This window comes from Pinus tabuliformis, chromosome 9 (genome assembly GCF_031772625.1).
Source record: "Pinus tabuliformis cultivar Carrire ecotype Pingquan chromosome 9, CPIR1, whole genome shotgun sequence".
Classification (NCBI taxonomy): domain Eukaryota; kingdom Viridiplantae; phylum Streptophyta; class Pinopsida; order Pinales; family Pinaceae; genus Pinus; species Pinus tabuliformis.
The window spans coordinates 156,741,157-156,813,245 of NC_142307.1; the positions used below are offsets into that span (position 1 = coordinate 156,741,157).

A 72,089-nucleotide genomic window follows, 5' to 3' on the forward strand; every position below is an offset into this window, starting at 1 on the left:
CTGAAGTGAAACACCTAAGGTAGGTTTCTAGACATTTGTTGACGGCTTTGGTTTGACCATCTGTTTGCGGATGATATGAAGTACTGAGTTTGAGTTGAGTGCCTTGTATTCTGAAGAGTTCCTGCCAAAATTACTGGTGAAGATCGGGTCGCGGTCAGACACAATAGAAGTGGGCATGCCATGCAATTTGAAGATCTGATCCATGAAAGTTTGAGCAACCAAAGTTGGTGTAAACGGGTGGGGTAGGGCGCAGAAATGAGCATACTTCGACAGTCGGTCCACAACCACCATGATGACTGACTTGTTCCCTGACTTTGGAAGACCTGTAATGAAATCCATAGAAACCTCCGTCCAAATTGATGCCGGAATGGGCAATGGTTGTAATGAGCCTGGTGTGTTGACGGTTTCCCCTTTGTGGCGTTGACAGACATCACATTCTGCTACGAAAGTAAGGATGTCCTGTTTCATGCCTGTCCAAAAAAATGATCTTCTGGTGCGAGCATACGTCTTCTGAAAGCCTGAATGTCCTGCAATGGGAGATGAGTGCAATTCTGCCAAAATGCGACTTTTGAGGGTGGATGTTGGTGATATTACAACTCTGTCCTTGTAGCGAAGAATATCATTCTGCCACGAGTAGCCCTTGCTGGAATTAGGATCGACCTGCAATTGAGAAATGAGTTGGGAGAGCCCGGGGTGTGAAAACCATTCCTTGCGAGCCTCTTCAATCCAATCTGGAATGGGGAGGGAAATTACGAGCAGAGTACTTTCCTCCTCAAATTGGCGAGATAATGCATCTGCTACACTGTTGTCTTTCCCTTTCTTGTAAATGATCTCATAATCATATCCCAGCATTTTGGCTAACCATTTATTTTGTTGTGGGGAGGATAGGCATTGCTCCAAAAAATATTTAAGACTGTGATGATCTGTGCGGATTTGGAAACGTCGCCCCAATAAGTAAGGTCGCCAGGTCTCGACTGCATGTAAGATGGCCATCATTTCCTTCTCGTAGGTAGATTGGCCTAGATTCCTCCCACTGAGTTGTTGGCTTGTGAAGGCCAATGGTCGCCCTTCCTGCATTAAGACTGCCCCAATACCTGTACCCGAAGCATCACATTCAATGACAAAGGATTTGGTGAAGTCAGGTAGTGCTAAGACTGGAGTGGAACACATGGCGTTTTTGAGAGCAGTAAATGCCTGTTGTGCTTCCTCGTTCCAGAAGAAGGAATTTTTCTTGAGGAGTTGAGTGAGGGGCTTCGCTATGCGGCCATAGTTGCGGACAAATTTACGATAATAGCCTGTGAGACCCAAAAATCCTCTCAAGCTCTTCAAGGTCTTAGGTTGAGGCCATTCTTGCATTGCCTGGATCTTTTTGGGGTCCACCTTGACACCTTCACGCCCCACAATGTGGCCCAAATACTCAACTTCTTCCATGCCAAACGAGCACTTAGACATCTTGACAAATAATCAATGCTTGCGGAGCAGTTGCAAGAGTAGATCTACATGCTGAAGATGTGCCACCCAAGTGTCACTATAGATGAGGATGTCATCGAAGAAGACAAGGACAAATTTTCTGAGATATGGTTTGAGAATGTGATTCATAAGGCTCTGAAAAGTAGAGGGGGCATTACAGAGACCAAATGGCATGACCAGGAACTCATAATGGCCTTCATGGGTTCTGAAAGCCGTCTTGGGAATGTCGACTTCCTTCATGCGAATTTGGTGGTAGCTTGAGCGAAGATTCAACTTAGTGAAGAATTGAGCCCCATTGAGTTCGTCCAACAAATCATCAACCACCGGGATGGGAAATTTATCTTTGACTGTCAACTTATTGAGGGCTCTGAAGTCGGGACACATCCGCCACTCCCCATCTTTCTTGAGGACCATGACCACTGGGGATGAATAAGGACTAATGCTAGGATGAATGACACCTGCTTCCAACAATTCCTTGATGATTTTTTCTATTTCATTCTTTTGGGTGAACGGATATCTGTATGGCCGCACATTTGGGGGTTGGGCCCCTGGAACCAAGGTGATGCTATGATCATGTTCCCCTTGCGAGGGTGGAATCTCATGAGGCTTGTCAAAGACTGTCCTATGGTTATTTAAAATCTGTTGCATCTCAGGATGAATTGGCTGAGACAGGGTTTCGACTACCTGGATGGCATTAAATTGAGCGACCACTCCATGATGGCCCTTTTTTAACAATTTTTCCATCCTATGCGAGATGATGATTGAGGGGGCTCCCGCTTGGAGTCCACGGAGGGTATGTGTGGAGTTGTTCTGCTTAAAACTCATATATAACTCTTGGAAATCCATTGTGATTGGCCCAAGAGTGCAGAGCCATTCAGCGCCTAGGACAATGTCGCAACCCCCCATGTGTATGGCAAACATGTGGGTTTTCAACTAATAATCCCCCATTTGAAGTTTGACATTTTCACAGTGGCCTTCACATTTCATTGTGCCCCCATCTGCAATTTGGACTTGGAAGTTCGAGACTGCCCGTACAAAACAATGCACTGCTTCTACGATTTTTTGATGGATGATATTATGGGTACTTCCACTATCAATCAAGACTACTACTGGGCGATGTTTAAGAAAACCCCTGATTTTGAGAGTTTGAGGGGACGAAATTCCTGCCAACGCATTTAGCGAAATAACTGGTTTGTCAGATATAATCTCCTTTTGGTTGTCTTCTTCGATCGCCTCCGGTTCCTCAAGTGGTGGATCTTCCTCGATGGAGCTGTAGTCAGTGGCATCTATTTGAAAAAACTTGGGCTCCTTGCATTTATGACCCAAGGAATATTTTTCATCACAGTAGTAACATAGTCCTTGCTTCCTTCTTTCGACCATTTCCGCAGGTGACACCTTTTGAATCTTAAGTGTCTAAGTCGTGTTGGGAGCCTGTGGGGGACGACCTTTAGCGGGGAAATTGGGGCGGCTGTATTGGGCTGCTAATGCACGTTCCACCTTACGAGCTACCTGGCAAGCCTCTATCCACGTGGGAGGGTGGTGGAGTAGAACTTGAGATTTGATGGCTTCTTTAAGACCGTTGATAAAACATTCCGTGTAGAACTCATCTGTGAGACCCTTAGTGCGGAAGGCTAAGGCTTCAAAAGCGGTAATATATTCATCCACTTTACCTGTCTGTCGGAGCTTAGTGAGACACCCCAAAAAAGAGTCTTCCTGTTTAAAGCGATTTCGAAGAGCTTTGGTAAATTGGTCCCAATTCTGAAAAGGTCCATTGCAACGCTGATGCCATTCCCCCATTGCCATCGTTCATTGTCCAAGTACATGGTCCCCACCATAAGCTTAGTCCAATCATCTAGGATATGATTCAATTTGAAATACTGCTCCATTTGTGCTAGGCATGTTGACATGTGAGAACCGTCAAATTTATGCATATCCAACTTGGGAGGTCGCTGACTAGTTGGTGGATGGGTGTGCCAGACGTGAGGAGAGTGGCTCGAATCACCCTCATGGTATTCATGGCCCTTATACGCCTCCTCGTGGGCTGGTTCCTTGCCCTTCGAGAGTGCTTCCTGTACCTAGAAATTTAGTCCGCTAATCTCACGTTGGAGGGAGTTCATCGCAGTGTGGATGGTGTTCACAGTGTCTTCAAGTTTGTCCATCCTTTCATTGGCCATCGCTTGAGCTCTAGTTTCTACCATACACCAACCAGATGAAAAATTGGGACCGCCTAAATTTTTTTTTCTAATAAATTGAATGGTACCACCTTGCTCAGCTCGCCGTCCTGATTCTGATGGGCTAGATCACCAATAAGCACCCCGGAAGATCTCAGACTCCTAACAGAGTTTTACTCCTCCTTGATCAATACTACAGTCGCCAAATCCTCAAAATGTCAATGCTGCCAAAAGTCCTGCGAAAAGTAGACCCCAGTATAGGAACCCTTCACAACAACTCCGATCTGGTGGATCTGAGAGATCTGAATGGTGGAACAACTGCTGCTGCGGATCTGATGGAGCTGCGGGACTGATGTCTGCTGCTGCGGCACGTCTTTTCACACGCGGATCTGGAATAGATGATGTGTGATCCCCCGATAGAAAAGGGAACTATGGTCTAGAGGAGTGTCAGGCGCTACAGATCGCAATATACATAAGGGTCTGACAGTAGTACTTGGCCCAATGTTTCAGGGCTCTAGCTAAGGAGGATCGACCGTACCCTTAGCCGTACAACCCGACTACCCTATCGTACGGGTGAGTAATCTCTCCGAGTGCTGTTCTCGGTGTACTATAGCCACAAGACGGCCGAAGGTTTATCTATGGCGAGGTTTCAAGGGAGCCTAGGGGGGCTTCCTATATACCCAGAGGGTACGTGGAAGACAGTCCATGCGCGGTTCTGTCTAATGCGCTACTAATCGAAGGGGTACCCACAGGGGTTACAAGGGAGTCCAACAGACGTGACCACCTCTTGTATTTCTTGCGTGCATGCCTCCCCAAATCTGCAAGTTTATGCGCTTAACGACAGATCCCGTGGTTTAAAGACGCCGGAACACGTCTCTAGCCAAAATTTTTTTTTTTCTAAAAATTGGAGATCCCACCGAGCCCTGGAAAGTGCTCTGATACCACTTGTTATGCTCTTAACCTGCAAAATAATACCCAAATATAGAATATGCGAAGAAACGATACCCAGAACACAGAATAGCAATGATTTTATTATTCAGAGAGCAATGTTCACATGCCTCTTCGAGGGGGAAACCTCCAATAGAGCAGAGCTCGATTACAAAAACAAGACACAATGCTCCTCGCAGGGAGTCTCTATCCTTTATATATGACTCATACATGCAATACCACGGCCCAATACTGTGGGTTTTATTAATACCATCTATCTAATACTACGGCCCATTTGAAACTAACTGTGGTCCCGTCATTAATTGCGGGTTAACCCTTACAATTATTAATATGGGCTTTATTGACTCTTGACTATGACGTGATCCCATGACATAAATAAGGGGGTTAGAGTGGGACCCTAACACCAGTCATGCTTATAAAAATACAACAAAAATGCTTTAAAACATGAATATTGCCTCTACTAAACGTTTATCACATCAGACGCGAAAGAATTGGCCCCTGGTTTTCAGCTTTATGCATAGATTAAGCCTAGCAAGCCAAACTCGGTTTACACTGAAAACTATTGCAAAAAACACAGCCGAATCCAAATTGTGGACTTGAAAATTTATATGCTAGGCTTTGTAATCATCGGTGGGTTTGGGAGGTTATGGTGTGCTATAAATGAAACTTTGGACTAGGCCAATTGCGATATGCAAAATGCTCCAAACTCGATATCTCTCTCTCTCTCTCTCTCTCTCTCTCTCTCTCTCTCTATATCTATATATATATATATATATATCTCATGGTTGATAAAACCATCGGGTCTGGTAGATGGTAGTGTGCCATATCTATAAGCCTTGTGCCTCTCGATAGTGATAAGCGGTGATATCCGGACCCAATATATTATATGATATGATTAATATTATCGGCGGGTCCGCCACATCGCTGCGCACTTTATGTTCAAGCCTTGGGACCCCGCCGATTGTGATATGCGAAATGCTCCGGACCCGAAAATATATGTATTCTGGTTGATAAGGCCATCGGGTCCAGAGGGTAGCAGCATGCCATGTATGCATATGCCTTGGGCTTGGACTGATTGCGATATGCAACGGGATTTTTGGACCCGAAAATATATCTATATATATATATATATATATATATATATATTGTGGTTTATAACGTCGTCGGGTCCGAAGCCCTTGTCGCATGTGTTATGTGCCCATATTGAGTGCAATAAGTGAAATAGGGATGGTTTATGTGTTTTGCGAAAGGTTTACTTTGTAAATAGATTATAACATGACAAAGATGCGATGAATGGTTTTGTGAGTTAACCCAACAAACAATTATAATAAGGGTAGGGGTGAGGGTTTGTGCGGGCACCACTATACCATGCATGTTTGGGAGGATCGAAAGATCCTGATGAAGGGAGAGGATAAAGGGATAGGTTGTGTCATGAATGATCCATACGGTAGAGGTATATTCAATGGCTTAGCCATCAGGCCTTGAGAATTTGACTCGGCAAGAAGTTGACATCCGTGTGATAAAACAGATCATTCCAAAAGATGAAAAATCAAACTTCTAGGGGACCCAGTGGAAATCTGTTGCAGAAGCATGTTTCAATAGGGTGGTAGTTGTGTCCACAACAAATGGTGAACTGCTGGGTGAACCAGTTATCTCTGCTTCCAAAGAAATAAACTTGAAATGTAAACTATATAGATGGACAAGCATGGGTTCCACTTAAACATTATTGCTTGAGAGGGGATAGAGACAAATAACTTCTACTTGCTGATATGATTTTGACAAGAATTCTCAAATGGCAGTATTATGGTGTTTATGGACCTTCCTCTACCTATTTCGCACTTTCAAAAATCCCTTTGGGGCCGTCACTGGTCTTTCCATACCTATTTAGGTGTGTACCTCAACTCTTTATTGCTCATCAAGCTTGATGCAGACATGTTTTTCTTGCACTTTATATGATAATTTCAGTGCTATATTTATTGATTGAATGGGGTGCAGTCATGGATCATGCCATATGTTTAAACCGCTTAAGCAAGGTTGGGCTTGCTATGTCAACCGGTACTCTGAGCCCAACAACAGTCTTTACTCTAACCGGCTTCCCAAACAACCTATCCTTCCAGATTGGCACAAGGACTTGAAATTTCATTTCTTTTTAGATAATTCCTTCCAGTTTTAGGCACAAGGACTATAGCACAATTAGATTTTCCACAGGGTATGAGACAATGAGCTTAGCCCATGAAAGGAGGTTTACTTGTGAGTAACAGGTATTGGACCATTTAATGTGGTGGATGGGACCAATGGAGAATGACTATAAACCTTACAAACAAGTATAGCCTAGGTCTGAGTGGGATTTACTTAAATGCAACGTTCCTCCATGTTAGTCCTACTATAGTTACACATTTTTTGTTTTATAAAGATGCCCCTACATGCTCCAGATGTTCAAGTTATCAACAGATATCACACAATTCCCAACAGATGCCAATGAGGGGTTTCGGTTTGCATTCCACTGCTGATTCTCAAGTGCTCATGGGCTGATAGAAGGTTTGTTTGATTTTCAGGGAAATGATGGATTCAGGAACAGTAGAATCATCAGCAAGCTAATGAGGCAGGGAAAGACCAAGAGTAGTGAATGAGGGAAAATTTGGAAGGTAGAACGAGACCGGAGGACTACAATTAGCTGGCTGAAAAGGAATGTAATTCAAAACAACAAGAGAACAGACTTGGCAGAAAACAAAGGAAAGGATAAAAATACAACTAAACTAACAACAAAAAAGAAATGAACTCTAACCTACTCAGGAGGAAACCACCAATGCAGTGGCTACTGGAAGTATCTCTTCAAATGCTGGCCATTAACAGGGAGCTTTTCAGTCTCCTCCTGTAATGTTTTCAACCTGTAAGTCTGTTGACCAATATTTTCAACGACTTGGAATGGGCCCAACCATACGTGTTGGAATTTTGTGTGTTTACCCTTTGGCTCACTTAGCTTGTCCCATTTCAGAACTAGTTCCCCCACTTGGAAATCTTTATCTCCAGCCAGATGATGATCAAACCATATTTTTACAATCATTTGGTGAGTTTTGAATTTAATTCTAGCTCTATCTCTTAATTCCTCCAACTTCATCAGTTGGTCGATCCTTCCTTGAAGCGGGGCTGAAGGGGTTCCTCTTGAAGCTTAGGAGAGCTGTAAGCATGGAAGGGCAATGTTTGGGGGAAAGATGGCTTCCTATCCATAGACTAGGAAGTATGGAGAGTTTCCCAAGGCCACTTTAGGGGTGACCCTATTGACCCAAAGGGAATTTGTCAAGGCATTGTGCCAGTTCCTCTGGTTATTAGCAACTATCTTGTGGATTATGCAGATAAGGTTCTTATTGGAAGACTCAACAACTATGTTTCCCTGGGGATAATAGTTTGCTGCAATTTTATATGGATTGACTTATCAATGGCAAACTCAGTCACTCTCAGAGATAAAAAATAAGAAGCATTATCAAAGATGAGAGCGTCAGGGATGCCATATCTGTTGATAATGAATTTCGCAATTAATGATATTACCTCATCTTCGTTCACCTTCCGGAGCGGGATGGCTTCGGTCCATCTGGTGAAGTAATCAATCACTATGAGTATATACTTGTGTTTCTATGAGGAGTTTGGAGTGATCTCGCCTATGATTTCTAGGCCCTATGACATCTAGGCCCCATTGTTGGAACAGTCAGTAAATCATGACAGGCCTGAGGGGAACAGCGAGCTTTCTTTCTCTTCCTGTGGCGGTTTGGCACGCCTTGCATTTGTGAGCATAGGCATGTGAGTCTCTGAAAATTGTGGGCCAATAATATCCGGCTCTCAATATTTTGTGGGTAGTGGTCTCTCTGCCATAGTGACCACCTGTTGGATCGTTGTGCATTTCTTTCAATACATGGTTGGCATCATCTTTCTCCAAACACCTCAGCCAGATTCCCTCATGATTTTTTCTGTACAAGATGCTGTCATCCAAATGATACAGATTGGATTTCAATCTGAGAGCTCTCCTCTGTGATGCATCCATGTGTTCAGGACACGAACCTCGCACTAGATAGAAGCGTATGTCGTGGTACCATGACTCAGGGTCCAAAAAAGTTTTTGATGCTTCTCGCTCATACATCAGCGCTTCGTTACTCCATAAGAGCTCCTCCTTGAGTTCCCTTTGTGCATATTGCAAGCTCAACGTTCCTGATTTTTCAGATGCCTCCTTTTGGTCCGCTAAGGCTTCTGCCGCTAGCCTGCAAAGTCCCTGCCCTTGAACTATTTGTGTTGGCTTTATCTCCAGGTCGAACTCTTGAAGGGCGGTTATCCAGTTCCCTCTTCATTCACCCATTTCTTTCTGCACGAAGAGGGCTCTTATAGCAGGATGGGGCACGATGACTTTGGTCTTGGCCTTCAATAAGTAAGGGTGGAAATGTTCAACGGCCTTGAAAACTGCATAGCCCTGTTTCTCCATGTTTGGGTAATTCAGTTCCGCTCCTTGGAGATTCGAACTCATGTAGGAAATGGGGACTTCATTGCCATCGTCACTTTTTTGAGTGAGAATTGTAGCATATGAAAGGTTGGAAGCAAAGGTGTATAAGAAGAATCCTTTGCCAAAATCAGGGCTGACCAGTGCAGGAGCTTGAGCAATGGCTTCCTTGATTCGCCAAAACGCTTCCTTGGCTTCATCGCTCCATTTATACACAACGTCTTTCTTCATCATCAGCTGCAAGGGGTGTACTATTTCGGCGAAGCCTGAGACAATTTTTCTAACGAAATTAATTCTCCTAAAGAAAGAGTACATGGATTTTTTATTGGTAGGGGGTTGTATTCTCATGATGGTTTGTATTATTTCAGGATCAATCACAATTCCGTCTTTAGAAAGGATATGACCCAGTGGTTTCTCCTTTGTGGCGGCAAAGATTCTCTTCTTGGGATTCAAATAAATTCCATACCTTCGGCATCTTTCGAAAATCTGCCTCAGGTGATAAATGTGATCTCTCCTGCGATATGAATATACAGTGATGTCATCCATGTACACAAATACCGATCTGTTCATCAACCCTCAGAAGACTATTTCCATAGCTCTCTGGAATGTGGAACCCATGTTAATGACCCCAAAAGGCATTTTACGGTATGCGTAGGTGCCCCATTTGGTGTTGAAAGTTGTCTTAAGCTCATCCCCATGAGATACCAGTACCTGATTATATCTTGAAAACCCATCTAATAGGGACAACATTTTAGACCCAGAAACGCATTGAAGGATGTGTTCCATAGAAGGGACAAGATAGTTATCCTTCTGAGATGCTGTGTTCAGGTTTCTGAAATCAATACATAGCCTGATGTCTCCATTTTTCTTTCTTACTAACACAAGATTGGCTACCCAGTGGGTGTGTTTGATCAGGAATATGATTTTATCGTCTAGCATCTTGTTCAGTTCTTTCTTCACCAATGGTTCTAGGCTTGGATGCATCTTACGCAGCTTTTGTTGGTAGGGCTTGGCCTCCTTTCCCAAAGGGATCACATGCTGCATAATACTGGTATCAAAGGCCTTTAGGTATTCATATGTCCATACAAAGACATCCTTGTATTCTTTAAATAGTTTTACAAATGTAGCCCTTTCCTGCGGAGAGCACCCCAGGCCCAGATTGACATTTTTTGGGTCCTTTTCAGTCCCAAGGTTGACTATTTCATACTTCATGGACGAGCTGTGTGTTTTGTATTTAGTATGTTTCTTGAATCTATCATGCAAGTCGTACAAATTCTCCATCCTAACAACCAGTTTTGGAATTACATTAGGTTTATCCTTTTCCTCATCTTCCCTTTCACTCATAAGCTTGTCATGCTCCTTTTCATCGATGACTGCACTCTTGAATGTCTTCTCGCAGTGTAGGAACTCAAGGATTTGCTCATCATCTTCGAAAACCTGCCAATTCGAGACGTTGTCAGGCACGGACAGTTTGAAAATCAATTCAATAGAACATTTATTTTTCTTTAGTCTAAAATCAAGAAAAAGTTTAGCAGCCATATTAGCCATCAAATCAGCATCTTGGTTTTGGCCTCGAGGTATGTATGTAATATTAAAGGAATCAAAACTATCAATTAAATCCCATACCTCATGCTAGTACCTCATTAGGTGTGGAGAATTGCAATGTATCCTTTTCCTTACCTGATCTACGATTATCTGTGAGTCACCAAAAACTTTAAGATCTTTCACATTCATACCAATGGCTTTCTTCAGGCCTTGCAGCAGGCCTTCATATTCAGTTGTGTTGTTGGTGCATGCGAACTCCAACCGGTTGGCCATTAGATGTTGGTTCCCTTGCGGGTCAATGAGAATACTTCCAGCACCTGCACCTTCAAGGCAGTTAGAACCATCAAAATAGAGTGTCCAGAATATTACATATAATGTTACATCAATTGAACTACTATCTAATAAATTGGTCCTATCATCTACTATAATACAGGATAGCTCATCGGTTGGATTATGGGAAGGAATTTCGAACTGTGTGTGTGTGTGTCAAAGTTTCTTGGACAGTTTTTGCATGAAACTCTCCAAAACAAGTTTCTATATTATAAACATTGAAACTATAGTTCCCAAGGATGGAGTTGGTAAAAATTACAGGTTCATTGGGACCATTTAGTTTCGTTACCACATACTTCATGTATCTTTCCCTATCGACTCTCAACATATCACCCTTTCCCTTCTGAGGCAACAAGAGATGGGACCAATCAGTCGAGAAGTATCCGTTCAATTTTGCTAACCAATCCCTGCTAAGCAGCATTCCATAGGCCTCAGGTATATCAACTACCATTATATCAATGACTTGTGTGTACTATGGTTTAGCAGCCATCCGAATCAACACATCCTTCAATTCTCCAATTACTGTCACATTTGTCCTATCTAATTGCATGATTCGAGTTCCAGTTTTTTCAGGTATGGCCTGAAGTCTTTTAGCCATAGCATAAGGCATGACAGTGGATGAGGTGCCGGAATCTACCAAGCAATTGTGGACGTTCATGTTGAAAATTTCAAACGTAATGAGGAACGGTGGGGTCATAGATTTCAATTTCCTCCCTATCATGGCAACGTTGACATCTTGGGGTTTTCGATTCATTTTAGATAATGTGGCCTCCATAGATGAGGGAATTTGGGGTTTTCCTCTCTCTCTCTCTCTCTCTCTCTCTCTCTCTCTCTCTCTCTCGTTGACTCCCCTTTTGGCATCTCGTGGAAGTGTAATTTACAACGTATTTCGATCATATGATTTGCTCCTAACATTCATACATGTGGGGGCAATCTGTTATCACCAAAAAATGATCACCTAGCCATTTCTAACTAGGTGGATCGAAATACACCATGTAGATTTAATTTTACCATAGTAAAATCACTTTCAGTGTGGAAAATAATTTAATAAACCACTTTTATTAAATTATTTTTCGATTTAAATAAAAAAACCCCATGAGAATATATAGATAAATCATTATTTATTTGATTTTCCCTAGGAATGATTATTAAATCATTATTTAATAATTATTCCTTGTCACATTTGACTAAATCCCTTAGGAATATTTAAGTAAATCATTATTTATTTGAATTTCCTTATTAGAATAATTATTAAATCACTATTTAATAATTATTTTGATTTCACAATTTTCTTGTTTCTGGCGAAATAATTAATAAATCATTTTATTTGTTAATTATTTCTAAATAAAGGTATTTAACCATTTTAAATTCATTTTCCCTCTCCAATAAATATAATAAAGTATTCCAAGTAGTTAGATCTGAATTTGGTTAATAATATTTTATTATTCTCCATTTTCGAGATTAACTCCATACTTTGCTATATAAAGGAGGGTCTTTTCATTCATTCTTCACCATGATCATAATCATCGTCAACATTATCGTCATTTTTCTTGAGCTCCCATTTTGAGTTCTTCACTTTTGTTTGGGTTTTTCACATTGAGAGAGAAGATCAATTTTCTGAAGCGTCAAGGATATCAAAGGACCAATCCCACGGAGGGGGACTTACAGGCCAATTTTTAGATCTCCTTCACCAAGTTTTATCAATAAAAGATTAATACAATTAAAACTGTCTTTCTAATTGGGTTATTATATTGGATTCTTTATATTATTTCTTTATGTTTTGGTTTATATCTTCTTTTACTACAGGTTTTCTATTTGCGTTTCAGAACTAATACGACAAAAACCATCAACTTATTGTTAGGGTCACTTGTAACCTAGTGACTTAAGTGAAGTATTTTTTGTACACCTTCCAGGAATTTTCACACTAACAATATCATAGTGAAGTAAGGGTGCCCGTTATCCCCCATATTTTTTAACATATACATTAGTAAGTTAGAAGCGTGTTTGGGAAAGGCAAGTTGTGTTGGATCCACACTTATTGGTATAGTCATATCTCTTCTCCCACATTTAGTGGTATATTCATATTTCTTCTCCCACATTTAGTGGTATAGTCATATCTTTTCTACTTTATGCTAGGAATATTGTTATTTTGGAAACGATTCATTATAAGATGGGTGTGACTATTAATACTAACAAAAAAAATCCATGATGATTAGATCTAGAAATATTACTTATGATACTTTCATATCTGGTAACAACAACTTGGAAGAAGTTTCCTTATACAAATATCTTGGAATCGATGTCCTTCGCAAGCTCAATGGAATTATAACATTGAGAAAAAGGATGATTGGAGGATGGAAAGCTTATTATGTGCTTGAAAACAATTGTAAGTCAATAATCTTTTAGATATCAAATAACAAAAACTCCTCTTTAAGTCTCTTGTCATTCCTATTATTTTATATGGATGTGAGGTTTGTGGTTATATTATATCTAGAGATCCATAGAGGAAGATAGAAAAAACCAAAAGAAATTTATAACTTACAATCTCAATAGCAAAAGTAAATACCCCCTATGCTATCCACCTGATTGAAGCAAGCCTTTCCTCCAATGCAAGCATGGTTATGACTAGATACATCTTATGTATAAGAATAAGTTAAACACCATGGAAGACAAGAGCTTTACTAGAATTGCTTCTAACTCTATCCAAAATCACTACCTTTGGCTCAAGTATGGATGGCATAAAGATACCAAATATTGGCTAGACTATTAGGAGATAAAAGAGGAGATCATTTTTGTAGAGTAAGGATATTATTAAAAATTTTGAAATTACATCAAAATTAAAGGAAAAACTGTGGTGTGATAACGAGTTAGAAGAAAAATGAAGTTAAAATATTATGAGGTGATTAGCCAAAATTTTGAAAAAAAAGAAAAAAAACCTTTGTATCTTAACTAGTTAAATAAGAACAAATTATCATGAGCTTCCTAATGAAATTAGACATTTATCAATTCTCAAAACACCATGGATTGGAAGAGTATTTCACCTTTGCAATAGTAAGAGATTTGAAAATGAAAAACACTTTCTCTTAGAGTGTTCAGTTTATACTCACAATAAATCTAATTTTTAAATCATTTTTTATACTACCAACCTTTTTGACATCTTAAGTCAGCAAAACTATGATGATCTTGGAGGAATTCTATTAATGCTTTTAAAAAATAGAAATAAAATGCTAAAAAAATGGAGTATCATCATCATCATCATTATATTAATTCCCTTAAAGTTGCTTCTATCTTCAACCCTTCCTCATGAGGTTTAAACCTGAAACCCGATGAGGACTAAACCTTATGGTAATCAACTATTATACACTTCATGGGTTTGAGGGAGGTGTATAATTGTTTCACTACTCAATATAGAGTTGGTAGGTAGCATTTAAAATGATATTGATATTAAAACCCATTATGAAGGGGATACTTATTTTGTTTAGTGTTCAACATAAAGTTGACATGTGGTACTAAAAAAAATACTAATAACAAAAATATCTCACTTATAAATAAAATATTTCAAATTCCATATTAACATGATTTTATATCAACTTTATATATAGAAAAATAAGATAATTGAACATTAAAAAAAAAAAAAGAGTATGAAAGAGAGGTATAATTTCTTCACTATTGAAAAACATGTTAATTCCATTCTTGAATCAAATATTTAAATAATATCAACTTCATGTGTGTGTTTGTAGAGAGAGAGCACACAAATATTTGAATGTTGATTATAAATAAATATTAATGTTCACTATATAAATTGTTATATAGAAAGAGTAAAAGATATTCAATATCAAATTTGGTGTGTGTGTGTAGAGAGAGCAAATATTTTAATGTTGATTATAAATAAATATTAATGTTCGCTACAAAAAAATAATTTTATATCAACTTGCTATATATAGAAAGAGTAAAAGACATTTGAAAGTAAAAAATTACAATTCTTAATATAAAATTGATGCGTAACAATTAAAAAATATTAATAACAAAAAAAATTATAAACCATAGATAAAATATTTCAATATACATGTTAAGTAATTTTTTTAATGTGCACACTGTGTATTTAAAAATATATTAATAACCAACACACATTATATTTTGAAAAATGTAGATAATAAACAAAATATTTCAAAAACTATGTTAAATAAAATATTTTAATGTTAAAGTTTCAGGAAAAAAAAAATTGTTTATATATATATATATAATGAAAAACTTCTTTAATTAAACATTTATTGATATATAATTCTTGTAATTTATATAATTATTTACATATGGAATAAACTAATGGATCCACTCACCATATATATACATATACATATACATATACATATATATATATATATAGATATATATATATATATATATATATATATATATATATATATATATATATATATATCATTCTTGTAATCTATATCATATTAACTTTATATATATAGTTTAGTGACTCACTCATTACAATTAACTTTATATATATGATTGTAACAAAATTTATTTATAAATTTAGAATCTGTATGATAAAGCTAGGTCAATATCCATTATTAAGAATCTTGTTACATATTTTTTTAAGGCATATATGTTTAACTCATTTATTAATTCTTTTTATAATAATAATAATAATTTAAAATAAATTATGATGTAGTTAATTTTTATAATTTTTAAAGATGTATCATGAAGTGTGTTGATGTTTATCATAGATTGATGTCTATTGGTATTCACTAGTCATTTAATTTATATGGATGTGTTTGTTAATATTTTATCATTCACAATTAATATTTTTATTAGATAACCATTTAATAATGTCATGTCTAATTTGGAATAGGGATTTCAATGAATATTAGGTGGATGGTAGGCTTTAACTTCCATTCTAGAATATTCTTAGTAGTAGTCGGATATGAAAAGTTCAGATTTATCCCAAAAATATTTAAGCTCTTCTGACTTTTTAATTAAATTGATAAATTGAAATAATATAATATAAACAAGTGTCATATGCAATGAATGATGGTTTTTTAGACATGTGATATTGAATAGCAATGATATAGAAACAAATCCTATTTACATATTAAGTAGTTAAAAATCTTGTTACATGTTTTCTTAAATGTTTATGTGTTTAACTCGTATATTAATTCTTGTTATAAATAATAATAATAATAACAATAATAATAAAGTATTAGTTTAGTTATTTTTTATGATTTTTTAAATCTCGAGATGTACTATTAAGTGTTTATTTATATTTATTAGCCATTTTTTTTGTAAGCTTGGCAAGATTATATCTTCATCATGTCCAATTTATCACCCCGATAGAGGTGGGGATATGAACGGGTGACTTCACATCAAGGAGTGCCTTAACAGAACATTGATTGACTTGATATCAAGGAGTGTCTTAACAGAACACCTGATTGACTTTACATCAAAGAGTGTCTTAAGAGAATACAATGAGTATCTTAACGGACACATAATTGACTTCACATCAAGGAGTGTCTTAACAGAACACCTAATTGACTTCACATCAAGGAGTGTCTTAAGAGAATACTTGATCACCTTCACATCAAGGAGTGTCTTAACAGAACACCTAATTGACTTCACATCAAGGAGTGCCTTAAGAGAATAACTAATCACCGTCTATCTAAATTTGGGGACATATTTATCAGCCATTTAATTTATATAGTTGCTAATTAATATATTAGTCTTCACCAATAATATTTCCATAGTATAATAGTTATTACAGAAAAAAATAATTGTTAATTGTTATTAAATAAATAAAAATGATTATTAATGCTACCGTCAAATATTAGTTAATTGTTTTTACAGAAATAGCCAAATAATTAATATTTCTGTCATGCTAACCGCCTTTTGAGAGATAAGGAAATAATAGGGACTCGACTTTCTTGACCACACAATTAAAACAGGTTACAGGTGGGTTGTGGATTTAAACTTTGATGTATGTAGTTAGATGTTAGAGAAGACTAGTACGCAGATTGTCTACATAAATTTGACATTTGAATAAATGAGAGTTACAGGTAGTTCGTGCAGATAAACTCGCATGAACCTAGATGATTGATAAGACTCGGAGGTGGTGGGTTGTGTACATTGATGATTGATAAGATTAGGTGAGTTGTGTATATCATGGTAAATATTACTATTGTTATTACTCTATCATTTTCAATAACAATAGATTTCACTAGCATGTGTATGGGTGGATTCTTAATTTTTATATATTTAATATTAGTTATTAGGTTAAAAATCAGTGTAGGTTATTCCTCAGTTGTTTTGTAAGATATTAAGTAACAAGGGAGAAGGTCTTTGAAGCAAATCAGTCATTCCAAACCTTAGTTCTTCATATAATCCCTTTACATAGGAATCAAGAGTAAGAGCTATCTTTAGATTGATATCAATAACTGTACTCGTCAAGATGTAGTTTTAAGTCTCTTTTTTATTCTTTAATAAACAATTTGATTTTTAAATTATTTAAATATATTTTACAATTATTTATTTTTGGTGATTTAACATATATTTGATGTCATTATTTTAAAGATTATATTAACTATTATTGTTGTTAAAATTAATTTAATTAAGAAATTTTTTTAATTATTTAAAATTATTTTAGTAATTATGTATATTTTGAAATAAGACTTATCAAATTTTAATTTAACTATCAAATTTTATTGAATGAACCATAAAGATTTAAATTTTATAGAATATTCTTAATGGTATAGACAAGTTAAAGGTTCAGATTTATTTCCAAAGTAGTTATGTCTTTTTTATCTTTTTAATTAAATTCATTAATTAAACAAAAAGTGATATGAACAAATGTCATATGAAATGGGTAATGCTTTTTTGGACATGTAGTATTGGTAAACCATGATTTTGATTGGTATTGTAACTAATCCTATTTATAAATTAAAAATTTATATGATAAAGTGAATGTGAATTTTGATGATTAAAAATTATGTTATCCATATATATATATATATATCATATAATATAATATAATATAATTAAATAAAATTAAATTAAATATGTGAATTTTTTTAACAATTTAAAATGTATAATAAAATAAGTATTTTAATATTTATTCATGAAAAGACATAAAATTAGTAATTTCCATCATCAAAATATTAAGAAACATATGAGAATAGAGGCATATTTATGTTTGACATTCTAAAAATATGAGAATGTAGGCATATTTATGTTTGGCATTCTAAAAATAAGAGAACGCAGGCATATTTATGTGTGGCATTCTTGCAAAAAGTGCAATGAAATGACAAAAAAAAGTGCAACCGTTAAAACATATTAGAAGGCTAAGGCAAGATAATGTTAGGAAAAGATTGTCTCCGTAAAGATACTTGTTAATGGGGTTGCATCACTGAAGGAATATATTGGTATGAACTACAAGATGGGTAAGTTGATGGAAAGTGTTTAGAAGAATATATTGGTATGAATTATGATGGGTATGTCAATGGAAAGTGTTTAGATATGTGATAAATATTTTACAAATGAGCTCATGAAAGAAAATGAAGAAAGAAAAACTAGAAAATGAAGAAAGAAAAACTAAGTGATGCATAATGTATATAAGAAAGCTCTAATCGATGTGTACAAGTAGGCACACTAAAAGTAGATGTTTGGTGCATATAAATGTGTATTAGTGCTTCAAATTTTTTTAGATACATATTATATGTTTATGGATTAAGATTAGTTTTTTTATTATATATAAAATTATGATGTTATAATAGTTGAATATGATAAATGATGGTGATTTTTTGTAAAGGTTTTTGGTTTATTTTCTTATTAATTTGTTTAAAATCTAGCAGGGATTCATTGAATTTTATGCAGTGGATTAGGAATTTTTGAGGGTGTTGAATCTACATATGCAATCAAAAAACTTAGTGGTTTTTGAGGGTGTTGAATCCATATATATACAATTAAAAAACCAGTATAAATAACACAATTCAAAATTTGACCACAATTTTTTTTCAGATTCTGACCAAGAACCCCCATGTGAAACTCTAAAAAATCACACTTAAAGGATTACTCCTTATGTATACATGTAAATATAAATAAAATGTGTCATAAAATAAATATATTGATGTTTATGATATCACCAACCATTTAATTTATATAGATAAAATGATTAATATTTCACACTATAGAATTAATATGTCTGTACAATAACCATTTAATTTTTAATTTAAAGAGCTAGTCAGTTAATATTTCACCCTTCACACTTAATATTTCCATCATATGGTCGTTAATGGTTAATAAAGATATAACAAGTTGTTAACATTTCCGTCGGATAGTCGTTAACGGAGATCACGGAATAATTAATATTTCTGTCATATGGTTCCTAAATTGCTTTTAGAGAGCACACGGAATAAAATTGAGTCGGCTTGCTTGAAACACAATTAATATTTCTGTAGTATGGACGTTAATTGGTTTTACACGGACATTACCAATATAAGTTGCAGTATTGATGCAACGAGCAGGATGTCCAGCAGAGAGCAATGTATAGATGGAGTAGATAAAACAGGTTACAGGTAGTTTTGCTTAAAATTGTATTTATATTTTCTTTAAAATTATTAGTGGAAGGTAAAATTTATAATTTAATAATTATTAATTATTGGGTGGATGGTACTGTGTAGAATAAGCTTAGTAGTATATATTAATGATTGATATATCTTAGTTATGTATTTTATGGTTTTTTAATTCAATTGATTAATTAAAAAATATATATAAACCAGTATTATATGAAGTGAGTTTTGGTTTTTTGGGTAGGTGGTATTGATAAACCATGATATTGTAACAAAACTTATTGATATATTAAGAATCTTCATAGTAAAGTGAAATTAAATTTCCATAATTAAGAATCTTGTTCATGTTTTTTAAATATGTTTATGTTTAACTTATATATTAATTGTTTTTATAATTAATAATTATAATTTAATTAGTTCTTATGCTATTTAGTTTTAGTGATATGAGATATATTATAAAATAAGTGTTTAGATGTTTATTACAAATTGATCTCTATCAGTGTTTACTAACCATTTAAAAGCCCTAAGGGCTAAATCAGTTGGTCGAGATTTTGTTGCTAATTCAAACCTCCTCCACACCCTTGGGATTATGCCTTGCTAGTTTGGTTCATGATATTTGTGTAAGTAAGTTGTCCACATAAACTTGATATAGATGGATGATAGATACATTATGATTGACAAGACTATGAGGTGAGTTGTGCATTTATATATATGAATCATCCATAAGATTAGAAAGTGTGGATTGTTTATATAAACTTGCATTTATATAATTTTGGTAATAATATTTTTGTTGGGCGCGAGATCCCCCAAGGGCAGTTTTGGGGCTAAGAGCCCATATTTTGGTCCAATTTTGTAATTCCAATATAAAGACTCCGCATTTTGTGAGCGCGGAGCGTGTAGTTGTTAAAAAGTCATAGGGTTTTCCACTCTTATTTTGATAATGTAATGTCGGCTGTAGAAGATCTACCCATGGTTCGCGGACTATGGGATTGTATAAATAGAGCCAAGCTCTAAGTAGTTAAAAGGAGATAGAATCAGATAAACAATGAAAATATGATGTATGAGAGATAGCGTTGAAGTAGAAGTCTAGTTTTGAGTCGTAGCATAGGTAGAGGCTCTGCAGCTGAGTGCGCAGAGGCCTAGAAGTCTGCAGCTGAGTACGCGGACTCCTGTAGCTGAGTGCATAGGGCGGGTCAAGTCTATAGAAGTATTAATAAAGAGATGTTTTCTATCATTTCTGCGTCTTTATTTCCTGTTTATGCATCTGTTATATTGGGTATGAATTTCACTTCTAATGCTTATATGATGCACAAATGTGTATAATTGTATTGGTTAAGTGAACGCAAGTAAGAACATCTGTTTTTGCGAAGCTAAATAAGATTTGTTAATAAGATAAGTAAGATACTTAACATAGTTTAGGAGATATCGTAGTTCGTTGCCTTAGCAGTGCGAAAGGACTTCAGCCCCTTGTTAAGGCTGCGCAAAAGCCGATTGTAACACTTCGCTAAGGTACTGACGGGTGAAACAAAGAGTGAAGCAACTTGTGCAAAGCCAAGTATAGTTGGAATAAACCGACATCACAACCATCTCAAGGGTGTGGAAACTTGGTTCCAGCATCCCCCCATACTGCTTCGGGTGAGACTTTAGTCTGCGCTCTGCGGGCTAATGCCGAAAGGGCTAGTGGTGTAGTAATTTGTTTGGCTAACTAACGTTGAACCTAGGTCAGGCCCCCTCAAGCCAACAAATGGTTCCATTACTAGGACCGGAATCTGCATGAAAGATGTGTGATGTTGTATCATTAGAATCCAACTAAGAAAGAAATCAAATGTTGGTTGGACAGAAGGATTCACGAGTTTGCAGCACAAGAAAATAGAAACCCATGACTATCAAAAGAATAATGGCTAGATATTTATTTGTACACAGAGATTCACGAAATCTTTTTTGCGTATTTCCCTACTGAGCTATACGAGTGGATCACAAAGCTAGTAGATAGCCAAGGAAGGTGGAAACTTGACAGTCCTATTGTGTGGACCCTGGAGCTAGTGTGAAAAATGGAAGCATCGAAGGATAAGATCGTGCACGTCGTTGATCATTAGCTCGATCGCATTATAAGATGATTGTTACTGAGTTTGCGGTTGAAACCTCAGTCAGCTATAGCGAAGCAGAGCGATGCTTTTTCAAAGGACTGCGAGGTAAGTACGTAAAATTTTTGAATACTTGGATTAAAATGTTGTTGTCGAAAAGCAGGTTATGCAGTTACCTTGATGTTCGGGTCTATGCGAAGTGGAAGAATTTACAGAAACAAAGGAAATAAGGGTCCAGAGCACAATGCCTTGATTTCACCTCTGCGAGGGGACGAGAAAGGGATCACGAAGGTCTCTCTATGAAGTGTTATTCATCTAATAAGACAAGGATTTCCGCGAATACCACCTCCGCCCACACCACCACTGGCTTCACCTCCATCACCTCCAACTTCACCCGTACCACCTCCACCACCACCGCGATTCAGTATGGCGAACACAGTGAAGTTGCCTTTGTTTAAAGGCTTGGGAAATGAGGATCCGGACCAATTCTAGTTCGTAGTGAAGGCTGTATGGGAAGCTCAAGGTGTTACAGATGACCATATAAAGAAAGCAACACTGGTTAGCGCCCTGCAGGATCACGCACTAACTTGGTATATTAAGTACTCCAACAATAACCCGAATGTGAGAGTAGCAGACATTGAAGCAACACTGAATAGGGAATTTAGCAAGCCTACATATGAGGCGTAATTGATTATTGGATTCAAAGAGATCACAACGTTACTAGGCGAGACACCTTAGGAGTTAGATCAGAAGCTGAAATGTACAATCCGCAAAGCCAACATGAATTTGAAAGATGGATGGCATCGCGAGTATTTTGTGGCTTCGCTACTACCACACTTAAGAAGTGTGTTGTCGTAACAGAAGATAACAACTCAGGCAGAGGCCTTGGAGTTTTCCATGAGACTACATGAGACCCTCGATGCAAGATCCTAATCTGGTAGTCCAACAGATCCACGCGCAGTTGAAGAATCTGTGGTCTGAGATGCAAAGCTTAAAGCAGGATAGGACGGTTCGACCAGAAGTGTGCGAAGAAGTATGATGCATGAAATGCAAAAGTCAGGGACATGACAAGGACCACTGCCCAGTCTTTACAAATTACCTTCCAGGAGGAGGATCGATGCCTTTAAGGTCGTAAGCTCAAGCAGGACCTAGTGCGGCCCCTGCTTTGTGGTGCGCTATCTATTAAGTAGCCGGAAAACATGCCACAGATAACTGCCACTTGTTACAGAAGTATACGCAAGGTCCACGATAGTTGTTTAGCAACTTTTGTAGATCGGTGGGACATGATGAGCGTACTTGCAGGAGCTATGAATTGATGATGGATAGAATGCTCGCCTACAGAGTTCAGGCTAAAACGCGGCCCCTTGAGCAAAATGCAGGTAGGTGCAGACGAGGTCGAGGCCAAGGAGGATCTTGTAGAGGTCGCAGACAGTTAATTTGCTACAATTATGGAGGACCAGGACACTATGCCTGTGATTGCACTAATCCAACGCGCCCGTTGTGCAAGTATTGCACACTGTTTGATCATGACACAGAATATTGTCCTACATTGATAGCTAGGATATGTGACAAAGGGGCGCTACCACCTCCCCCAACTCAGAACCTACAGATGATGAGGTCTGAGCCACGTGAGGAAGATCCAAATGTAAATATAGTGCTCTGAAGTCGAATCGCGATGGGAGATGTCAAGGGGAAACAGCTAGAAGACAACACCGGGGTTTGCAAAGCCCCAGCGAAAGAAGCTAAGTTTGATTTGGAGCGCGCTTGGGAAACCTTTATGGAAGCTAAGAAGAGCTTCATTAAGGCCTCCACTTCAGGAAGAAAAGATAAGCCTGAACCAGAGATGTACCCCCCTATGCTCACAACTTTCTTGGAAACCTTTATGAAATTACTACGCGACAGTAAGGTTGTGAAAGGGTTATAGGAACTCATCAACAGATGTGCTGGGACCACGCCAGGAGAACCGCGCGTAGTCTGAAAGATCAGAAAACATAAAACAAGGACGGGGCGTGAAATGAGACTCACCACGCAGATCGGAGAATACGAGATGGATCAAGTCATTCTGGATTTGGGATCAAATGCGAATGTTCTATCGAAACAGACATGGGAGCGAATGGGGAGACCTATGCTGCAATGGTCTCTGATTCAGCTGAGAATGGCGAATCAACAAAAAATCATACCCATGGGGCGATTGTGGGGAGTAACCATGGATATTGAGGGAGGGACCACGTTGGCAGATTTTCAAGTAATAGAGATTGTTGATGACAACAATCCCTCCCCTGCGCTCTTGGGAATTGGCTAGGTTACTTATATGAACGGGGTAATCAATCTGAAGAAGCGGAAGATGATCTTTGAGAAGAAATCACTGCATGTAATAATACCCTCGGATCCTGTTGAAGTATAGCGCTATACAGAACCAGTCCACGACTATGAGAGTGATGATGATCTGGACTGCCTCTACAAGATAACAGCACGAGACCAAGACTAGGTGAATAGCGCGAGAGTTCTTGCACTTCGGATCCCGACGAAGAAGTAGAACGATGGCACAATCAGTTACACGAGGTAACTACATTGAATTGCAATATGATGACCTGGTCGCTGTGCTTTGTGTCATCAGAAGAAAGAAATCTGCCTACTTATGATGGCCTAAATGAGGTAGACTGATGCCTTTAAGGTCGTAAGCTCAAGCAGGACCTATCATGGCCCCTGATTTGTGGTGCACTATCTGTCAAGTAGCCGAAAAACATGCCACGTATAACTGCCACTTGTTACAGAAGTACACGCAAGCTTCGCAACAGTTATTTAGCAACTTTTGTAGATCGGTGGGACATGATGAGCATACTTGCAGGAGCTATGAATTGATGATGGATAGAATGCTCGCCTACAGAGTTCAGGCTAAAACGTAGCCCCTTGACCAGAATGCAGGGCGGGTGAAGACGAGGCCGAGGCCGAGGAGGATTTGGTAGAGGTTGCGGACAGTTAATTTGCTACAATTATGGAGGACCAGGACACTATGCCCATGATTACACTAATCCAACGCGCCCGTCGTGTAAGTATTGCACACTGTTTGATCATGAGACAGAAGATTGTCCTACGTTGATAGCTAGGATACGTGACAAAGGGGCGCTACCACCTCCCCCGACTCAGAACCTACAGATGATGAGGTCTGAGCCATGCGAGGAAGATCCAAATGTAAATATAGTGCTCCGAAGTGAAATCACAATGGGAGATGACAAGGGGAAACAACTAAAAGACAACACCTGGGTTCGCAAAGCCCCAACGAAAGAAGCTAAGTTTGATTTGGAGCGCACTTGGGAAGCCTTCATGGAAGCTAAGAAGAGCTTCGTTAAGGCCTCCACTTTAGGAAGCAAAGATAATCCTGAACCAGAGATGTACCCCTCTATGCTCACAACTTTCTTGGAAACCTAATTACTACGCGACAGTAAGGCTATGAAAGGGTTACAGGAACTCATCAACAGATGTGCTGGGACCACGCTAGGAGAACCACGCATAGTCCGAAAGATCGAAAAACATAAAACAAGGATGGGGCATGAAATGAGACTCACCACGCAGATCAGAGAATACGAGATGGATCAAGTCATTATGGATTTGGGATCAAATGCGAATGTTCTACTGAAATAGACATGGGAGAGAATGGGGAGACCTATGCTGCAATGGTCTCCAATTCAGCTGAGAATGGTGAATCAACAAAAAATCATACCCATGGGGCAATTGCAGGGAGTAACCATGGATATTGAGGGAGCGAGCACGCTGGCAGATTTTGAAGTAATAGAGATTTTCGATGACAACAATCCCTACCCTGCACTCCTGGGAATTGACTAGGTTACTGATATGAATGGGGTAATCAATATGAAGAAGCGGAAGATGATCTTTGAGAAGGAATCAATGCACGTAATAATACCCCTGGATCCTGTTGAAAGATAGCGCTATACGGAACCAGTTCACGACTATGAGAGTGATGATGATCTGGACTACATCTACAAGATAACAGCATGAGACCAAGACTCGGTGAATAGCGCGAGAGTTCCTACACTTTGGATTCTGATGAAGAAGTAGAACAATGGAAAAATCGGTTACACGAGGTAACTACATTGAATTGCAACATGATGACCCGGTCGTTGCGCTCTGTGTCGTCAGAAGAAAGAAATCTACCTACATATGATGGCTTAAATGAGGTAGACACCTTCTTGGATGCATTTGAAAGAGAGGTGCTGGAAAATAAATGCTTCTAGGCCTTGGACTGGGTACTACGCGCTACGCCCACAAGATGGTGGGGTACGCACAAAGGAAGCTTTGATGATTGGCGCGAATGTAGGAGAATGATGCGAGTATGATTTGAAAATCCTAAGATGCAACTGACAGATAAGTATGATGGGCAGGATGATCTGCGCGTGCATTTGGCCAAGTGGATGCAAGCCTATGGAGAAAAGCCTCAACCTAAGCAGGTGCACCTGTACTCCACGCTAAAGTACTTAGTCAATAAGCCTGTGTTGGGGGGGCGAATTTTCAGGTGGATTTTATTGTTCCAAGAGTAAAATTTTGAAGTTGTTGTAAAGCCTGGACAATTGAATGTGGGACCAGATCACCTATCGTGCATCGAGACAGGGGAAGAACCTACTAATTTGGAGGAAGGATTACTTGACAGCTTTTTGTTGTGTGCGTCGCAGATGGACATTTCGAGGATATAATACACTTCCTAACGACTGGAACTACGCTGGAAGGATACTTTGTCCAACAAAATAAGGAATTAGTGGTACACACAACAGACTTCTCTGTCATCGCTGGGCATCTATACAAGATGGGCAATGATGAAAAACTGCGAAGGTATGTAGCTGAGTTTGAATGAAGCAGCATCCTCGCGGACACTCATGGGGGTGTTGCGGGAGGACATTATGCAGGAAGAGCAACCGTGCAAAAAATTCTACGCGTAGGTTTGCGGTGGTCAACCCTTCATCAAGATTCAAAAGCATATTGCAAGGCATGTGATGTATGTCAAAGAACAAGCAGGTCATCGCGAAGGGATGAAATTCCTTTGAATCTGCAAATGGAGTTGCAACCTTTCGAAAAATGGGCAATAGATTTTGTAGGACCCATTAAACCTCAAGGAAAGACATGCGCGAGGTATATTATCACTGCGACAAAAGAGCAGCCGGTGAAGGATTGCATGGGCACGACTGCCACGAAGCTTCTATTTGAACATGTACTGACACGATTTGGATGCCTGAAGATCTTGATGAGCAATCATCGTACACACTTCCTAAATGAGACGATCAGCGCACTAACAGAGGAATTTCAGGTGTATCACTAGAATAGCACACCTTATCACCCACAGGCTAATGAAACAGTGGAGGTGTTCAACAAAGTGCTTGAAAACACACTAACCAAGGTATGAAATTCGCAGCGAAGTGATTGGGACCTACGCATACCTGTAGTGTTATGGGCTTATTGGACGACATGCAAGAAACTGATGAGACAGACACCTTTTAGGCTTGTCTATGGAGTGAAAGCCATAATGCGTATGGAATACATCGTGTCTAGTCTACACATAGTAGCACTCACAGGTATGACAAATCGCAGAGCCCTGAAGGAGAGGCTCGCACAGTTGGATGAGCTCGAAGAAGAATGATTTTTGGCTGGATTTCACCAGCAGGTCCAAAAGCAGTCTTAAAAGGCATGGCACGACCGACACATCAAGTTGCACACATTCAAGGTAAATGATTTGGTGTTGTTGTATGATAGTAAGTTTGATAAATTATCAAGGAAGTTTAGGATGCACTGATTAGAGCCATATATTATTAAGGAGATTACCGACGGAGGCATTGTACAGCTGGTCAAGTTAAATGGAGAACCCTTCCCAAGAAAGGTGAATGGAAGATGCTTGAAGACATACATCGGCGATTCGGTGATGTGACTATATGAAAGTGGCACAGTATTAGTGCTCTAGGTAGCTGAAAGGAGGCACAGGACTATAAACTACACTGCCCGGGAGCTACACGATGTCAAGAATGTGCGCAGTAGTGAAGTGTCACAGGGTCCACAAGAACGCGAAGATAGCTGCGCTGGCACGCAAGTCTGCCAGAAAGTGACTGTTAAAGTCACTATTCATGATTTGATGGTTGGTTTCAAGCCAAATGGAGCGGGCAGCAGGCATTTAAGGTGAATTTTATGGGTTAGATTCTTGGAAATTTACCGCCAATCTAGCATTAATGGACTGAATGTGGGTGGAACAGTCGAATTTAAATTCAAAAGGCCTTATAAATTACAAGCAGTTGTCCAGTGAAAAACACTTGGCAATTTGAGAATTGAGTTGTTGCGTTATCAAGTGTTTATGGACCTATTGAATTTTGAGGCTTTGAGAGTGAGTTCAGTGTTTGAAACATTTCCAAAGGGACACAGGACCTTCTAACTAGACTAATGTCGACACCCACGGAAACCACGTAGGATATTACGGAAGTAGAAGCCCCAGAGAGCTAGTTGAGGTCCCTAAATCACCGTGAACACCGAGGCCTAAGAAGGATAAGCAGGCTATGATCCCGGTGCACATCTCACCTAGAAACCCAAAGAGGACCAAGCTCACCTTGCAAGAAAAGGGGAAGGCCATTAACCTGGAGGTCGAAGAAGAGGAAGAATTTGAAGAAATCCTGGTGGAAGACAAGGATGTAGAGATGGAAGTTGAAACCCAAGGTGTAGACCCTATTACTCGGTTCCCTGAATATGTGCCTCTACGCAAGGGTGAAGCCAAGGTGTCGAAGGATATAAATGAGAGCAAGAGCTCTCTGCAAACTCCGTTGCTCCCAAATGATATTATTTTTTAGGGACCGCATTTGGGGTGAGTTTCTATGTTGAAATTTGAAGACTGGGACCTCGGAGACCACGAGAAGTTCCCGCATTTAACAACTCCAAAGCTAATGCGCTAGAGAATCACGGAGACTATTGGGACAATTCAATTGGAGCCACGCACATGGCTCAGAGGTGTAGAGAAAGCAGGATTGCTAAACCTACTCTGGGTGCCGCATTACCACTGCACCCCAGTGACCGTCTTTGTCATCAGGCAGCTCCTTTGCTTGATGCATGATGGGTGCTTGTGGTTGGAGGAGCCCATCCCCATCACAGACCATCTGATTCACTGGATTACATAGCTACCTTACTCAAGAGAGGATCCAACCAACATTTTAGAGGGAAACGGTGGCGAGTTGGCCCTCATGGAAGCAATGAAGAAGAGGTTCAAGTTGGAGAAGAAAAAGCGAGGCTACGCCATCTCCAGCATTAACAACCCTGTCGTCAAGGTTGCAACATAGATATTGGCAGGGAAGGTGATGCGGAAGTGTCGCGTGGATGAGGTGCCTGCACCAGTGGTTGCACTAGCAGCCCAATGCTTAGAAGGAGTCTAGTTCATTTAGGCAAACTATCTATGCGATGAGTTCCTTGCGAACTGTCGCAAGGCACAAGAGTAGGGTAAAACATTTCATTACACGTGGCTCCTGTTGTCAATCGTACTAGTGGCATGGGAGCTCCCAGAAGATAGCCAGTTCCCTTCGGTCGTGTTGGACCTTCCAGAGGCAGTGAAGTATGCTTCAGTGTGGGCAACCAAGGACATGCAACGTATCAGAGAAAGCAAGATTTTTTGGGTACTAATGGAGATGAATATCCAGATGGGGATCAATCGCAAGCCATGGTTATCGCCCACAATCTACAATAGTTTACAGAGCTTTACAGAATTCAAAGTACACTTCCACCATGTCTTCATCAGGGCATGGAAGGACCCTATGAAGACATGGCATGACTTACCATACTTGGCAACTGATGATGTAATATTTGCAGTCCTTGAGTCTTGACTGCCGAAGTGGCACACTCTAGCTAGCTCCTTGGTGGAAACAGACAAGTTTGCTACACAACGCAAGAAGGAAGAGACAAAACTTCGGATGGCACAGCTGGTGGAGAAGCGCAGAAAGGAAGAAGCAGAGCTATGGCCTAGTCAGCGCGCGACGCTGCGAAGTTGGTGAAACAACAGAAAAAGGGAGAAGAAGATCGCGAAGGACAACAGTCACCTTTGCCTAAACTAGAGACAGACACATAACAAGGTGGCACAGACCCGCAGACAATGTCCACCCAACTCAAGCGTCTGCGATCAAGAGAGTAGATAGTGCCGCAAAAGAAAACAAAGGCATCAAAGACGTCTTTCGACCCAATCACCCTCACTGAGGGGTATTTGCATGATATTGATGAAATGGTGAGGGATGTCACCGCGAAGGCCCTCCAAGAGTTTGAGGAACAAAAGCAGTTGGTATTGGGGGCTCTTCAGACAGAGTTGTAGGAGTTGCAGGTTCACACTCCACAGGCTAGCATAATGTCCACCAACCTCGCAGTCGGCACTTCAGCTATCGAGGAGATGTTGCGCACAAGGGTGACCAACACAATAGTGCTACTAGATGGAGCACTCACTACAGAGAATGAGGTTGACAGGCCTACGGTCAGCAGTTTGAAAGGGGTAGGGTTGAACATGGCTATGCTCCCTCGAGAGACACTCTACCTCTTACAAGATGGAGTCACCGCAGAACTCAAGGCCAGGGAGAATCGCGCTCTACATGTAATGAGTGAGTAGCACATAAACATTGTGCAGTTGGGCATGCAGCGCAATGAGGCAATGGAGCAGAACAAACAGATAATGCAAGTTGTAGAGGAAGCCTGCCAGATGGTCCTGGAGTTGGCCATTCAAGCAAAAGAACCGGTGGAGGCGCACGTCCATAAGTTAGCCACCAGGGTGCGTGACACAAGAGCAGAAATGGCCAGGGTTCAGTTGGAGGTGAACCTTCAGAGAGCAGAATTGCAGTTGAGGGCTCAACCTTCAACTCCGCCAAAGGTCATAGACCAGTGCACCACCATGGTTACGACAACAATCACGGCAATTAACAGTGTAGTGACAGACTACATGCAGCTCTTTGAACAATCATTCGAGGTCCTAACCACTCTACAGGAGGACACGAATGTAGAGCGCCTAGAGACAGAGGCGCACGAGCTACAGTAGAGGTACAACGAGGTAAAAGGGACCGTGTAGATGGTTGCCCTTACACAAAGGCTCGCACGGATGTAGCAGGCAAAGGCGCTCAAGGAACAGGTAGATGTCACTCGGCACAAAGAAGTGGTCTTAAAAGCGGACCTACAGCCACGGATCGACGAGGTTTATACCATCACAACCTCCATTGAAGAAAAGAAACAGAGCTGGGAGGTTGTTATAGACATTTTTGTGCCTTACAGCATTGAGCATGAAATGTCCATAATCTAAGGGATCCAAAGTCCCTAAACATGTTGTTCCTACCCCTAGAGGAACAAGGCTAACAAACCACAGCAATTCACAGAAGTTCTCCACCAGAAACTGCTCAAAAACAAGTCAATTCAGGATCATTTCAGTGGCTACACTAGTTGTTTGCGCTGAATGTCAAAGCCAACACTGGCTACCTGCGCTGAATGTCAAAGGCAACACTGGCCACCTGTGCTGAGCGAGAGTGGACATGTGGCAAGTTCATTTCTCAAGGTGTCAGAACCCAGGAAGCTTCCAAAATGACACTTTCCTCAGGGAATTCGACTGGTGATGAGTAAGAGGTTCCAAATCTCCAAGTGGAAGCAAGAACCTCCAAGTGGAATCAAGAACTGACAGAGGGAGAGGACACTAGTCAGATCTCAAGCTGACTCATCCTCTCTCCAAACATCTATATATGGATCTCTCCTCCATGAGATCTAGAAGGCTGGAATTTTGTTATTGCAAAGAATTGTTGTTGGTTTGAGACTGGAACTATTGGGTGCTTAATGCTTTGAAGGGGGTGAAGATAGGAATTCCATTTGCTGGGAAGGAGATGCTGGATTGGAGCCCTTTGGGTTGTATCTCTTCCTGAACCTTGTTATTCATCAATAAAGCTATCTTGGTTTCTCCTATATACTGATGTATTTTTGATGTATGATTGCATTAGTATGTTTAGTTTATTTCTAATCCTGAACTAGTTATGAATATGAATCCATGTCTTGTGTAGTGTTCTCTTCTTGTGATCTTGCAGAAACCTCTTGAAGCTGGGCGAGCGAGAAGGCAAGTAGCTGGGAATCCTCCAAGAGAAGAGAGACCGGATCGAGGGACAAACGGAAGACACCGGTTAGTCCATCTATCTCTCTTCATTCTTAATTCATAAAGGAAGAATACTAGAATAACTGTCTCTGTTTGTTGCTAAGGCACTGTCACACCTTAGGTGGATAGGATCGTCCTGCATAGGAATTTTTCCCCACAACAAATTGGCGACTCCACTGGGGAAAATTGTTTAGTCATTTTATTTGTGTCTCTATCATTGTTTGTTTCATAGACTCGACAGCAATAATCGAACTGCATCTGCTATTCCCGGATGCAAAGTAGACAGTTGCTGCTTTGATCCAATCACTGGACTTGTCTATGGTCTGAACAATGGACTCGCAAATGATTTGATGATCCTTTGTGATAGATCTTAGTACTCCCTCAAAGCATCCCTTTGATTACACCTTGCTTGTTGCTTTTATTTGGCCTGAAACAGTAGATTAAATAGCAATCTGTGACCCAGAACCCAGTGAGAAACAAGAGTTTCTCCTTCAGCGCAGACCCTGTGAAGGGATTCTGCATTTCAACGCAGGTCCCGTGAAGGCTACCTGCGCTGAATGTCAAAACCCCTGTGTTGAGGTTGCGCTGAACCAGTTTGGCCTTGTGCAGCTGGGGTTCTCTGCTCTGTTTTTCCTTGTTTTGATCTTTGATTTTTGCAGCCTGTAACCAGCATAGGTACCAGTCTGATAACTCCTTTTCTCTGCTTAAATTCCGCCTCCTTTTGTACAAAAATATTGTGAGTGTTTTTATGTGTTTGTGGCGTCATCTACAGTTTTCCTTTGCATGAGTGAAATAGTCATCCTGTAGCCCTTGATTCAGATCTGTTCATTGTGATCTTAGGAGAGAGTTCATTGGCTGTTTACAGTTGGTTATACATTCATTCTTGCTTTTGGTTTGAGTTTGTCTCTTTTAAAGTGTCGAAACAAGAGTTTATTTCGAAAATCGTTAAGTGTTGTAATCTCTTCTACCCTTTCTGATTTCGGAAAAGTAAACTTGTTTGTATTTGTCATTTAAAAGCAAATTCAAAGTTGTGCAAAAAGCTTTCTTTTTAGGCATCAATATTAAGAAAGCAGAAAACAACACCTGCATTGTGCATTTGCATCTTGATAGTTTGCATGTTTGATTTAGGAAAAGTGCATTAGAGTGTGTTGAGTGCTCTTTGAGAAAAGATGGTGTCTTTCTTTTCCCTTTGTAGCTAGGATTTTCATGGTTGAAAAGATATAAAAGCTTGCTTATCATCTTTAGACTGCATTTAGGAATTGTATCATACATCTCGTGGTGAACCTCAAAAGGCAAACTTCTAAAAAGATCAAGCTAAAATAAATTGAATGAACTTAACAACGCTTTGTAACTTAACGCACAACATAGAGGTCTAGGCTAGAGACGTGTTCCGGCGTCGTAAAGCCTGGTGACTGTCGATCTCGTTGATGGTGGGTGATTCCTCCTGAGGGTCGATAGCGCCAGTACGGATTGTGCTCTCACGTACCGTCGAGTATATATTGGGAGACCCCTATAGGCATAAAACCTTTATCCTTAGGAAGCCGTGTCGGCCGCCCTACTGATCGCAATGCACTGAACACAGCATTCAGGAAGATTGACTGCCCGTACCTTAAAAAGTATTCTGCAGTTTTGCGAAAAGTTTGGCACACCCTCTACCTAGAACTCCAGAGCAGTTCCTTTTGGCCTTTTTCAGACTCTATAACGGAAAAAGTCCATCCGAGCATTTGTCACTTCGGGCTCGTTAAAACATCGAAGGAGACTAGAGTCATCTTTTGCTTTTTCTCGACTCTTTAAAATTGAAAAAGCAAGTTGTGTCCAAGCGTCGTTAAAATTTATTTTAAACGGAATAATCATCACCATTCCCTCGTTGATCTTCGAAGTTAGTCTCTTTTCATCGTAAGTTCTTGTAGAATCGCTAGAAAATCTTTTGGATAGACTAAATATGTCTGAACAACCGTCGACATCCAGGACTGTGTCATCCGACGCAGCAGCGGTAGAGCCTCCTGCTGCTACTCCAACGATGTTCGCTGGTATACCATCTGTCCCGGCAAATTGTCAACAACAAGCTGGAGTCCAACCAGAGACTGTTTTGACGACATGGTTAGTTCCTATTTCTTCATCCGGATTATCATCTAGTATTTCTTATGTTGAAACTCAACAAATTGATCCAATGTGTCTTCAAAGGCCAATCTACCCTTTAAGTACTAGATTGCCACCATATGGAGGGTAGTATGCCTTTTCATTGTTCCCTCCCGGAGAACAACCATATGGGAGTTTACAACAAAGTTCAGGTCAAACTGGAATTACATCCAGCGTTTGGGTACCAATACTGCCTCAGCAACCAAGGGTTGTATATTCAATGCAACCAGTCCACCCTATGTCGAATATTCCCACTATACCTGCTATGGTGACTGCGTCGCAAGTACAAGCGCTACCTGTTGTATGTCAACCCCAACAGCCTCAGGTTGCGATACAACAACCTCTTGTCTCAACGACTCAATCACAACCTCAGGTTAGTGCCTCCTTATCTGGAGCGACTCAGGATCAAACAAGTACTGTGACTCCTCATCTTGGTCAATCATCCAATATTGGTCAACAGCAAATGGTTCAATAACCAGAGCTGGTTCAAACTCAACAACCCCCATTCCAGCAATCATATCAAGGACCTGAGCAACAAGTCTTTGTAAGTAATGGGCAATCGCATTTCCAAAGTTGTTATCAACAACCATATTATAATGGTTATGCCCATCAACCTTGTCAAAGTTGCCAGCATCAAATACATTATGCTGGTATGCAAAGACCCACTGCTCAGGCGATTCCATCCTATCCTGGATATGCTTCGCCTAACCTAAATCAATAGTTGCCCTTTGTAGCAACTCTAGAATTACCAGATCTAAACCGGCTGACGAATGATCCAATTGCTTATGCCCCTTGCTGGCCAGTGATTCCGCATAAACTTCCGTCAGATATTCCTAAATTTAATGGAAATCCGGGTGAAGATCCATCAAATCATGTGATGACATTTCATCTGTGGTGTTCATCAAACACCCTAAATGATGATTCGATTAGGCTTCGCCTTTTTCAGAGGACGTTAACTGGTCCGGCAGCAAAATGGTATATTGAATTGCCTAGAGCTTCGTTCGACAACTTCAGTACCTTAGCCACGACTTTCTTAACCCATTTTCAATTACCGATAAGGTATGAAATGGGAACAAAACTCCTAACCAAATTCAAACAGACAACGGCCACTCACATATCTGATCATATACATGAGTGGCGACGTCGTCGTAGGATGGTAAAAACGTACGTTCCCGATCAGCTATTAGCTGAATGGTTTATCAAGTTGTTACTTCCTGCCATAACGGAAGATGGGCAAAGGGGGGAGTCGTAACGGAAGAGCAAGTTATCGCTCGTGCGCAATATCTAGACTTGGTCTATACTCAGTCTGGCACTCTCTACGACAAAATACCTGACGCCCCTAGACCGGAATTCTCAATTCCTCCTCCTCCTAAATCAAACAATGACTCTCACGCCGGCGATGGCATGATTGGCGCGACAGACACGAAATCGACAAAGGGTACATCTTAAAAAGCCCGTAAGATTTCTAGTCAAAATGGAAATGAGGAACTTCTTGCCTCGGAAGTAAATGCCATGTCGACCAACAAGGGCAAACAACTGAAGCAACCGGGGGGCAAGAAGAAAAAGAAAGGGAGAAAAAGGAAACCCCCTGCGGGGTGTCATATATGTGATGAGGATCATTGGACGAGAGATTGTCCACATATAGCTGAAGTTAAGAAACTCTTTAAGAGTTCAAAAACCCCAGAAGTATTGACTGATCCGTTTCCAAGCCCGAGAACCAAACTGGTTGCTAATCAAAATGCTTCCCGATCCCAAGTGCTTATGTTGTCTACCTCAAAGTAGCAGAATAATGCTTTGACAAGGAATAAAGATTACGGGAATCCACAGCTGTCGAATAACAAGACTAATGAACAAACTAGTAGTTCGACGACAACTTTGACCAAAGTTGTGCCACCCATCATTCCTGAACGAATGATAAAGTCACCAAAGGGAGTAGTGCACAAATCGACATTTAATCCTCGTGCAAAAATAGCACAAAATTATAATGTAATAGAGGACCTGGCCCAATCGCCGTCCGCTATGTCGACACTTGAGGTAACGCAAAATTGCCTCCCCCAAGAGCAAGCTTTATTATCAACAATAGGTGGGATTGACCCAATGGATTCCAACCTTGTGGCCTTTGATCATAAAGGATATGACCCTCAGTTACCAGCTCAACTAGCTTTCCTTATTCAAGTGAAAGCCCTCAACAAAACTGTTCATCGAACAATTATTGATGAGGGGGCATCTACATGCATTATGTCGATGAGTTGCTGGAAAACTTTAGGATCTCCAACCTTGTCGCGATCTTCGACGACATTAAAAGCATTCGACGGAAGGACATATACCCCATATGGTATCCTAAATAACTTGAAAGTTGAACTAGGAGGGAAAACAGTAGAAATAGATGTTGAAGTCATAGATGGGAATCTTGATTACAACATCCTACTAGGAAGACCATGGATATATGCCATGGCAGCTGTTGTGTCGACCTATTTCAGAAAGATTGCATTTCCCTTTCAAGGAGGGATTACAATCGTCGATCAGCAAAACTTCCTCCCCAATGGTTCTCAAGTTACTGGACGCATTTCAATGATCCATGGAAGCAATCATTCACTCCAAAATATCGGAGTAGGTCTCCTAAAAGACCCTGCCTTAATGGGTACTTTTGCCCTACCGCCTCCGAGTAATCTGGCGGAAGTGGCCACAGTGGAATATGAAACCTTCTATATCTAATGGATTTGGACTCCGAGGACGGTTCTTATCTGTGTCAACCTCATTAAAAAATGAAACAAATCCCCTTTTCAAATCTCAAAGGTAAACCTTCATTCCAACCACCGAGTTGAATGCAATGAAGCTTGGGGGCATGCACCTTGATTTGCGTTATTATGCTGGGGGCATGCAAACTTATCATCGAGCAGTTTTAGCACACAGTTCATGCTCGTTAAAAAATAAACGCAAGATCCGAGCAGTTTTAGCGCATAGTTCATGCTCGTTAAAAAATAAACATAAGATCGAGCAAATGTTTCCACCCGCGTTTAAGCTCGTTAAAAAATGAACTATCCCCGTAAATAACCATTGTGAATGTAATATCATCAGCCATTAAAGCCTTGGTCGTGTTTGCACCGTCACCTCCACTTTTCCATTGGCCGATCGTTCACCTCCATATGTTTGTTTACCCATTTTGAGGAACAGCTGCGAAGAGTGATTTCACTAGCCATCCTTGTGACACTTCCGTGATTGGAAAATTCCAACCTGTACCTGGAATCAGCTGCTAACCTGTTTTATCACTCGTTCCTCAAAAGACGAATCTTCTTTAAGCTCTTTTCATCTGACTCGTAAAATATGAAAAGATTGCTGAGTCCTTGGCCTTCCAGCTCGTTAAAGGGGCAGGAAGTGCTATCCCTCCTCTAGATTTTAATCTTTTTGGACCTGAGGGATTATTGCACAAAAAGATCGAGCGCTTGTTTTATTCGGCTCGTTAAAACTATCGAAAACTCATCCCTTCTGTATCGTTTTATACTTTTTCGGACTTAAGGGATTAGATGACGAAAAAGGACTTTTGGAGTTAACTTTATGTACCTTTTCAGACTCTCTAAAAATGAAAAGGACCGAGTTATCTTTGTCGCTAGACTCGTTAAAATCATTAAATAGCGACAAACTTGCCTTTAGACGAGAACGAGTTTCACTATCGCTAGGCTCGTTAAAACATAGCGATGGGCTTGCCCGAAGGGCAGGTTATAGAACAAGCATATGTTATCCTCCTCAAGCTTGACAAAAATAAAGAGGTACTGGTCAGCAATGACTGGGGAAAAATTGGGAGAAACTCAAGAAAACTTTGATGGTAGCAAGTCACTCTTGAACATGACACTTTTCCTCCGTACCACAATCGGGTTGGGTTGTTTCATTCACCGGTCACATCACCATGGTCTCGCCATACCATCCATATTTGGGGTAATGCTACCGATCCATCGCATCAGTGTTGCCATATGTTCAAGAGAAGTCGTTCATAAAAAGTCAACCGTGTCCCATCCACTGCCGTACATTATCCTTCATCCTTTCATGACCGCCACCCTAAATCATATGTCACAGATCGTTTTCACCTCCATCAAAATCATTAGCTCCGTTCCGCATCATTGATGTGGGATTCATTAAGGCCCTCCTTTGACAGATCGCTTCTTGTCGACATCAGCTCATTATCCAAGAAGTTGATCTAGGAACAACCCCTTCAGTACTTTAAAGCTTGCATGCCTCAATGGCAAGTTTCTCACTTCCGGCGACACGTATACATCAATGACCTTCGACCGAAAGATTTTGCGTGGTGTTCGACGCCAAGTCCTTTATTCAAACCACGTAAATTGTACTGCAGTACCTTGAGGGTCATTATCATTATCGGTGATTCCTCTCACGCTTGTTAACGGTTTACCTCATTGACCGGTAATCAAGCGATGTCTTTCCATGTTCGACTTCAGAACAATTCTCACATGGATCGACTTGTACTTAGAGTGAAGATCAAACGAGTTTGAAGACCCCGGATCTAGTTTCATCCATCCGGGCTGTGATATATATTCAGGAAAGATAAAGACATTGACATGTACATCATTGCAGCAGATAATCATCCTACTCAAAGGATGATAATTTCATCAAAATTATCAGTCTACCATCAGACGATTGTCTGTTCTATGTACAGAAAAATGAATTTATAAAGTTGAGCATGGGAATGCCCGCCTCAGCTAGATCATGAAAGCAGTATGAAAAATAATGTATTGTATTGTATCTTATTACAGGTCTCCTCCCAGCATTGGATGAACTTCGGATCCCCCTGATAAAGCATTTCACCCGATAAACAGCCTCATACTTTAGGGGGCAACTGTTATAGACATTTTTGTGCCTTACAGCATTGAGCATGAAATGTCCATAATCTAAGGGATCCAAATTCCCTAAACATGTTGTTCCTACCCCTAGAGGAACAAGGCTAACAAACCACAGCAATTCACAGAAGTTCTCCACCAGAAATTGCTCAAAAACAAGTCAATTCAGGATCATTTCAGTGGCTACACTAGATGTTTGCGCTGAATGTCAAAGCCAACAATGGCTACCTACGCTGAATGTCAAAGGCAACATTGGCTACCTGCGCTGAGCGAGAGTGGACATGTGGCAAGTTCATTTCTCAAGGTGTCAGAACCCAGGAAGCTTCCAAAATGACACTTGCCTCAGGGAATTCGACTGGTGATGAGTAAGAGGTTCCAAATCTCCAAGTGGAAGCAAGAACCTCCAAGTGGAATCAAGAACTGACAGAGGGAGAGGACACTAGTCATATCTCAAGCTGACTCATCCTCTCTCCAAACATCTATATATGGATCTCTCCTCCATGAGATCTAGAAGGCTCGAATTTTGTTATTGCAAAGAATTGCTGTTGGTTTGAGACTGGAACTATTGGGTGCTTAATGCTTTGAAGGGGGTGAAGATAGGAATTCCATTTGCTGGGAAGGAGATGCTGGATTGGAGCCCTTTGGGTTGTATCTCTTCCTGAACCTTGTTATTCATCAATAAAGCTATCTTGGTTTCTCCTATATACTGATGTATTTTTGATGTATGATTGCATTAGTATGTTTAGTTTATTTCTAATCCTGAACTAGTTATGAATATGAATCCATGTCTTGTGTAGTGTTCTCTTCTTGTGATCTTGCAGAAACCTCTTGAAGCTGGGCGAGTGAGAAGGCAAGTAGCTGGGAATCCTCCAAGAGAAGAGAAACCGGATCGAGGGACAAACGGAAGACACCGGTTAGTCCATCTATCTCTCTTCATTCTTAATTCATAAAGGAAGAATACTAGAATAGCTGTCCCTGTTTGTTGCTAAGGCACTGTCACACCTTAGGTGGATAGGATCGTCCTGCATAGGCATTTTTCCCCACAACAGAGGTCTTCGTGCTAAGATCTCCACACCTGCAGAGTGACTCGAGGGAGAGTCATGATGTTTGTTTTGGGGGCCTATTGGGCGTGGGATCCCCCAAGGGCAGTTTTGGGGCTAAGAGCCCATATTTTGGTCCAATTTTGTAATTCCAATGTAAAGACTCCACATTTTGTGGGCACAGAATGCATAATTGTTAAAGAGTCATAGGGTTGTCCGTCCTTATTTTGATAATGTAATGTCAACTGTAGAAGATTTACCCATGGTCAGCGGACCATGGGATTGTATAAATAGAGCCAAGCTCTAAGTAGTTAAGAGGAGATAAAATAAGATAAATAATGAAGATATGATGTATGAGAGATAGCTCTAAAGTAGAAGTATAGTTTTGGGTTGTAGCGTAGGTAGAGGCTCTGCAGTTCAGTGCGCAGAGGCCTAGAAGTCTGCAACTGAGTGCGCAGACCCTTGCAGCGGAGTGTGCAGGACGATTCAAGTCTGTAATCATCTGGAAGTATTAATAAAGAGAAGTTTTCTATCATTTCTGGGTCTTTATTTCATGTTTATGCATCTGTTATATTTGGTATGAATTTCACTTCTAATGCTTATATGATGCACGAATGTGTAAAACTGTATTGGTTAAGTGAACGCAAGTAAGAACATTTGTTTTCGTGAAGCTGACTAAGATCTGTTAATAAGATAAGTAAGATACTTAACGTAGTTTAGGAGATATCGCAGTTCACTGCCTTAGCAGCACGAAAGGATTTCAGCCCCTGGTTAGGGTTGCACTAAAGCCGATTGTAACACTTTGTGAAGGTACTGACAGGTTAAACAGAGATTGAAGAAACCTGCACAAAGGCAGGTATAGTTGGAATAAACCGACATCACAACCATCTCAAGGGTGAGGAAATTTGGCTCCAACATCACCCCATACTACTTCGGGTGAGACTTCAGTCCGTGCTCCATGGGCTGATGCCAAAAGGGCCAGTAGTGTAGGGATTTGTTTGGCTAACTAACACTGAACTTGGGTCAGGCCCCCTCAAGCCAACAATTTCTTTGTTAAATAGATTAGTTTTTTTTTGTAAGCTTGGCAGCACTATATCTTTATCATGTCCAATATATCACCCCGATCGGGGTGGGGAATCAAACCAGTGACTTCACATCAAGGAGTGTCTTAATAGAGCACCCGATCACCATCTATCCAAGACCCCATGGACTAAATAGATTAGTTTTTCATTTAATATACATTTTAATTTTTGCTTAAATATAAATTTAATAAATAAAATAAAATAAAGTTAAAAATCTAATACTCGGTGTAAATAAATTTCCATTTAATTATATATACATATGGATGATTAAGATTAAGAGGTGGGTTGTGTACTTAAACTTGTGGGTTGTGTAGGTATACTTACACTTTTATTGATGGATAATTGATAAGGCTAAGAATGTGTGCATAAACTTGGTTGCATAAATAATGTAACAACCCTTTTTCTATATCTCTTGTGAATGTCATTGTGTATATTAATTAATGTAAATTATGTGGAAATACAAAATATGATTGAGATTGGGGAGAATAGGTTGCTTGGGAACTAACCTAACCTCTTCACTCATTTCATTCTACCTAAATGTTGACTGAATCACATTGTTTGTGCAATAGACAAGGAGGTGGAGTATCGCTCACTTGAGAAAAGTTTGAACCCATATTGCCTATATTCTCATGGGGTGGGTTGGTTAAGTTAACACACAAGGGAAGGGAATGAGAGAGGACAAAAGAGGGGGAGCTTGCAGAGGAGGAGGTGATCGAGCATGAGCACGTGACCATAGTGTAGGATGAGGAATACAATGAAAACTGATGCAAAGAGTAGCCAATCCAGGAGCTCACAGAACAAGAAGAGAAGAGAAAAGAAGATGAGACGATTATCCCTATATTTTTCTGGTGGATGGCCAGTGTTGTTTATTAGTTTTTGATGGGCTAGTGAAGACTTGGTGGAGAAAGTGACTCACTAGTGCTTGTTGTCTTAGCTAATAAAACTCTAAGTGCTTTCCTTAGGGTTGATAAACCATTTAGAGCTTATTGAATGGGTTGATAGACCACTAGGGTGCTTGTTGGAAGGATGATAAACCACTTGGTAGGTGGAGGCACTATGGTGCTTATCATTGGAGGTAGTTGATAACCCACCTGGATAGTGTGTTATGGATTCCTGTAGTAATTTCCTTGAAAATCAAGTTGATAAAACACTTTTAGAATGAGATCAGACTCCTAGGCTGGGCAGAAGTTCATTTAGATTAAAGTGAATCCTTGAGATTTATTTCTAAGAGAGATAGAAGAGTAACTATGGTGCTTACTATTGGAGGCAGTTGATAAACCACCAAGACAATGCACTCTCTCTCTCATCTTGTAAGCTTGATATCGGTGTGAAATTCCCTTGAGCATTTAAACTCCTAAGACTTTGAATCTAGCTCAGGGGTGGTCAACTGTAAGAAATATTGTATTGTAGTAGGCCTATGGTTGGGTGGACAGTTTCAATCTATCCCTTAGTTTCCTGTCATTCAAGTTAATAAAATAAGTGTATTTACTTGTATATAAGTTGCACCACGAATTATGAATATAGTTTGGATGTGTTATGACAATGTATGTATTAGCACTATAAATGGATGAATATGATATTCCTTTTTGTTCATGATGAGATACTTTATATGTATGTTCTCATGGTTGTGAGGCACTGGTAGGTCTCTATGTTTGGTGATGTGTACATGAGTTGCAAAGTTATTTACATGGTTTTATTTGATTGCCTAATGTGATTAGTTAATCTATTACATTGTGTGATATCTATTAGCTGATATGTTATGAGTATCACAGATCTTTGTTTGTTGAGGACTATTGAATTCCTTTCCTGAAGAAGGGATATGGTTGGTGTTGTCTAATATATGTTAAATGATTTACACCTAATAGTATTTGTTTGAGATCAATGAGATTAACTATACGGTTATGTATGATATTATTGTGTTTGAATTACAATTTGGTATCAACTATAACTTAGCTTGTTTTAGTGTACGATATTAAGCAAGTTGATGGATCTATTAAATATGTTGTGGCAGAGTGTAATGCTTGATTTTTTAGTGCTTAAATGTGGGTTTCATCCTTGTGTAGTTGGTGTTCTAGAAAATTTCTTACTTCAAGGAAACTCTCGTCAAGTCCCTTGAAGGTTCATATTTTATCAGCCTAAGTAATGGGAAAGAGTCGACACTTGTATCCGAGGTCGGACGGATCTTGGATGGGCCAAGTATCTGGGCTAGATACATTTTCATGTATTTGTCATTTAGTGCACACGAATGTGCCAAACGGCAGATGCATTTGGACCTAATGTATTTATCTAGAAATATGAGCATCTTGCTAATCAATGCTTGTGAACTTTCAAAGTGCATTGGATTTTACATAATTTAAATGTTCCATAGTTGAGTGAATTGAGTGGTGATATTTGGTGAGGGTCTCACTTAGGAAGAGCTAGATGTTAATTTGTTGGAGAGAGACTATGGGATCTAGGCGATCTGGGTGATAGTGCATATTCTAAATATGAGAAATGTCATATATCAATGTTGGTGGAAGAGTTATATTATTTTCCTCTATGGACCAAATATAACATAGAAGGGCAATGATAGCTAAAGGTCATGGGTGTTATGGGACCCACGAGTCGAGATGAGGCAATGGATGCCACAAGGGCTATTGTGGCCATGTGGACACCTTGTGGGTTCTACAACATACATCATGAATGGAGAAGATCCAAAGATTTGGAAGATCCGGGGCTCCAGGAGATGTTGCACTTTGGCTTATAATGTGCGCCATATATTTCCTTCGAAACTAGATGCAAAGGAAAACAACATAAATCTCAATGGGGTCAGGTCTAGTGGGACCTATGGTCCTAACTCCACATGGATATCCCTCTTGGTGGTGTCTTTCTGATGTGGTTCCACTTAATTAGTAGAACTTTAGAAGGGCGTAACTTTAAATTTGGGAGTCATATCAAGGTACAGTTTATATCACCAAAAATCTCTTGATGAGTTATGTGTGATGGTGGTGTCATAAATTAATTTCAAGAAGTTCGAAGGAGGATTTTTGTGCCCCATTTTCATAACAAACCATTTAGATCAAGTTAATTAAAAAGTAATAGTTCTCCCGCATCCTGAGGAGGTACAAGAGGGTGGGAGGGAGCATTATAGTGTGGTATTAGAGGAAAGGTTCAATATTAGACCCCTAGGGAATAAATTTGGAACTTTTTGACAAGGTGATCTTGGAGCAAATGTTCAATACTAGATCTTCTGTGGTAAATTTGGAAGCTCCATTACATAGTGGTATCAAAGCATCTAGGTTCAACACTTAGATTGAATGGGCCTAGGAGGATAATGTTAGAATATTTGGTTAGGATTACATAGTACATTATTTAAAATGATAATTGTTTGTTGTGTGCATATGTATGTTGATTGTAGAATTTAAATTGATGGTTGTGTGTTGTATGCATATATGTGTTGATGTTAGAATTGTAAAATTATAATATGGTTGGCATGGCAGATTTTGATATGTTATCTTATTTTCTAACTAACATACTGACCTGCTATGTGATGTTACAACTATCCTCACTTCAATATGCTTATTGCAAATATGCCAAGGTAATGGGTAAATATATTTATTTTTATATTTGGTTGGCTAACAATTATGTGTGTAATAACACATAAGAAGAATACAAGGAATAATAGGGAAATCAAGAAATGACCAGTAGGTTGTTGCGGTAAAACACTGATAAATCCCAATATTGTTAGGAAGAAGACTCGGTTGGGAAAAGGAGAGAGGAAGACTCCCTTGACTGGATAGACACCCTTAGAAGTTTAAGGGTTGAAGTGAGAAGTTGTAAGGATGAAAATGAAAGTATTATCAGAGCTCAGGAAAAATAAGTAGAAATAAATGCAATAATATTGTAGATATTATCAAACTTGTAAAGTCAAAAGCATCATGAGCTAGGTTATAGCTACCTAGGAAGGCATAAATCCAAGCATAACCCATCAAGACTGTGGAGGCATGATTTGGAAGTTAATGGTGCATAAAGTAGAAAATATAAGAATAGAAAAGCATGCCAGTGAAGATACAATGAGAGGAGGAATTCCACTCAGTACTCTAGAGAGAAGAACATGAATTCATGAGAAACTATTTAGAACTACAACTAAAAGACACCACCAACAAAAAAAAAATTATAAATATTTAATGCCAGAAGAATCTAAGAAGGAAAAACCACATACGTTTAATAGAGAGGTTAAGAAGGCTGAAGAGGTAGAAGCATGGTTATTGGGAATGAAGAAATATTTCAAGTGCATGATTACTTTAAGAATATGCAAGTAGTATAGCCTTTACATTTATGCAATTAGGGTTAGCATTTACATTTGAGAAAGCAACATTTCCATTTTTACAAATAGAGTAACATTTCCACTTCCGCAAAGTAGGTTAAACAAATTTCCTTTCATGCAATTTATTTCCTTTCAAATTTAGAATCAATTGATAGAATGGTCTCTATATACCTTGGTCTAGCTTATTGCTTCAAAGTAACTTGAGAAGAGCTAGCATACTATGCATATAGCACTGCCACCTCTTAATACAAACCCCAAGTTGATAATTAAAGTCAATAGCCTTGGGAGTTGCAACACTCTTGTTGTGATATTGAGGCTCATCAGGATGTTTGATGGGTAATTATCACATGTATTCACCATAAAGATATGTATTCATTGCACCAGGGCTATAGAGATTAATTTGCCACAAAGGATGTTTGGTAGGATACATATATGTATTCACAGGGGACACAAATATGTAGATCCATATTACCTTTGAATTTAGCAAGTGTCTAGAGGAATAAAATCTCTCGAGGTGGAAAACTTTCCTCAAGTATTACATTCAAAAAGAGTTTTGCATCTTCATATATTTTATCCCTTTAAATACTTTCTAGACCCAAATTAAAAATGGATCTATACTGGTATGTAAATCAACTTTATTTTAAATAGATGAATTATTAATAAAAAAATTAGGTGGATTGTGCAAATAAACATGCATTTATATAGATGGATCCTCCATACTTAACTTTTATAGAAACGTGTATGATTTTGATGAGAGTATTTTTTGTTAAATAAATTATTTTTAATTCAACATATATATTAATTTTGAAGGAAATATAAAATGGATTAGCCATATAAATTAAATCATCACTAAACATCTATAGGAAGCCATAGATAATAACCATCAAAATACTTCACTATAAATCTCATTTGCTAAAATTAAAAATATCATAAAAACTAACTAAATTATAAATTTATTTTAAAAAGAATATAACCGTATTCTTGACCATCTAGATTTACTTCCACTTCAGAATGGAAATTCTTAATATGTAAATAGGGTTTTTTAGGATACCCTAGGCCAATACCATGACTCATTAATACCAAATGCTCAAAAAATCATAATTCACTTCAAAATCATAATTAAAAGAGAATAAAAAACATAGCTACCTTTATTATTTGTATATTACTATAAATATGCTAGAATATTCTTTGATAATTAATTCCCTATCAACCATCAAGTAATTAAGTGATCATACATGATACTTGATAGTGGGAGAGTTATTACTTTAATATGAGACTTGGTCATGATCTTAAAACTCCAATAGAGACAAGAGACAATTATTTTGATAGAACGCTCATTTTTTCTTGATACGTGTGTGGTGGGCGATGGGACCAAGAGTGACCAAAGATAATGATATAATACGGACTCGACCTACTTATAACATAAAATAGAAATTTTAATTTAATTAATTTTTTTGTAATTATTTAACTATATATTTTATTGAGTATTGTGTAAAAGAATAAGCTAGACATGTGAAGGAATGGATGATTTGATATCCCCTCTGGCGAGTTTCTCCAGCCCTCCCGACGATTTTCTCTGACCCTCCCATCACCCTCTGCCTCCCATTAGGCCCCATCGTCCATGTTCTCCACTCCTCGTTCCACCCCATCATCTCCTCCTCCCCTTCCCACACCCTCCACCACCCTACATTAATTATTTCATTAACTTAGACTTCTTATTCAAACTGCTCCCTCTGAATCACCAATTCAAATGGAGTGTGCCTTCTTCATTATCCCCTGCAACCCTAATGCCAAAAAACTGAATTCAAACTACTCCCCTAGGACACATGTTCTCCCGACACGACACCAATTATCCTATTCCCTTTCACTGCAACCAAAGAATGCCTTTCACTGCGACCAAAGAATTCACTGGTAAGCGTCGCACCAATTCTAGAAGTATCATTATATCTTGGTATCATGAATTGAATTGGTCTAGATAATATCTAAATATGTAGATATTTGGAACACCCTTAAAATTTTACAATGTATTACACTTAAGAAAATCCCTGATGCTTGGTTATTTGAGTATCCAGATAATGAGAACATTTGTTCTTTATTCATCTTCCACCAATTAGACCCTTTTCTATGTTATCCCTCTATCACAGCCACTACCAATCCATGTGACTAGGAGATAAGGTCAAGACATCAAAGCACAAACTAATGGAGTTTTAGGCTTTTGGTTCTCTCCACTAATACATTAGTTTGCAATGTAAATAAGTTGGTTGAATTATCTAAGGGAAAACTCCATGTCCAAAGAAACACATGAACAATAAAATATCACAAGAATGACAGAAGCAAGACATGAAATGGAGCAATTTAATAGAATGAGAACCCAATATACTTTCAAATAGCATTATCATCAAACCATAGGAAAGAAAAGAAAAACTCTATATCTTTGGAAACTACCAAGAATGAGATAGTCCAGTTTTTAAAAGATGCATCATACTAGAAAAGAGAAGAACAAGTATCTTATTCTCATTGGTATGAGAAGTGCAGAGTATGGTAGAATAGTGATGGGTGTGTTGGTTCTGTCCTGTAGTTCAGTCTTTATAGAGAGATAGATAAAAGGGTGAAATAAGTGTTCCATTGTAGATTCTTCCAGCAGTCCATAGTAGGAGACTCTTGGTCAGACTACATTTCTATTCTCGTTTCTAGATTCTCCCATTTGAAAGCACGAGAGGACGACAAACACAAACACAAACTCTTGTCTTTTCCTTCGCTATCCCAACACATGCAACACTCGATTGATTTTTAGTTTTCACTTGCAAGATTGAATTTAAGGGCACCATTAATTGTGCATTTCATCTTTATTTTTGGACTCAACTCCTTAAGTTATTGTGATACCAAACCCTTGTGGATGTGATATGTAAACCCCCAAAATGAAATTTGTCTCCCATTCACTACACAATGCTATATTCATTTTTGTTATCCCTAGCTCATCATTTGTTTTTCCTTCTTTGGTCTATTTTCATGCATATGATATGATGTGGAAATTGTTTGTTGTAGAACTTGGCATTGAGACCACTGTCAATGGCATGACTTTATATCATTTTTGTTATGCATTTTGACATGCTCCATTCAAGGGCAAGAGAAGTTGTATACATTGACTTGTTCGGAAGTTGTATCTCTTCTTAAGTAAATTTTCTTATCTGTTTGTTGTAACTGTTAGTAGACGGTTTACATTATTCTACATTACCTAGTCTAAGGACCAATATTAGCAAAAATCTAGTTTAGAATATGTTAATAGCAAGCATGTATAGTAATTCTACTTGTTAATCCTTAAATGGCAGTTCTTCTTACAATTATGGAGCAAAATTTCATGAATATGTATGATTTCCTGAGTTTTCTAGTGTCATACATTATTCTGCATTACTTGGGCAGAAACCCAATTCTCTAGAATCTAGTTTAGCAGAAATCTTGTCAAGAATCTGTTTGGTTTGTACTAGAAAACATGCATAGTAATGCATCATGTTGATCCTTTACTGGCCATTTTATATAGTTATGTAGTAGAATTTGCTGAATTTGTATGCTTTCCTGAGTGATTTCCTTCTGTTATTACCCTAACCTTAGTGCCACTTCTGAATGACTAATAATTTGATTATATGTTTTTCTCTTATGTTCTCCATGTAACCTTACAAATTATTCATATTGTATTATTCTATTCCATTGTTTCAACTTTCATTTTGGCTTTCTGCTTATGAATATTTGGATAAATGTCCTTTCTGAATGGCTAAAGGAGTTATGTTTTTGTAATGTTCTCATGAGTTTTTTGGCAATATGCATTTCGTCATTTTTTCTAGGGAATATACTTTAATGCAGTATATCCTCACTTATTATTGGCACTACAAGTTGTTTATTTTTAAAATTTAAATGCCTAATTTCTAATATGATTATATTTTTATCTTATTTTCCATCTCTTGTAAGCATAAATAATGGTGCAATAGTGGACCATGTGCATTGAAGTCTCCTGTTATCCTAATCTAGGATGAGCTATTGTTCAATTTGTCCTTCATAATAGTGCAACAAAACATGTGTTGCATAGAAAGAAAGAATTGCATGGAAGGACTACAAATAACGAGGCATACTATATTACCCCTGTCGAAGGCTGAAAGAGGCAAAAATGATTGGTGTCAATGATATTACCATATTCACAAATTTGGAGTTAATTTACAACCAGATGAAAGACACATATCAATTTCAAAAGGACAATCTCAAACCCCTTTACAAAGAAGCCAAAATCTGGAGTTATGAATTTCAATATTTTAACATAGATTACCATGGATATATACAAAGAATGCCCACTCATCTATTGTGTGGAGTTATCAATGATGACATTGGATCATTGTCTTTTACACTAGAAGTCATTGATCAGTAGCAAGATAGGTCCCCATTATGGGAATGCATGTCTATTGTCATTTTTGTGGGGACTCTCATGGCATGGTTCTTTCACTAAAGAAGAACCCATTAGCGTACTATTTCCCCCAACCTGTAATGATTGGGTTCTCTTGTATGGGTGACAAGTATATGGAAAAGTGTGCTATATTCCATGTATTTGGAGAAATGTAACATTTGGATGGTTTGTGAATAAATAATTGAATTTTTTTGAGGTCATAAATATTTTCTTTTGTGTTATTTTACCATATTAGTGACTTTAATTTTCTAATGCATTGAGGCAATTATGTCCAGATTTAAAGTTTAAATCAGTTAGGGGGCCTAAAAATGTTAACAACATTAATGTGAAAATGTCATATTTTTGTGAGTTAAAACACAACACCTAGCAACCTCCATTTCCCTCTTTCATGTTTTTTATTGGAATTAGAAAATTACGCTTAAATGATGAGCACGAAAACAATATTAAAACATTAAATCCAATGAATTTCATATCCATAAAATTAAACACAATGTGTGGATTACGTTATACATTTAAACCTTGTATTTAAATTGTGCACAACTTTTGCATTATGAAAACCATAATTTTATCTATCAAATACATGCTTATACTCACCTTCAAGTTGACAATCCAAAATTGTATCCATAGAGTATAGCGGTAGTCTTACCTTCAAGTTTTCAATCTAGAAATTTTATCTATGAAGTACAAGTTAAGCCTCACAATCCAGGTTTAGTCTCAATTTTCACATTGCAATGTGTTATGTTTCCTTGGCATTTGCAAATTGCAGGAAAGATGGCTTAAAATGTTTTTATCTCTTGTTTTAGTGGGTTTGTTTCAAAATTTGATTTATCTCTTTTTCCAGAAAACACAAAAACATGTGAAATGTAAGAAAGTGACCCTGAAAATATATAATTCATATTGTCTCAATCACAAACATGATTAATTTGTCAATGTAAGTACTATTATGATGAAGTTATCCAAATGCTATGTATTATTCAAAACATCTATATTAGTCTTTGGATAGTTTCTTGCAGATTTCAATGAATTACAAATTGCAGTTCAAATTAACCAATAAAGATGTTGTCTGGATGCCCATATCATTACATGAGGAATCGAATGGCTCATTATGACCCCTAAAAAATTTCAACTTGACAACTTGATAACTACTTGGCCTAACTATCATGGTCCCTCTTCAGCCAAGGATTATATTTTACATGTAAAAAATATAGACTGTAACAAAACAAATACTTTTTAAAATAGAATCCTCATTAAACTTACTTTACAATGAAATTTTTGTAGACAATGATAAATTCAAACACAAAAAATGTATTTCCTGCAATTTCAGAAGCATAAGATGGTTTTCTAATAATCAGAAGATCAAAAGCAACAAACCAAGTATTAAAATATGGAAGAATCACAACAATACCTTCTTTACATCACCTATCAGTGGTGAGCAATAGAAAACTACCTAAGCATTATTTGTTACAAGCATTACCTACCATCAATATGAATGCCAAAAAATGTAAAATATTATAAAAAAGAGACAAAATATTGTAGGAAAAGTAGAGCAATGCGAAATACAAATTGCACAATAAATAAAGAAAAAATTAACCACCACGGGAACTAATACAGAGATAGCACATAATGCATAAAAGAGAAGGAACTAACATTTTGCAAAAGGCCCTTGTTAGAGGAAAACTACTGTAAAGGGGGTGCATAAGTTACCATCCCTCTCCAGAAAGCAATTAGTGTAAATATTTTTCAAAAAAGCAGTGTTGGAAAATAAATAAATCAGTTGATAATATAAAACCCACTATGTGTAGCATTCAAGGTAATAGTATCAATTTTTCTTCACTCACTTTATTATTGAAATTCCCTTTGTTGACTTGATGTATGTGACTCTTTTGTTGGACATAACTATATATTTCTATGCCTAAGAGTTAAACTCGACTTTTATGGGTGAATGTTTGTAGGTCACTATTTGCAGACTCTAGGCCATCTCTTGAGAATAGGAAGACCTTTGTAAAAGTACTTATGTAACAATGATCGTTTTGTTCCATATCAGGGATATTCCTTTCCTTTCCTTAGCTAACTTCAATAAAGTTAATCAATTCTAATACATATCAATTCTTAACATGATGATTGTTGATAAAAAAATCTTAAGGATATCCTCTCTTTTGTGTTTCTTTATTGCATCCATTCCCTTCTGAGTTAAATTGGTTTTATATTTACATTTCACATTCTGGGGTTCCATTTTAACAACTTATACATCCAAAATTTTGACATGCAATTTCCATGTCCAGTAGCCTTTGCTAAAACAAAATTACAAATTCAAAGGCCATTGGCACATCCCTTAACAGACTCGACCTGATATAAACAATTCTTGAGAGGTAGAATGGGAAAACGCCCTCTTAGAGACCTGGACACTACTTTAAGAGGCATAAATATGAGGCCATCTAACATGATCCTACAAAACATTCTTGTATAGGGAATGGCTTGAAATCAGGCACATTATCTTCAAACAACATGTAGTTAAGAAAGATAAATACAATTTCCTACACGGGTTGGTTGGAAGAAACTAGGCCTTTTGGCAATAATTGCTTGCAAATGACATTGCTAACAGACACATAGTGAATATCTTCAGCACCATGCTTATGTACAAACACCCAAAAGTCATTTCATGTGTTTCCTCTACATGTCTTACTTCCTTTTTTCTTGTTTGACCAACTTTCATCTCCAGCATGTTCATCGTTATGTCATGCTCGCGACATTCCTCTAGTGATGTTTAAGATTTTTGTATGAGTTGTGTTCACTATGTAAACATTTATCACACTCACACACGATGTTGTAAGAACTGTCGCGCAAGTGTCATCACGGTTGTCCGAAGGTTTATCCGAAGTGTCGCACTTGTCGCTTTCACCATTAGACAATCCCGCAGTTAGTCACACTGAGCATATGTTGTCTTGTTGGTTCGAGATGTCTTTTCGTCAAGTCATGTTGAGTGTGTGTTCGCAAGGTCATGTATACATGAGTTCACTCACTCACACACTTAACCATTTTATCGAAGATCTATCGATTGGAACACCCTCCATCATCCGAACCTTCGTTGAGCTGCACTACCTAGTCTCAGCCCTCAGTGACCAAGTATTGCTACCTATAATTGTGCAAAGCTTGAGGTTTCCTCCAAGGAAGTCTGCACTATGTGATCCTGGAATCAATGTGGCTAAATATCACCTAGAACAACGCAGAAGTTGCCCAAGAATCCATCTTAGTCTACGCTTCCCACAAACTAATCCATCAAGCCACCCGCTGGTCAACCAAAGAATTTGACCGGGCAGTGGCCCTGGGCTTCACTCCTCCCAAAAATTGTGCAGAAGTTGTCAGCATGCCTCCCTGCACTAAGTGAATAATTGCGCATACAAGAGGGACTGGCACCTGTTGCCTATCACTTCTCTGTCTCTGGAAATTATGCAGTTCTGTCAATTAGTCCCCCTACCAACCAGCCTACTACTCCTCCTAAAAATTATGCAGTTTTCCTGGACTGTCCACCAATTGCCTAACACCCCACTTAGCCCGGAAACTATGCACACATGTTCAACATGACTGCCTCCTAGATCTAGGCAGTTTTGGCTAGCAAGCTCTCGCAACCCGCTCCCAGCCTCCCCTAAAAATCTACACAGTTTTCACTGCCAGTGTCCTTTGCTACCTGCATTGCCTTCTCGATAAAAATTGTGCATTTCTACCTCCCAACTAAGCCAGATCCCAAAAATGTCATTGTTGTTCCAGACTACTCATCCCAGCCTCCCAATGACCTCTGTGCAATTTTCTTGGCAGTGCCCCGGAGCCTCGCATCTCGACCTGACATGTGCTTTGTGTTGTTTCAGAGCCTTGTCCTCTCTCCTGGTCACCTGCACCCAGAAATGAAAGACAATACATCATGGTAAACTATGGAATTTCTGGATTTGATGTCGTCTCGTCATGAGTGATTGCAGAAATAGGTACATGGATGAGACATGGCGTGATGACGAATGGGATGAACAAGGAGCACATGCTAGAAGACTTGCTCACGACTGGACAAACACACAAAGCATACCAAGTAGCAAGTGAAGGAGACATGTGGGCATGCATGAACCATCAAGCAAACACCAATACCATTGAAGACTTTGTGCCTTTTTCCATGCAGAGGTGAAGCTATAGTACAGCATGAGCACACTCATCACTCAGCAGCATTGCAGCTCGACACGAACAATGCAGCTAGCATGTGCATACCAGCAATGGCATGTTGAGTTGTGTCATGGGTCTCCTCGGCCACATCACTACTTTGGGTCATAACTATGTAATCAATGTAATGTAACGTGGAATTCCAAGAGACCCACGGATGAATTTGAAGAGTCATGTAAGTTGAACAATCATGAGGGAAGTTGAAAAATCACAAGGTTTAGTTTCACCCTTGGCTATATATACCCCTGATTTGTACATGAAAAGGACATTTCACCTTGGCTCCTCCCACATAGCCTTGAGAGTCTGTAGTCTTTTCTTTGAGGAGCGAGTAGTGACTCCAATGCACCACTATAGGGGTCAGTGATGTAATGGTGTACGGATGTGTCGTGGAACTTCTGCTTAATTCATAAGCATGTTAAAAAGCCAACACGTTTTCACACATGTATTGTATTCATTTATAAGACTATTATTTGGACGCTTGTAATGCATGTTTATTTAACCTGTATTAAGACAGTTGAACTATTTCGATTGTTTTAGTACATATGTTGTTGGAAATGTGTTGTATCAATTGTTAATGATGTCTCACCCGTGTGGACTATTCCATCGGACAATCGACAGATTCATTCTCGTAAACTTGTTATAACGACCATTGCACTCATGTGGACTATTCCACTAGGTGTTTTACGTGATATCTCCTCACTTTGTGTTTGTGATTTCCACATTTGTGTGGACTACTCTGCCAGAAGTTGTGCATGTCTTGTTGTGTTGTGTGTCTCTAATAGAGTTGGGACTATTCTCTTTTGACTTGAGACTTACTCTCACCCTCTCCCTCTGTAGTGAAAGAACTTAGACACAAGTTACACTAAGCACTCACTAGGAACACGAACCTCGTTGTTTGAAGACTAAGTATACCACTTTCATCTGTTGACAAGCAAGAGCTAAAGCATATATTTAAGAGAATGGAAATTGGGCCATCATACTGGATGGGACTCCTACACCAAACGGTGTGAGGTTGAGTTGGGACTTCATACCAGGGAGATCCCCTGAATGTTGGCAGGTCCATAATGTCAACAAGACGATAGAATCTATCAGATTTGTGATACTAAGAGGGTGGAAGATGAAAAAAACTTCCTTTTAGACTGCCTGACTCTTACTCACATTCGCTCTCAATTCCGTAACATCTCTCACAATTTCAATCTTCTTGACTTGTTAAGTCAACCCAACTATAGCGTTTTTGGAGCACTTCTTTCCCTTTTTTTATCATAGAAATAAGATTTTGAAGCATCACAATTAGATTATTTTTCTTTTCTTAAGGTCCAATAGACCACATTGGTCTTAGTGGATGTTAATCATCATCATCATCAATTTAATATTTATTTTAATTTATTTTCATCATTAATTTTCTATTTAGAATGGTTCTAATTCTTATTCTTACAACATTATTCTATTAATTTTAATTTTCAAATAATTCTTATTTTTCTTATTTTAATTCTTATTCTTTTTTCATTCCTTAAGCTTAATTTATTTTCCTCATTAATTTTCAATTTGGATTGGGTCTATTTAGCTAATTCTTATTCTTATATTATTATTTTCTTATTAGTTTATTAATTTTATTTTTTAACTAATTCTTGTTTTTATTTTAATTCTTATTCTTATTTCATTCCTTAATTTGATTGTTACTCCTCTAATTAGTAATTCTCTTTAATTGTTATTTTCTATTAATATATATTATTTTAATATTATATGGTAATTCTTATTTTATTTTTAATTATCACTTATTTTATATTTTTGAATTGTGAATTTGGACAATTAAAAATTATTTAACTTAATTTTGACAATGACGAGTTTCACTTATCAATTCATTTTAATAATTTTCATGAATTTTGTTAAAATTGGAAAACATGAAACATATTCATCAAATTGAGCAACTCAAAGGTGAGGAGCTTCACCTAGAGACTGCCTCTTGCAAAACACTACCCATTCATCATTAATCATCATGAATAAATAGTTTACATGCAAGTAGGAGAGTTAGAACAAACACCTAAGATGTAGGAACTAAATCCTAATCTAAGGCTCACACTTAACTAATGCATGAACTCTCTCAAATAATACATTTCTCCATTAATTTCAAAACTCCCCCTCAATGGAGAAAGGGTTCACTAGCACTCCTAACATCTCCCTAAATAACTCAAATTTAATTCTTCCAAGAGGCCTAGTAAAAATGTCCGCAGCGTTATCACAAGTATTACAATATTCAATATGGATTTCCTTTGACTGAACCTTCTCCCTAACAAAGTGAAACTATGTATCAATATTCTTGTTGTTTTTATGAAACATTGGATTATTTTCAAGTTTGATTGAGCTTTGGTTATCACCACTGATAACTGTTGCATCTTTTTATTCTTCTCTGACATCCTAGAGAAGTATTCTCAACCAAACTGCCTCACATGTTGTTGCACACATTGCTTGATACTCTGCTTCTGCTGAGGACAAGGATACAATGTTCTAATTCTTGCTGCTCCATGCAATGACCCCGGACCCAATGCTGAATGCATAGCCTATTATGGATCGTCGGTCATCTAGATTTCCGGCCCAGTCTGAGTCTGAGAAACCTGTCAATCTAACATCAAACGAATCAGTATATTTAATACCAAAGTCTAAGGTTCCTTGAAGATACCTTAAGATGCCTTTTGTTGCAACCCAATGATTCTCAAGAGGCTTTGACATGAATTGGCTCAATACAATAACTGCAAAAGCCAAATTTGGCCTAGTTGTAGTCAAGTAAATTAGACTCCCAACTAGTTGTCTATACAGTGTTGCATCAACCTCCTTAGAACCATCATTATTCTGAAGTTTGGTATTCTGTTGTAAAGGCACTGAGGCTGCTTTGCACTGATCCATTCTGAACTTTTTCAATAAACTCCTGACATACTTTCCCTGAGACAAAAAAGTCTGGCCAGAATCCCTCTAGACTTCAAGACCCAAACAATAGTGTAACTCTCTGAGGTCTTTCATCTCAAAAACCTGTGACATCTACTCTTTGATTTCTTTAATGAGTTCATCAACATTTCCTGTAATGATAAGATCATCTACATATAAAGAAATCAAAACAATTTTCCCCTTTTCATCAAACACGATATACAAATTAGGGTCATTCTTGCTTCTTTTATAACTATGTTGTAGGAAAAATGAATCAATTTTATCATACCATGACCTGGGTGCCTATTTTAGTCCATACAATGCTTTCTTCAATCTACAGACTAAATGTTCCTCCCCCTGTTTAACAAACCCTTCAGGTTGCATTAAATACACTCCTCTTAATTCCCCATTTAAGAATTCATATTTCACATCTAGTTGGTGTATCATCCAAATATGTTTGGTAGTTAAAGCAATTAACACTCTAATTGTGTTTAATTTAGCTACAGGGGTGAAGGTTTCCTCATAGTCTATCCCTTCTTTCTACAAGTACCCCTTTTCAACCAACCTAGATTTATATTTGTCTATGTTCCCATCTTCTTTAAATTTAGACTTATATAACCATTTGCAACCTATGGGTTTTTTGCCTTCAAGTAGTTCAACTAGATCCCAGGTTATGTTTTTAAGTATTGGCTCATATTCCTCTTCCATGGTTGCCCTTCATTCACTATATTGACTTTCTTCATTATAAATAGAGGGTTCAATGACATTTAACATTCTATTTATAAGAGCATCATCCCTATATCTTGTTGGAAAATGAATTTGCCTACCTGATCTCCTGAGTGGTGGTATGGATTCAAATCTATTCTGATCATCCCTTGGTGGACTTGGCCTACTAACTACATTTGTACCATCCACTTCTTCCTTTTTTTGTTGTTGTTGTTTTTTTTGTTATTGTTGTTGTTGCTCATGGTTGTCCCTTGTTTCATCACTTCCATCTTCCACTAGCAAAGGAATGTGCCATTATTCATTGCTTCAACATGGTTTCCATCATCAACCTGCTCATGGAATACTACATCTCTACTTGCAAACACTTTATGAGTAGAGGGATTAAACAATTTATAAGCTTTAAACTCTGTGCAATACCCAACAAAAATGCATTTAATGGCCTTTGAATCCATTTTCTTCCTATCCTCTTTTGGAACACGAGCAAAAGATTTGGAGCCAAAAACTATTAAATGATTAACTGCAGGCTTAAAACCTAATAAAGCTTTGAATGGAGTTTTAAAATCAAGGCTTTTTGTTGGACTCCTATTCTTCAAATATACTGCAGTATTTATTGCTTCTGCCCAAAAGCCATTAGACAAGTTCTTACCTTTTAACATGCTTCGTGCACACTCCACAAGGGTTCTATTCTTCCTCTCTGCAACCTCGTTCTGTTGAGGAGTGTGGGGTACTGTGAACTGCTGAACTATCCCATGGTCCTTGCAATATTTGATGAAACCACCCTTCTTGTATTCTCCCCCTTGATCCGAGCAGAGAATTTTGATGAATTTTCCTGTCTGTTTTTCAATCATGCTTTTGAACTCTTTAAAATATTCAAAAGTATGACTCTTCTTTCTGAGAAAATATACCCAAGTAAATCTTGTGCAATCATCAACAAATAATAAGAAATAATAGGCACCTCCTAATGACCTTGTTTGCATCAGCCCACACAAATCAGTGTGCACAAGTTCTAGTATATCTCTCTTCTTTCTATCTAAATTTGTAGGAAACTCATCCCTATGCATCTTCCCAAGAGCACATGCTTCACAATCAACATGAAAATTCTTTAAAACATGAAGACCATTTACCATACCTCGTTTCTGAAGTAGCAATGGGTCATTAAAATTGATATGATTGATTCTTTGATGCAATAAGTCTTCTACAGTCATAAATGATGAATTCAAGGCTTGTTGTGGTGCGCTTCTTACATTCATCTTATACAATCCTCCCACTTGAATACCTGATGTAATTGGCTTCATACAATCCAGTGGATCTTTAATAACACAATAAGACTTTAAAAACTCTACCTTAAGATTCTAATCTGTTATCATAGAAATAGAGATCAGATTATTTTTTATTTCGGGTACATACATTACATTTTGAATATGTCTAATATTTCCATCAGGCAAAATGACAAGAACATTACCATACCCTTTGATTTGGTACCCTCTATCATCACCAAGGTAGATATTTGCACCACTATTGGTTTCTTTAAAATTTTCAAACTAATGTCTGTTACCTGTCATGTGAGTGGAAGCTCCTGAGTCGATAAACCAAGTTTCTGCTTCATCACCCTCAACAGAGAACATAGAATTAGATATAAACAATTTGATATTTTGATTCTGATCTTCATCAACAAAGTTCCCTACATGCTTCGTATGTCTATGTCGACCTTCATCAAACTTCTTCTTATGGAAATTTTTGGCAATGTGACCAACTCTACCACAATAAAAACATTTGGGCCCTGAATCACTTTTGTTTGAATACATACCTTGAGGTGGTTTTCCTTGTGGTGTACTTTTGCCTTTCTATCTTACACTTTCCTTCCCTTTGAAGGGCTTCTTCTTCGCCATTAAAGCAAGATCTGAACTCTGGGGTTTCAGAGTCATCAACCTTTCTTCCTCTTCCATCAAGATTCCTGACAATTCTTCAAATTTGGGGGATTTATCTCTCACATTCAACCCTATAATAAACATCTGATAGTCATCAGTCATACCATTCATGTTGATCGTAACATGATCAGTGTTTGACATTGTCTCCCCTATGTCGCCCAACTTACCTCTGAGCTCCTTGACTCAAGAGATGAATGCATCCAATGATTCATTCTCCTCCATTTTAATGGAGAGAATCTTTATTTTCAGGAACAATAGGCGATTTGTGTTTTTGATCTCGTACAGGTCCTTCAGGGTTATCCAGATGTCATTTGTTGATTTACATTCACGAATGTGAGGGATAATACAATCTTTCACTGACAATTTTAACAACACCTTTGCTTTATTCTCCATCTTTTCCCAGTCTTGGATTATTGTTGTTGTTCTACCTGTAGCTATGGTCGGCTTTAACTCATCACCATTTGCAATCGCCCATGCATTTTGCCCCTCCAGTAGGGTCTGCAACTTAAATTTCCAATTAGAGTAATTGGATCCATCGAGCTTATTTCTCTCATTCAGGTATGCCTTTGCCATCTGGTTATTCATCTTGACAGGTCTACCTCAAAAAAATTTAGACCTCCAGTAATTAAAAATAGATCTATCTCCAAGAGCATTCTGAAAAAGAAATGGGTGCTCTCTCTTAATAAAAAACAACTCCTTCAAATGGATGCTCAAAAAACAAATCCTTTTTAAGGATATAGAAACCCTCTTTAAAAAATAACCCCCTTTTTAAATGTGCCCCAAACACTTTCCTCTCAAAAATATTATAACCCCTTTAACAATATTCAAAGGAGAAATATTACTGGAAATCGGAAATACTTGTAGTAGCTCCTCCCCGCAGGTGTCCCTTCATTTTTTTTTATTATGCCTCCAAAATTCAATCAACGCCATGATTTGTTGCAGTTAACAAATCGAACCCCCTACCTCAGATTAGGTCAATCCACCTACACCAACTCGGCCCTCCTCACGCTGCTCCAATCACCTCTGATCACTCATGCCTGGATCATGTCATTTTTAGCAGCAAAAGGAAATCAATTTGGATAATAAAGTCAATATAAATATGGCTCGAGAACTAGTGCTCTCAGCTTTCAGTGATACTATTGAATCTCCATCATCTACTCAATGGAACCACTACCAAAGCATCCTCTGCGCAGGGACACACCTCAGCTCCTCCAATCCAGATGTAGAAAATTTTAGAGTTTTGTACCCAAAACCGTGTTAACAGATAATCATGATTCCCATCATATCACCTTTTGTTTGCACCATCTCAACGTCATGCATACATTCACTAATCTGATATGATCATATATTAAATACTGATGTAGAGTTAATTAGCCATTAGTGAATTGAATGAAAACCAAAAGCATGGAAAATGAGGAAAACTGTTGAAGCAGAACACTTTACGACAGTTGATAAACCATAAGAAAGATGCAAAATAGAAGTGTAAATGGCAAAAACATAGATATCCCAGACAACAATATTGATTACGGAGTTTTTCCCTGATGGACTACGTCTCCAGGCCCGCTTTCAAGATGGGTGACCATTTTATTAGGAATGAGAAGAAGAAGTGGATTAAATACACAGGAAATTCTGACCACTATCATCAGATAGCTCTCTGAACCAGCTTTCCAACGCCGCTTACGGTTTCCAAATCTGATTCCCGATGCTCCTGAAACTCAGAAAACAAAATCGCCTCTATCCCTCCAAAATCTGCAAACAAAAGTTGAAAAGTACTCCTCCTCTGTCTTCAATGAACAATACTACCTTTATAGGCCTACAAATACATGCTAACCTCCATGGCTGGATGTATGATGAATTTGGTTGCAAATGGGTGACTTGAAGGGTCGATTTTGGCACCTATGGTCTAGTCATGCTTATTTAACTAATTAAAATCAATTAAAACCATAAAAACCCAAACAAAACTTTATAAAAGGGCCAAACCCGTTAGCAGTTAGCTAACCGGGCGAACGCTGACTTCCAGCTCATGTGAACGGGTGTGGGCTTGCTTTTTGGTTGGCGGAGGTTCTGCTGACTGGCGGTTACATTAATGGTGGCGATGAACATGTGACAGCACATTCCCTGATGGCTTCGGTAGTGGTACAGTGACTGCCAACTCACGGTTACCCTCCAGCTCTATTCACATGTCTGCGGTTGCGGTTCCAGCTGCGCAGTTTATAACCTGACCTCTGACAGTTACCTTTAACATGCGTTAACATGACCTCCGACGTGGTTTGGCTGACCACGCGGTCAGAGGACTATGATTTTAATTTATTTGCCTTGTTTTATAAGGTTTAACATACAATAGGCTAAGAGGGGTTTAGGATAGGGTTTATAGATTTGCAATGTATTTTAATACATGGATTTTTACAATGTATTTTGAATGCATTTGGTGATAGGTTGCAGAAATTTTAGGTTAGGTTTAGAGCTTTAGGATTAATACATAGATTTAGGATTTATTTTAAAAACCCGTGTGTAAAATATTGTCATAATGCGACGTTTGCGACTTCGTCACATGACGACAATAAACCCATGCTGATCGTCGACACACGACGATATGGATCCTCTACCATGACGATAACCCACGCATATAGTCAACTCCAGCTGCCTTTGCAACGACAACTCAAACGAGGAATCTATGCCACTGCTGACACTAATGTCGACACTCCAAACCATGCAAAGTCGATTGACAAAACACATGTCGTCGACCAAACCCTGGGGAACTGTCGACGAACTCAAGTTGAAAACCAGGCGCTAAACCACATCTCTGTTGAATGCCATAAAACCATAACTATGAACATTACCTAAACAACCTGATCATTACCAACACTGTCAATCTGTCGAAGCTAAACTGAAGTGACAACATGAACGACACCAATGACGACACTTTGAACATCTATACAATTGGATCGATGGATCCTCCTGGATCATTCCTCTCCACTTGAAAGCTTTTGGACCACAAAAGTTTGACTAATTAAATAGTCAATGAGGGTAGAACTCCCTCTCTTTCCATATTGACCTGATGATGTACCAATGCATTTTTTCAATCATCTGCATGCGATGAACCTGATGATGCTAACCATGATACATTTTGATTCGGTGACCTGTTTCTTCCATCCGCAGTATGTACAATTTGCAACGATGGCAAAACAGCCTATTATCAACATGGCAATTGAATTCTTTCCACAAAGAATCATGAGTTAGTGATTCAGAAACATCTTTGAAAATAGTATTTGTAGAACTTTGTTCAATACATCTAATGGGTATTAACAATCTACTTTCCGGAATAACTGAAATATTCAAAGACTCCTTTGATTTTGATTTCATCTCAATTACTTGACTTGATTTACTTTCCTGTTGACTGATTACTAAGTGAATTTGCTGCCCATAACTCATCTAGCTGTGATGAAAAGACTGTTGCAACTTAGTTTGATTCTGAAAGTATCTAAGTAATTGTTGATTTACTTGAATCACTATGTCTATTAACTGATATTTCCATTGATTAACACTTTCAGTTAATGCATTAGTTTTCAAACCATGGTAAGGAAACTTTAGATCTGCTTTCAAAAATGCTTTGTCATGAAAACTTATAGACTTCCTCTCCACTTGAAGAGAGGCTTCATTACTTCTAAAAGCATGAAATGATGATGCAATACTAAAGAAATGCAACATTGACTTTCCCCAATACTGACCTGCACCCCTGAAACTGAAAATAAACATACCATTTGAAACAAGTCTCTGATTAGACTCACATGTACCATTCCCTGCAATACACTGCTGATGATGATAGTTTCTATAATTCAGTTGAATGAATGAATTGAGATTCATTCTGTCTTTAAGAAGATGTTCGTAGGACATTAAATGTATCTCATGTTGCTTATCATGTTCATGAATAAGACTTCTTGGAAAAGAATTAACCACCTTAACCAATTGATCTATAAACTGAATCTCGCATCTTGAACAATCAACCTAATGTTGTTCCTTAATAACCATGAGTACATATTAAATTGAACTTATAAACTACTTAACTTGATTTGAAACAATTAAATCCAAGTTTGATTTGACTTTGTGTGCCCTAACAATAAATTCGACCCCTTCTTTCTTTAGGTGATATTTATGTTCTCTTCTATAAAAGACTGCATCTCTATCATAAAGATAAGGACTCCCTAAGACAACTCCACAACTGTCTACTGGGACCACATCTAACTCCACTTCATCAATGTACTTAGATGTAATTGCAAATTTTAACCGACACTGCTTTGTGACATGTATCTGAGTTGATTTTATAATCTAACCTAATGGGTATGGTCTTGGATGATTCTATGTTTCCAATCCCAATTGATTAACTATATGTTTAGATATTAAATTTTCTTGCGACCCACTGTCAAACATTGTGTCAATCTTTGTATGCTTAGAAGTTATCCTTATGTGGAAGAGTTCAACTCTTTTATCCTCATGTGGAGGATTTATGTTTGAAGAAGATATATTATATTTCGAACTTGAACAAGTATCAGAAGTTTTACCTGTCGTAACCATGGCAGTTATTTTCTGTTCATCACTTGAATTTGAACCAAGGTCTTGCTGGACTGTTGCTATGGCCTTATTTTCATCCTTCGCCTTAAGGAACTTTTGGGGCTTAACTTCTGGATGAAGTTTCCAGCACTTTGATTCATCATGACCAATTATCTGGTAATGAGAATAGGTAGGATTTTCCTTCTGAACGATCGCTGATTTTTTTCTCTTCGAAATGTTCCCCTTACTGTATTTGGATTCTCTATTTTCCATCTCTTTAGATGACTGAGATGACAACTTGAATGGTCTGCCACCTGATTCAATATGTATCACCTAAACACACGCCTCGTCAAAATCATCAGGATTAAACATTAATAAAGTATGCTGCAAATATGAATGTAAATTTCCGATGTATTTTAACAAAGTTTCACGTGTATCCAATGAAATACCAAGCGCCAATTCTTTCTTCCTGAATTCCTGAGTAAACTCCTGAACACTCTAACCTTTACCTTGCCTTAGATGCTACCAATCGATAATAGCTTGCTGCATGTATCCGAAAGGATAGAACTGTTTCCTAAGAGCTTTCAAAAACTTAGACCATGAAGAGATAACTTTTCTTGTACACCTAACATCTAGCTGATTTTTTCTTTCCCACCAGGTTAAAGTTGTTCCCCCCATTCTAAGTGTAGCTAACTGAATTTTAGTTTTAACTTTAGAAATGTTCTGAATGCGACAATACACTTCTAACTGCTTTATCCAGTTATCTAACTTTTCAGGATTCATTTCACCATCATAAACAGGTAACTCAAATTTAACATCAAGTTTCAAAAGAGATGATTTCTTAGGTTTCTTATCCATTTCAGATGCTACACTGGAAGAATAAGAAGAGGATGATGGAGATGATGGAGGTGAAGGAGGTTTATCATCCTTGCCTTTACCTTTGTCCTTCTTCGAGACCTTCGAAGAGGATGCTGCATCTCGCGCCTTCTTGTCTTTGTACAATTCTCCCAACATCTGCTGCATAGCTAAGAATTCTTGTTGAAACTGTTCCCCACTCATCTTGGTCTCAGTGTTTTCACCTGCATCAGATCCTGACATGGTCGCTTTTCGAACGACTCGTCGCTTTCCAATTTCTGGATTGATCTGCTCAAGGATTCCTTCTCCTCGTTGCGACTTAGACCTGGTTAACATTCAATGGCAACTCTACAAATGAAAACCTGCTCTGATACCAAATTATATGATCTGATATGATCATATATTAAATACTGATGTAGAGTTGATTAGCCATTAATGAATTGAATGAAAACCGAAAGCACGGAAAACGAGGAAAACTGCTGGAGCAGAACACTTTACGACAGTTGATAAACCATAAGAAAGATGCAAAAGAAAAGTGAAAACAGTGAAAACACAGATATGCCAGACAACGATATTGATTATGGAGTTCGTCCCTGAAGGACTACGTCTCAGGGTCCACTTTCAACATGGGCGATCGTTTTATTAGGAATGAGAAGAAGAAGCGGATTACACAATGATTTAGTCAGACTGAACTTGCACACAGGAAATTCTAACCTCTATCATCAGATAGATCTCTGAACCAGCTTTCCAATGCCACTTACGGTTTCCAAATCCGATTCCCAATGCTCCCGAAACTCAGAAAACAAAATCACCTCTATCCCTCCAGAACCTGCATACAAAAGTTGAAAAGTACTCCTCCTCTATCTTCAATGAATAATAATGCCTTTATAGGCCTGCAAATACATGCTAACCTCCATGTTTGGATGTATGATGAATTTGGTTGCAAATGGCTGACTTGAAGGGTTGATTTTTCCACCTAGGGTCTAGTCATGGTTATTTAATTAATTAAAATCAATTAAAACCATAAAAACCCAAACAAAACTTTATAAAAAGGCCGAACCCATTAGCAGTTAGCTAACCAGGGGGAAGCTGGCTGCCAGCTCATGTGAACGGGTGTGGGCTTGCGTTTTGGTCAGCGGAGGTTCTGCTGACTAGCGGTTACATTAACGGTGGCGATGAACATGTGACATCACATTACTCGATGACTTTGGTAATGGCGCGATGATTGCCAACTCACGGTTACCCTCCGGCTCTATTCACATGTCTGTGGTTGCGGTTCCGGCTGCGCGGTTTATAACCTGACCTCCGATGGTTACCTTTAACATGCATTCACATGACCTCCGACATGGTTTGGATGACCGCGCGGTTAGAGGACTATGATTTTAATTTATTTGCATTGTTTTATAAGGTTTTAACATACAATAGGCCGAGAGGGGTTTAGGATAGGTTTATAGATTTGCAATGTATTTTAATACATGGATTTTTACAATGTATTTTGAATACATTTGGTGATAGGTTGCAGAAATTTTAGGTTAGGTTTAGAGCTTTAGGATTAATACATAGATTTAGGAGTTATTTTAAAAACCCATGTGTAAAACATTGTCACAATGCGACGTTGGTGACTTCGTCACATGACGACAATAAACCCATGCCGATTGTTGACACATGACAATATCGATCCTCTGTCATGATGACAACCCACGCACATCGTTAACTCCAGCTACATTTGCAATGACAACTCGAACGATGAATCTATGCCACTACTGACACTGATGTCGACACACCGAACCATGCAAAGTTGATCGACAAAACAAATTTCATCGACCAAACCCTGGGGAGCTGTCGACAACCAGGCACTAAACCACATCTCTGTTGAATGCCATAAAACCATAACTACAAACATTACCTAAACAACCTGATCATTACCAACACTGTCGATCTGTCGAAGCTAAACTGAAGCGACGACACTGAATGATACCCATGACACTGATGACGACACTTTGAACATCTGTACAATTAGATCAATGGATCCTCCTGGATCATTCACATCTCTGTGTGGAAATTTTTCGTAATATAGGATTAGACATTGTTCCTCTGGCTGCAGCTAGCAGCCCCATAAGGTTGTCGCTCTACACAGGCCGCTCCACTAATTCAAGATCCACACCACGCAGATAGATCCACCACCTCTATCACCATTCAGCACGCAACCTCCAACACACAGCTGGTAGAGCAGACACTTGGCCCCCTTCGCGAATCACATGCGATCTACATCGGGCACCCTCGACCCCTTCTCTCTAATCCCAATGGCCACACGAGATCCGCTGACTACTTGGCATACACCATCGGTTCCACACCACAGTAGATCTATAGATTGCTCGACATACACTGTCAACTCCACAGCATGGTAGATCCGCAGCCAAAAAATAGTGTGTCAAGGCACCACTTCAACCTTGCTACACCAGCACGCAGATCCACCAGTCCTGCGCCGCCACTAATTCAAGCTGCCATCATTGCACCTGCTTGGCTTCTGGCTCGACCTCTACACGACTTAGACAACGGGCCAACTCAATCCACATAGACTTAGAGCAGAGAAACGCCCTTTTTCTAGTGAAATCCATGTTGATAGCCTGCGCCGAGGTGAATTGCATAAAGGAATAAGCACGATTTTTTATGTCTAATCTCACTCTGCTCCAAAGTTAGGGTGACACTACTTCCAACTATCAATCTAGTGTTGCTTCAATTATCCTTATATATATATATATATATATATATATAGAGAGAGAGAGAGAGAGAGAGAGAGAGAGAGATAGATATTAAATAAATAAATAAATTTTGTGCTATACTTTGGCACTTTTCCTCCTCACCACAAGGCCTCCTTAGTATCACTCAGGGCTACAATCCTGCCCCGAGAACTCACCCGATCACCAAAGCACTCTCACTTTGACTCACTCAACCCTAGTGCTCTGATACCATGTTAAAAATGGAAGACATGAAACATATTCATCAAACTGAGCAGCTCATAGGTGAGGAACTTCACCCGGAAACTGCTTCTGGCAGAAAGCTCTACACTTAACTAATGAACGAACTCTCCAAGAACACATTTCTCCATTAATTTCAATAGGCTTTGGATCCAAAAACCGCTCACATTTGTCTCATTAGCCTTGGTATTATCCATTTCATAAGAGTGATAAAACCAATAGTCTGCATTATCACAATGGTACATTATATATAATATTAGTTTTGGAAATATGATATCCCACATCCACAAGGCGGCAGTCTCACATTCCTTTTATATTTATTATCATTCATAATATTTTTCCATGTGTTGTGCACACATAGCACTACTCCCACTCGGTTGTTGGCTCCTCCAATTGGTGCATTATATGAGCGCTGGCTAATGACTAGATATATGGCATAGACTTAGGTGCCAATATTTCTTTTAAAAATCAAAGAGTCTCTTATCTATATAGAAAATCAAGAAATCAAGAGTGTCAATATAAGTTATAAAAACCCTTTTGGCGCAAAATTCAAAATTTCACAATTTTATTTTTGAAGTAGATATTATAAAAACAGTCATGTGCCATAGCCAACTAGCAATGCTCCAAGTGCTCCAAAATCTTCATTAGCAAAAACTTTGGAATTTTTTTTTTATTTTGTGGAAATATTTTAGCTGTGAAATCTTTGATACCTTCACTATACATGATTAAGCTATAGCATGGCTCCTTTGAGATATTGGAGACGGTGCTAGATAATTCCTATAGACTCAATATACCCATACACGCTCATTTACTTAGTTTTGAATGTTGAGGATTTGGAAACTCTATGAGCCTTCCACACTAGATTAGGAAGAGGAATAGGTCCTACTTTCTATGGGGGATTTGGCACCAGATGCTCAAGTAGTGTTGATAGAAGATATATTTTTGCAAAAGAGCTCTAGAACTATAAGATGGGGGAATCATTACCTTTGGTAGATTGGGTTGAAAGGACAACTTTCAGGCAACGCTAAATGGTACACTCGAGAAATGGTGGAGGAAAATTTCTTCACCTCATTTAATAAAATCCTTTTGGGACCAAAATCCTCCCAAAATGAGGAGGTGTGATATGGATTGGATCATTATATTGTTTTTAATCCATCTCGATGGTTTTAGAGTGGAAAAGTAAGAGGAATTGGATCACAGGACCAGTTTTATCGGTGAGACCTAGTTTGGAAAATTGGGGTATAAAACCTTCTCGAAGCATTTTGAGGCATCAAATGTCATTTTTTAGGGGGTAAAACTTTTCCACCTTAGTGAAACACCTTTTTTCCATATTCTACGCATAGGGACCTTTCTAATGGCATAATAATAGCCTCAATTAGAGTATGTATGCAAAAGTTATGCCACCTTGAAGTTGACCTTCCTATTTTGGCTAGCATAATTCGAGAGGATGTTACATTAACCCCCATTGTTCATGGAAAGAAGACTAGCCATGTGATTATGATGAAGAATAATATAGAATAGTCTATATTGTAACTTTAGTTAAGAATTGAGGTAATCAAACATAACCATTAGTAGGCTATCAGGTTGTATTATAACTGGGCCACTAGGAAGAAAAGGGGTTCCATTCTTTTCAAGTGCATTTGTTTCATAGATGAGAAAAATAGCTAGGAGGGATAAGGGATATAGTGCATCGAGAGGATTTGTGCGTTGTAGTAGCCCATAGCCCACATGGCTTACTTCTTTATACTCGCAGCCATTTTCTAGCAAAGTCACCTCACCTTCTAGCTGGGTTTTCTCGCAAAAGGGTTTCCTAGGTTATATCTTGTGTCAAACCATGCTTTATGAGTTTGTATTTCATTGTTCTCTATTTTATGCATAATTTTGAATTGCATGCATACACAATTAATAGTAATCTACAAATCCATAAATCTAAAGACAAATTAAACCCTTATAATCTAGATTTCATATTTTTAAATATAGTTTTATCAGATCTATTATGACGAACTATCCAATCGAATATCCATGACAATTTATGAATCAACCACAACTGTCTGCTAATCATTAATGAATTAGAAGACCATGTCACAACATCATTTTTAATAACTGTAGGCAAAGCTCCTAGCATAACACCATCAAATCTACATTTCATCTTAGTGGATTGGATTCAAATTAGCATTCCTTCTAAATAAGAGATAGTGAATGGTCTTGGCCTTTTGGCTATGTTATACCCTTGTATTTATCACTTTAATCCACCATCAAGCTCTGATACCAATATTGTAAAAAGGAGAGTTAAATAAAAACATAATAGGAATAACACATGTAAACTATAAAATATCATAGGAACCTTGTAAGAAGAATAGCTTCTAATAATAGATCTATTGTTCTTTGGCCCAACGGTGTGTTACAATGAAGTCATCATGTAGGCTACATTACATGAAACTATCAAAACCATGGGTTATCGAAACCTTAGACATGTGAATCAATGGTAAACCCATCATTAAAGGAATTTTGAGGTCTAAAATGGGTCTCCCAAGGAAAATAATAAAATAATAGTTATGAATTTTCAGAGGGACAAAAAAAAAAAGGAAAAGAAAAGAAACTATTTTTTTAATTTCATTTTAAGTTTATCTCCTTATAAGTTTACTCAAATGTCAAGTGTAGACACCCATTAGATATGGAAATAAATTCCACATCCAATGAATACCCACTCTGCATGCTTCTTAGTAGACCCCACGTCGAAACTATTTTTTTTATTTCATTTTAAGTTTATCTCCTTCTAAGTTTACTCAGATGTCAAGTGTAGACACCCATTAGATATGGAAATAAATTCCACATCTAATGAATACCCACTCTGCATACTTCTGAGTAGACCCCACGTCGAAAAAAATTGAAAAAAATATGTGGGGACTACTCAGAAGTATGCAAAGTGGGTATTGATTGGATGTGGAATTTAATTCAGCATCCAATGGGTCTTTACACTTGACATTTGAGTAAACCTATAAGGAGATAAGGCAAAAATATAATAAAAAAATAGTTGTTTTCTTTTCCTTCTAAAATATTTTCCTTTGGGGATTACAACATCATCTTGAATCTTATTAATTCTTTTAAAGTTAATTTTGTTAGTACATTTTTTTTTTGTTTCGAGATTAAATTTTGACCTCAAATTTTTCTTAATATAATAATCCAATCATAATTTAATTAATAATTATATCAAGTTAATTTTATAATCTAGTCAAATTTACTCTATCTACTTTAACCTCTAAAACAAATCAAATTTAACTTTATTAATGATTATATAAAATTAACCTTATGATGAATCAAATTTACTCTAGCTTCTCTAACATGTAAATCATATTCTAACTACTCTAACATTTAAATTAATGAAATTTCCAATCATAGTCTAACATTTAAACCAATGAAATTTCCGAATTTCTGAAGTAAATCATTTAAAGTATAACCATTGTCTCCAACTAATGAAATTTCCAAATTTCTAAAGTAAAACATTTAAAGTATAACCATTGTCTCCAAATAAATAGATTTATATCTTTAAAAATAGGATAAGTATAAAATGAGTTTTATCGACCACGATAATGTTCCTTCTTAAAAATAGGTTTAAAAAAACAAATATTACATACATCAAGTTTTCAAAGTAAATCATTTAAAGTATAACCATTGTATGCAAATGAATAGATTTAGAAAATGAGACGATTATAATGTTACTTCTTAAAAATATATTAAATAAAACAAATATTACATACATAACTATCCTCAAAATCCATAACTATTACATACGTAACTATCCTCAAAATTCAACCCAGAGGAAGGCCAAATTAAATGGCAGTAACTAGTGACAAGAGGGAGGCCATTAAATGGTAGTAATGAATGAGGATAAAGGTTCAAAGAAAATGGAGTAAATGACAGTAAAACATGGAGTAAATGGCATTAAAACTTGCAGAGGCCAAGAATTGTGATACAATATCTACCATTGACCCTAGGAATCAAGTCCGAACCCCAACTCCAACCCCAACCCCATCATCGTGGATTGCTCTACTTGTTATCACAAGCAGACTTGTTTGCACTGGAGTGTTGACTCATATTCCAGCAAAGGCATGGCATTTGCAAGTGATTTTGTTCTCCTCAGAAATTCAATTGTCTTGATCAGTTACCAGATTCGGCATTATAAGTCTTCGCCGGGGATACAGCCTCCTCCGCCGTGCCCAACTGGACCTTTGAAGAGTAGTAGTAATAGTTGAGGCGACTTTAGAACTATTCAATTTCCTTCGCACCATGTAAAGCAACAATATTGTGACTGATACCAACCCTGATATAACGAAA

The 72,089-nt window shown here is 38.2% G+C and overlaps 1 protein-coding gene across 1 annotated transcript in view; it reads right to left on the reverse strand.

The window, feature by feature from the left end:
- Window positions 1-71,486: 71,486 nt before the first annotated feature.
- The window catches only part of LOC149147597 (glutamate receptor 3.4-like), a 2,401-nt gene continuing 1,798 nt past the window's right edge, over window positions 71,487-72,089 (reverse strand). Inside the window, exon 5 of the mRNA XM_089440682.1 lies at window positions 71,487-72,089. This exon is cut by the window's right edge and continues 182 nt beyond it. Coding sequence (XP_089296808.1) covers window positions 71,900-72,089 — 190 coding nt within the window. The 3' untranslated portion in view covers window positions 71,487-71,899.